At 40.0% G+C, this 72089-nt stretch overlaps 2 protein-coding genes across 2 annotated transcripts; one reads left to right on the forward strand and one right to left on the reverse strand.

The window, feature by feature from the left end:
* Positions 1–19836: 19836 nt before the first annotated feature.
* Positions 19837–25404, forward strand: LOC137256211 (uncharacterized). The gene is made up of 3 exons (XM_067793931.1): positions 19837–19881; positions 23762–23853; positions 24524–25404. Exons 2-3 carry the CDS (start codon positions 23793–23795, stop codon positions 25321–25323), a joined length of 861 nt encoding a protein of 286 aa, XP_067650032.1. The 5' UTR covers positions 19837–19881; positions 23762–23792; the 3' UTR covers positions 25324–25404.
* A 21627-nt stretch (positions 25405–47031) lies between these two features.
* Positions 47032–58895, reverse strand: LOC137256432 (sodium-dependent proline transporter-like). The gene is made up of 13 exons (XM_067794274.1): positions 58703–58895; positions 57565–57696; positions 56908–57187; positions 56576–56708; positions 56224–56358; positions 55810–55913; positions 55110–55234; positions 54188–54300; positions 53543–53674; positions 51283–51382; positions 50733–50833; positions 48201–48374; positions 47032–47121 (listed from the first exon to the last, which is right to left on the reverse strand). Exons 1-13 carry the CDS (start codon positions 58893–58895, stop codon positions 47032–47034), a joined length of 1812 nt encoding a protein of 603 aa, XP_067650375.1.
* Between the last annotated feature and the right edge of the window lie 13194 nt (positions 58896–72089).

Genomic DNA, 72089 nt, shown 5'->3' on the forward strand with positions numbered 1-72089 from the left:
TGTAGCATGTCCCGACAGAGGTGTAGGAAGTGTTGTTGGATGTCCCGACATGTGTCCTGGAGGTGTTGTAGCATGTCCCGACAGAGGTGTAGGAAGTGTTGTTGGATGTCTCGACAGGTATCCTGGAGGTGTTGTAGCATGTCCCGACAGAGGTGTAGGAAGTGTTGTTGGATGTCCCGACAGGTGTCCTGGAGGTGTTGTAGCATGTCCCGACAGGGGTGTAGGAAGTGTTGTAGCATGTCCCCACAGAAGTGTAGGAAGTGTTGTTGGATGTCCCGACAGGTGTCCTGGAAGTGTTGTAGCATGTCCCGACAGAGGTGTAGGAAGTGTTGTTGGATGTCCCAACAGGTGTCCTGGAAGTGTTGTAGCATGTCCCCACAGAAGTCTAGGAAGTGTTGTAGCATGTCCCGACAGAGGTGTAGGAAGTGTTGTTGGATGTCCCGACAGGTGTCCTGGAGGTGTTGTAGCATGTCCCGACAGGGGTGTAGGAAGTGTTGTTGGATGTCACGCCAGGTGTCCTGGAAGTGTTGCTGGATGTCACGCCAGGTGTCTTGGAAGTGTTGCTGTGATGTCCCTCACCTTTCTCAAAGTGCCGATGCGGTATTCAGGTGTGCTATATGTTGTGGTGGCGAACAGTTAACAATCTTTCCCCATATCGTTCAGGACACAAGGACTTGTTTACTGCATGTCATGATGTCGTTCATCACACGGCCACCTGGTCATACCTGGTTAAACCATTCCAGCCATCTGTCAACATGATTCTACGACTGGTACAAGGTTTTACACCTTTCTAGTCACATGCAATTATTTCAGTGAAGTGATTGAGTTAGGATGCGCCGGTTACAGCAAACATGTTCACTCTGACGTCAGTGACTCATTTTTTCTTCATACACTGACTTACATTTCCCGTTTACGAGACGATTATCACCACGGTAAACAGCAGAAGTTGCGTTACATTCATATACACGTAAACAGCTGTTGATCTACTAAAATGCTTAACAAGGTACAGTGAAACAAATTAAGTATATCTGGATCAAATATAAATAAATTTGAAACTGAATTTTGCCTTGAGGAGTTGGGTTACTATACCAGTTCTTTCACTAACATTTCAGTGTAATTTATATCAAAATTCAGAATCGATGAAAAACACCTCTTTCTAAATGTTATCTTACCTTTGTTCTTTTTCTTAACAAAGCTAAACATCGTTCATTCTACAGCTTACAGAGTTTGGAAAACATTCTCAGTTCATTTATACTCCAACTCTTTTGTTCATCATCATCATCATCATCATAATCATCATGAATTGTTTTGGTGTATATCGCAACTGTCTTACCATGTGTGCTTCTAAACCGGTTCATACGTGTAGTCGTTCACACGTGAATATTTCCATGTACAGGTAAGTGTGAAAAGGTTATTTACATGTTAAACTGTATTACAATTCTGGAACCTAGATTCCCAAACGCATCTCTATGAACCAGTGAATCTGCGGTAAAACTCCCCATAACAGTTCTCCTTACCAACCTTCTCGTGAGAGGAGGACATTTATAGGTACCCATTACATCCCTCATGTTAAGCTGATAGGTCATTATCCGACAAAACATTTCCTTCGACGTCGTTAGACGTGGTTGTCATGGTTAACAGTAGACAAAACATGCCACCCCTTGGTTTACCAGGTACAACATAGGAATTCTAACGAAATTGCATAAAGACATTCATCAGCGAACGGGATTGTATAACACGGAAGTTGGTTTAATATATACGAATGTTATTTATTAGAAAACGTCTGTGTAAAACACGGTTATACAACACAATGAATGCTTAACGAGAATAAAAAGTTGATTGATTGCTTACTTATCACCGCCTAAGTCACGATATTGGAAACCCTCACTAGTCTAGTTTTGGTGAGGTGCACACGTGGTGGTAAACAAGCACACCACAGGGCGAGGTTTCACATTCTAAAAGGAAACGTTTGAGTAAGACAATACCCAGTTGTGTATTTTAAACATCATGACGAGCGATGAGTAGACAGGTACTGTGTATGATTTACCTTTAGCACCGGCATGACGCACGGCGTTTGTGGGTGGGGGTGGTGATGGTGGGGGAGGGGCTGGTGTAGCGCTTGCTTAGAGTGGTGTACACAAGGACAGTGCGGAAGGCTGTCTGGGCGACAGGCTGTAAAAAAACATGATGAATTGCAGGCCTCACGAGGAACGCCTGTTTTTGTGGATCATCACGTTTTTATGGTATACAAATTTCAAAATGTGTCACCTCGTTCTAATTTAGTCCCCAGATATAGTAGGAACATTTCATTCCGACGTTGCCGGATTTCATTTTGACATGCACCTTTCCATCACACACTGTGTAATTTGGACTGAGTGAGTGAATTTTGTTAAATGATGTTAAAGAGGTATTGGTAATTACATTTCACATCAAAATAATATCAACAGTGAAATCATCATCATCACTGCATCGTCGTCATCACCATCATCTACCTCGCAGTAGTCGTCGTCATCATCTTCTCTTCGTCATCATCTCTTCAAAATGTTTACGCTGTGTGTTTCGGGTTATAATGTCCTTGTAAGTTGCTATGTCGTCATATCAATCATTGGATTGTCTCTTCGCCACCAGAATTATCTGACACCTGCGTGTACCGGCCAGAATATATGCCTGCGCTGTGTCAAGCAGAAAACACACACCGTTCCCACAGCTGGCTACTGCCCTTTCTTTTCATAAGCAAACCCAACAAATGACCATGAAATATGTGGAATTTACATAGATATGTTAACTGTGTTTTCAAAATCTACTTTTAGTTTTTATGACGGCTATTAGAGACGCCTTGAAATAAGAATATGTCAGGCACATCTCTTGGTTTTCGTCACGCACTTGTCATCTGTTTCCGTCACGCTGAACAACTGAGAGATGGACAGGCCAAAATATATAGCTTGATGACGGTGTTGTTTTATCGCTAACTGGACAATATGCTATATAATACGCATCTCTCTGTATGTACCGTGCTAAGGTATATACTAGTTCTATCCAGACTGGTTTTGGTTTGGACGTATTCGGTGTGATCACTATGTATACGTACCTATGGCACCATGACTGATTTTAATCACATAAATACACAACTTACCAAGATTTTATTGTATAACCTGTATGATTTGTGAATTTCCGAGTAGCATACATCAGGTGCTTTAGGAGCTCTTGATAGCAGGTGCTTCAGAAGGTCATGATAGTAGGTGCTTCAGAAGCTTGTGATAGTAGGTGCTTCAGAAGCTTATGATAGTAGGTGCTACAGGAACGTGTGACAGTAAGTGCTTCAGAAGCTTGTGATAGTAGGTGCTTCAGGAGCTTATGATAGTAGGTGCTTCAGGAGCTTATGTTAGTGGGTGCTTCAGGAGCCTCTGGTAGTAGGTGCTTCAGGAGCTTGTGATAGTAGATGCTACAGGAGCTTGTGATAATAGGTGCTTCAGAAGCTTGTGATAGTAGGTGCTTCAGTGTCATATTATACTAGGTGTTTCAGAAGCTTCTGATAGTAGGTGCTTCTGTATCATATTAGGTGTTTCAGGAGCTTCTGATAGTAGGTGCTTCAGGAGATTATGAAAGTAGGTGCTTCAGGAGCTTATTATAGTAGGTGCTTCAGTGTCATATTACACTAGGTGTTTCAGGAGCTTCTGATAGTAGGTCCTACAGGAGCTTATGATAGTAGGTGCTTCAGGAGCTTACGATAGGGGCTACAGAAGCTTATGATAGTAGGTGCTTCAGAAGCTTATGACAGTAGGTGCTTCAGGAGCTTATGACAGTAGGTGCTACAGAGGCTTATGACAGCAGGTGCTTCAGGAGCTTATGATAGTGGGTGCTTCCGAAGCTTATGATAGCAGTTGTTTCAGGAGCTTATGATAGTAGGTGCTTCAGTATCATATTATGCTAGGTGCTTCAGGAGCTTATGATAATGGGTGCTTCAGGAGCTTATGATAGTAGGTGCTTCAGTGTCATATAATACTAAGTGTTTCAGGAGCTTGTTGCGGTTAAGAATTTACCGTGACAACAATTTTAAGAAATTCCCTGTGAACCAAGGGACAGAACAAAGGCAAGTTATTTACGTTCAAATTCTGTATTAATATGCAACGACAGCAATGTATGCAAAGTCACAAGTCAATATAACAATGCAGATTTCAGGTACAATTCAAGAGAGACAAAATCTAAGTCAGTGGGTCACAAAATACAATACAGGAAACTCACCAAAGTCTTGGTGTGAGAAAGAATCAACTATGGCAGAATGTCAACACAGCAACTGGTGCAACAGCAGATAATGTAGATTCAGGCGTTGACGGGTTTTGATGATCAAGCGTTGGCAGTGACTCCAGCAAATATGAATGAATGTGAGTGTGAGTGTCACCACCAACACGACAACTAGCCTTTTTATATGTATACAGTCATTTCCCGAAAGTTCGGACACAAACGAACATCGTCAACACTGTAGAATGCCCTAGAATACGTCTCCCGGAAGTAGACACATCGAAAACTAGGAGCAGATAAATTCAGGAAAACCAGAATGCTAAAAGTGTTGACCAGATATTAAAACGAAGTGTGACCCATCATATTTGATATTAAAAACACTAAACATTGTGACCCAATAATAATTAATACTGAATTAATAACAAAATATACAAAAAATACACATTCGCAACAAGCTTCTGATAGTAGGTGCCTCAGGAGCTTATGGTAGTAGGTGCTTCAGTGTCATATTATGCTAGGTGCTACAGAAGCTTGTGATAGTAGGTGCTACATGAGCTTGTGACAGTAGGTGCTTCAGAAGCTTGTGATAGTAGGTGCTTCAGGAGCTTCTGATAGTAGGTATTTCAGGAGCTTATGATGGTAGGTGCTTCAGGAGCTTATGATAGTAGGTGCTTCAGGAGCTTATGATAGTAGGTGCTTCAGCGTTATATTTTGCTAAGTGTTTCAGGAACTTATGATAGTAGGTTCTTCAGAAGCTTATGATAGTAGGTGCTTCAGTATCATATTAGGTGTTTCAGGAGCTTCTGATAGTAGGTGCTTCAGTGTCATATTATGTTAGGTGCTACAGAAGCTTATGACAGTAGGTGCTACAGGAGCTTGTGACAGAAGGTGCTTCAGGAGCTTCTGATAGTAGGTGCTACAGAAGCTTATGATTGTAGGTGCTACAGGAGCTTGTGACAGTAGGTGCTTCAGAAGCTTATGATAGTGGGTGCTTCAGTGTCATATTATACTAGGTGTTTCAGAAGTTTCTGACAGTAGGTGTTTCAGAAGCTTATGATAGTAGGTGCTACAGACTCCTCTGACAGTAGGTGCTACAGGAGCTTGTGACAGTAGGTGCTTCAGGAGCATCTGATAGTAGGTGCTACAGGAGCTTATGATAGTAGGTGCTTCAGAAGCTTATGATAGTGGGTGCTTCAGAAGCTTATGATAGTAGGTGCTTCAGTGTCATATTATACTAGGTGTTTCAGAGGTTTCTGCCAGTAGGTGCTTCGGGAGCTTATGATAGTAGGTGCTTCAGGAACTTATGATAGTAGGTGCTTCAGTGTCATATTATACTAGGTGTTTCAGAAGTTTCTGACAGTAGGTGCTTCAGGAGCTTATGATAGTAGGTGCTACAGACTCCTCTGATAGTAGGTGCTACAGGAGCTTGTGACAGTAGGTGCTTCAGGAGCTTATGATAGTGGGTGCTTCAGGAGTTTATTATAGTAGGTGCTCCAGTGTGATATTATACGAGGTGCTTTAGGAGCTTATCACAGTAGGTTCTTTTTCCGCCGTTTGTAGCACTATTCCAGCAATATCCCGGCGGATGACACTAGAAATGGTGACTGCACACACTGTGTATGTTGAACGGATCCCGGGTTTTTGTCGCGATGAACGAACGCTCTAACTACTAGGCTAGCCCCAAAGCTGTGTTGAAAAACCATACAACCATAGAAAACATACTAAGTGCAGACAGAAGGCTTGGCCTGAGATACTGTGTCGTTCATCTTGTCACACGCTATGTAGATGATGTCTCATTCTTAATCCTTATCCATAGATCAACTATGAAACACTTCTCTTCTTTATTTCTGGCTGAAGTTGGTAAATCGGGAGAACAGATTTTGGCTAACTCAAATAATTTTTGTTATACTCTTCAAATCCGAGCAGGAAATGCGATTTATATTCAAGTATAGAAATATGCAGTGAAGGGAGCACAGCTGATGCCCTACTTCTTGCCCCATATCCACCCTTAACCCCAATGAGGATGGCGTTTTAAAAATTGTCCTGAACCCCTGAAAATCTGGTATAACTGATACCACTAAAGTCAAAGAATGGACTTTTTCAATACGAGTATATGTGGGATTGTAGCAAAACGACCAACTAGTCTGTGAATAAACATACTTTCAAGAAAAACGTTAGTAAACACAACAGTAATATTATGACAATAAGTTCTGACAGTTAAGCTGTTTAGACTTCATATTGTCTAGACTTGCGTGGACTTTCTGGGATACATTTGCTTCCGGGTCTGTATGAAAGACTAGTTTGATTGTTTCAGTAATGTTTGGTATACAACTTGCTAATAGGTTTGTTATGAAGCTGTAATAACAACATACACACAAACTAAGAAATGAACACACCGCATTCCCCGAAACACTACCGCATCAAGACTAAAGTTATTTTCAGGCATTCATAGCGCATACTTAAGGTGCTCTTATGAAAGGTAATTAATTACCCGGTTAAAATGAATTATTCATTTCTGGTGAAGGGGAATTGTTATTTTAAGCTGTTTCTGTAAGACATTTTTTCTATGAATGCATTTGTTGATTTTGCTCCGCAGTATATTTCAGTGATACTATGGTGTCACAAGTCCCCATTCTGACTTGGCATTATTATTCTTTACTCTGTTAACGTGTAAATGTGATTCTGCATGCTCTTGTGCAAGATGCCTGGGATTCCTGGGATAGATAGCTTCCTATAGAGAAGTTTATATCTTTTGTTTATATTAAAAGCATGTCGTTGAAACTATGTATGCGCATAAAATCTGAAACAAAATAGATTTATTTTCTGTATTTTCTCAACCCGTCCAAGGTGATCAAATCTTCGGTCCTTTGAACCAGACACTTTTTGACAGAAGTTGGTTATCATTGATACTGACGTCCCCCTGACATGTTAGTGAGGCAGGCAACACGTGCTGCCTTCAGCGTGTGTCACGACCTGTCCAGCTGTTCCCGCGGGGTGATACCTAGGATCATACAACTGTCATCCCTCATAAAAACTATGTGAAACTCCGTATCTCTACACACCAGTTTGGCCTGTCAACCATGATAAGATTTACAACGGACATCTAACCTAAAAAATCATGGAATATGTTATAACAAACTACCCGTCTCTTAATAGAAAGAAATAATTATGATTGTTTTCTTACTTCTCTGTTTTAAACAAAATGCACACCAGTTTTCGGAAAGAGGTGGTTATTTTTGACTGATACTGTATAAGGCGTCGAGGAATCAGGCAGGTCTCAGCATGGAGATCATCAATAAGACCGTGTACTTTTAGCATAATATTTGTGGACTTTGTTGAAGCATTCAACCTGAAGTACGCGCCAGTGACAATGAAAGCTAAAATGTGATATTGTGAATACATGTATCATGTTTGACATATATTTTGAGAAATTAGTTATATTAGTGCGTCTCGATGATGCACATCAAACCGTTTTTCTGTTGTCTTTCAGTCAGTTGTGTTAGTAAAGAGGTCATCGGGGCGGTTGTCTGTCTGAGAAGAGGAGTATAATTTCACGGCCGTACTAAGTAGAAAAACAGTATTAAAGTACAACTATCCATAAGATTTTCTGAAAGCTGAGGATGGGCACTGACAATTACAGACTGGACAACAAAGGGCGCCAATATATTGTTCCTACAGTACAGTCCAGTGACCCTTCTTTGCACAATGTGGAGTAGGGTTCAGTCCGTCATGGTGATGCCACTTCACACGATGCCCGCACCAGCCAGATTTGTGATGAAGCCTCAGCCTGACATTTGGTTGACTTTCATTGCTACCAGACACGAAAATGTTTATGAAATGAATCGGTCTCATGTTTAATCATAAGTGAATGAGCTATAGTTTTAGGCCTCAGCAATATTCCAGCTATATGGTGGCACTGTATAAATTGAGTCTGGACCAGAAAATCTAGTGATCAACAACATGAGCATCGATCTTGCGCAGTTGGGAACCGATGACACGTGTCAACCATGTCAGCGAGCCTCACCATCCGATCCCGTTGTCACCTCTTACGACAAACATAGTCGCCCTTTATGGCAAGTATGAGTTGCTGAAGGCCTATTCTACACCGGACCTTGACACGTCTGTGAAATCAGGACAAATCAGATCAGGCCAACGACAATTACGACTTTGTGTGCATCACTGACGTCTGAGGGCAAAATGGCGACTTGTGGCCGTCCAGCAGGGCAATGGCCGGCAAGTAGCCAATTTATAGTAATATTCGGATCGGTAATTACAGTAGTTGTTTAAATCGAGTTTTTGTAGAGCTGGGTTTAGGATCAATCGACCCTGTAGACGTGCAGTGGACGATCTGGAACGCCGACCTTCTGGGTTCGATGGTATATGTTCTGCAGCTAATATCTGCTAAGTGTTGGGGTAACTGGCCACTGAAAATTGCAAGTGTCCAGCATGCTCAAGTGTCCCCTGACCCACATGACTGAAAGTGTCCAGCATGCTTAAGTGTCCCCTGATCCACATGACTGAAAGTGTCCAGCATGCTCAAGTGTCCCCTGACCCACATGACTGCAAATGTCCAGCATGCTCAAGTGTCCCCTGATCCACATGACTGCAAGTGTCCAGCATGCTCAAGTGTCCCCTGATCCACATGACTGCAAGTGTCCAGCATGCTCAAGTGTCCCCTGATCCACATGACTGCAAGTGTCCAGCATGCTCAAGTGTCCCCTGATCCACATGACTGCAAGTGTCCAGCATGCTCAAGTGTCCCCTGATCCACATGACTGCAAGTGTCCAGCATGCTCAAGTGTCCCCTGATCCACATGACTACAAGTGTCCAGCATGCTCAAGTGTCCCCTGATCCACATGACTACAAGCACAACATGGCTGTATGTGGATATCCGTCATAGGTAGGTATATCAATGGATACATAAATGAATTGCAGTTCTTTAAAGTTTTAACCTTAGGGGTGAATGAGAACTAACATCATTTATTCAGTCTCATGACGTAAGCACGCCATGCATGAATAAATGTGGTATTTATACTACACCAGAAAGGTTCTTTTATGTGTACACTTGTGGAAACAATTGATGTAATTACTCCACATTAATCGTTACTGCTTCCTTCTAAGCAGACCTTACAGACAAGGATTTATCTATATGAATTCATAACAAGGAAATTTTGCATACTATTCATCACAGTGACATAACTAACACGAAGTCTATATCTCTTTATCTTTTGCCCCTCCCCACCCCCCTCCCACCCATTATGCACCCGCTTACGTACGCACACTCGTACACACACATATTCACTTACTCACAAACAACATCCCACATGACCTCCAGTCCAAATACACACATACCTGCATACACGCGCACATATAAACACATGCACATACATGCACACATAGAATAACAGGGAAACATATATACTAGCGACAGAAAATAAGGGAACTAAGAAATATTGAAAGATAGATAGATAATTTAAACTTTAATAGGTGACCGGGCAACAAAGAAATTGAATGCAGCAAACGTTGTGGTGAACGGGTGCGTTACCGTAACGTTACACCCGAACGCAACATCCAGTGACAGTGTGTCATGCATTCGTAACTACTCGGGTCATTCCGGAAAGCCGGATGCAGGTCACGGAAAGAGACGAGTAGTTACGAATGTGTGTCATGGTGCCCGAATGTTGGGTAAATCAAGAAGTAAATCAAAAAGTGTAATTTCCTTCAAGTGCCGTCAAACAGACCTGGGCGGTGTTGACCAAAATCAACGACACCACGACAGGATCGTCTTGTTACATTATGGCCCTACGCAACAGGTTCAAGTCAGAACCTGCCATCAACAAGGAATTCCGTACTCACTGGGCGACGAATTTCACACTCAACCGTTAAAAACAAGCTCTATCAAGCCCATCTGAAAGCAAGGCGGCGTTTCAAGACTATTACCCTTACAGCTCACCATAGGCGCCAAAGATTGGCATGGGCTAGGCTTGGCGTTAAACCAAGTTTTGCCTCAGATTCACAAATGGTAGAAAATCTTTGTTGGGGCAGTAGCAGTGAGGGGTGGGCCAGAGCGGCAAATACTGATCATGCTCCATATGGGTTAGTGTGATGGTGTGGGGTAGGGTTACACACGACAGGCGATCTGATCTGGTCTTCCTTAATGAATCCTTCACTGTCAGCAATACGTTGACGAAATATTGCGTCCTGGCATGGCTCCACTGGTTGGAATCATCGGCATGAATTTTGAATTCCAAGGTGATAATGCCAGACCATATCGGGCCAATACTGTCACAGCCTATTCCCGACGAGAGGGCATACAGACACTGGACTGCCCCTCCAAGTCCCCAGGCCTGTCCCCACATCTATGGGACACCGTCAACCTGTCCCAGCTTGGTGCAGCTTCTTTAGGAGGAATGGCAGGCAATACCATTGGCAACTATCCGGGAATTAATCAATAGTATGCCATCAATGTGTCGTGAATGTGTTATGGTGGACACACCAGATATTGAACTTCACGAAATTTGACTTTGTGGACATTCAGAGCAATTTCACATTCACTGTCATCAATACCCTTAGTTTTGTCGGTATATATATATGTATAGTGATATGTGACAAGTTTATTCTGTGATAAGGCCTCATGGCCAAAAGCACATAAAAGTAGATTTCAGTAGATAGTAGGTTTTGTAGATAGACAGGTTTTGTATTTGTGCTGGACTGCTAGATTTCAACAGTTGATACAATTTTACTTTTGTTGGGTATGTAAAATATTATGGAGAGGTAAGCTGTTCTCTTAGATGTTCTCATCACACACACACACTCACACACACACACACACACATACACACACATACACACACATACACACTACACACACAAACAACATCATACCATCGCCCAATATCAGACCGCATTTATAAACCAACTTTTCCATAATTCAGCAACAGCATAACTAAGTCAGTTGAGTGTGTTATTTACGTCCAGTAAACATGGAGATGATGTATGTCTTCTAACCAGGTAAGCCCCAGGTATGTCCCTTCCATGTGTTCACTCAGCGGACCAGATCACGAACAACAGGGAACATGAACGACCTACTACATCACGTCGCGGTGTCAGTATGGCAGACCAGAGCGGTGCTCATGTGGAAGCTTTTTACACGACACTTGAAAAGAAGAGTTTCATAGTCTGACCCCTGAAGAACCAGGTTATAAATGGTCTTCGGCAACCCATGATTTTAGGAAGAGGCGACAAACGGGATTCGGGTGGTCAGACTCGCTGACTTGACTGACACATGTCATTGTATCCCACAGATTGATGCTCACGTTGATCACTGGATTATCTAGTCCAGCGTCGATTATTTATTGACCGCTGTCATATGGCCGCAATATTGCTGGGTGTGGCGTAAGCTCAGTCAATCAGTCTTAAATAACCAGCTTACCCAAATTAACGTTTATCCGTTTTTGAGATGTCAGGTGGATAATTTCACAGGGCGAAAGAAACTTTGAAATCTGAAACAAATACCAAGCAGTGATCTGTGATTCACATGCACGATAGCACGTGTCACAGTGATCAGGCAAAAATGCGAATCAATAAAGTGACAAAATCATTGTCATAATGATAATAAACGTATCCTGGCGCCCCAAGCGAACACACACACACACACACTCAAAGGCAAGTCAAGTATTAACCTTAAATATCAATCCAGCGACATCAGTTTGGTAACTAATTCGTCAAACTGGAAACGTCACAGATCTGTGAACTTTACTGACATTAACGGTATAACCTGGACGAAACAAGAACGAAAGAAATCATCCGCCATTTTCATAACTTCCATTCTATTCCCATCTTTGGATTACTTTCTGTACCTCTTGTCAAAATATGGTTCTGAAAGTTGCCACTTTCTTACGAGTGGTTTTGCAACCACTGACACGCAAACGTTACTCACATGACACGAGGATGGCAAAATGTCTTTGAGGAACATCTTCAGCATCTTCAAATCAACAATCATATTGTAGCTATTTCTGGAACCGGCGATCTTGCACACTGAACGTTTGAAGCAAGACCTCAATCTTATATGAGAGTTGATATACATGGCCGACGGGCCAAAGCTTTCTGCAGTCGGGGGTTTCTTCAAAAAGACCTTCCAAATGTCTATTATCTGTATCACCAATTGTCATGCTAAGGAAGTATATAAACAGCAGAATCATCTGGTATCATCACTAATAGATTCATAAACAAACGCTCACGATGTACTGTGACGGGTATGAATTTAAATAAAAATGTCGTTTTCTGATTGGCTGAACGCTCTTCTATTATTTTTCAATGTACCCCGCTTATAACCGAGTAACATTTCTATGTACCCTCTTGCGAATACAAATCGATGGAAGGGAGATAACTCTAAATGTATTTTTCTTGTCGACTTCAAAATCTTCATATTCAAAATTAACAGGTGTTCGGTGAGGTAAATACTTGTTCACTGGTCCCTCGGGCTCATGGGTTGATGTTCCTTTGATGTTGTTACCATAAACAAACATCGAGGGTACATCAACCCATGTTCCTTTGTGACCAGTGAACAACTTACAATGTTATGAACATGTTATGAGAGTGTACTATCTGTAAATTGTATCATTGATTGAGTGACAGTCATGGTTGTTCGGTGCTTTTCGTACTTTGGCAGCAGGCTTCAATGTAGCACTTTAGAGTTACCTCTCTTTTAGTATGTGTTAATATATACATATGGAAATTAATTAAGCAACACCAAATTCAAAGACACATAAAAACTTAACAAAGTTTAACGAAGTAATTTTGATGATTGATTATTCAATTTTGATGTATTGACATACAGCATGAGCTTTTCATGGGTTGATATGACGCGCGTGAAGCTTGCACAGCGCACGTGCATTGCTTTAACCTCAACTTTCGAAAAATGCACTTTTTCCCTGGGGTGTTTACAAGCGCAGGTTGTCGATTGCATTCGGTTTTTCATTCATTTCAATGTCATGGCACGTAGGAAATTATCAGAGGCCACTCGTTGGCAAATAATCGGCATGAGGAATGCTGGTATGTCTCTAAGACAAATCGGGACTCAAATCGGACGACATCATTCCATAATTTCAAAACTTTTGAAAAAATACCGGGCCACTAATGAAGTTAAAGACCTGCCTAGACCAGGAAGACCCAGGAAGACCACAGTCCGGGAGGACAGAGCTTTACTGAGACTTGTACGGCGCAGGTCCTTCGACTCGAGCTCTCGGTTGAGACAGGAGTGGCTTCCAGGGAGACCCATCTCGAACAGGACTGTTCGGAATCGTCTGAAAGCTGCAGGATACCGGGCAAGGAGGCCAATCAAGCGACCCAGACTGTCTCCAGCCCATAAGGCAGCCCGACTGGCCTGGTGTAATGACCGTTTGCACTGGAACATTGCCTCTTGGAGGAAGGTCCATTTCTCAGATGAGAGCCGGTTCTTGCTGCACATGGTGGACGGTCGTACTCGGGTCTGGAGGCAGAGGAACACAGCAATGGCTCCACGGAACATCCAGGAGACTGTGGCCTTTGGGGGAGGTTCCGTTATGGTATGGGGGTGCATTTCCATGAACTGCAAGTTGGATATCATTACCATCCGTGGCAACCTTAACGGTGTTCGTTACCAACAGGAGGTTCTTGACAGGGCTGTGGTACCTCATTTTGAGAACCATCCTCTGGCAACGAGACCCATATTTATGGACGACAATGCTAGACCTCACAGGGCGCATGCTGTAAATGATTTTTTGCGGCAAAATGCAATTGACAGAATTCCATGGCCTGCCATGAGCCCTGACCTCAACCCCATTGAACATTTGTGGGACTTTATTGGCCGTCGTGTGAGGCAGAGAGACCCACCAGTCCATAATCTCAACGAATTGACGGCTGCCCTGCATGAGGAGTGGAACAGGATCCCCCAGAATCAGATCCGGAGACTCATCCAAGGAATGAGGAGGCGTCTGGAATCGGTGGTGCGTGCGCAGGGAGGACACACTAGATATTGATGAAAGTCGGTGTGCAGACTCTCAGATGACTGTTCTTTCTTTCCATGTGACATTTGTGTTAATACACCTGACAACAACGTCTGTGGATGAATAGTAAATTGTGTCCATTTTTTCATGAATTTAAGACAGTTTTAAGAATTTGGATTTCGTTGCAATAAAGCAAAGTCTTGATACTTTTTCCCTTTAAGTTGTTTGTCAGAGATCGTCTGTTGAATAAAAAAGTGTCAAACTATATCAACCCGGCATATTTTGATTGTCAGAACACTTCAAAGTTGCTCCAATAGAAAAAATTGGGGTGTTGCTTGATTAATTTCCAGGTGTATATAAATTAATATTCAACGATTGTATATTTGGCAAATGTGAACATAAATGGATAATGTATTTCAAAAACATTTTCGACGATCTTGGACTGAGCTTCATCTGGAAATCCCAAAAGTTTGAAAGTCTATCTTGGCTTAAAACTGTTATCAAAAGTAAATTATCCTTTTTAACACCAATAAGCTAGGAACTTTAAGAAAACTTTCAGTCTTCTGTAAAATAATTATGGCTCCATTTAACCAAGACTTTGGTGTGTTGATATTATATTTGTGACACGTTACTTTAGTTTTGACACTGTTGCATTGTACACGAAACCTCTCTTGTGAATTTTTGTATCTTGGCCTTGTTCGCTGAATACATATTGCTGAAAATGTTAGACTTGTTAGTGTTATATTTTGCTGGTTCTGAGGGGATTTCTTATACCTTTTGTTAAGGCAAATTATTAACCGTAACAAATATTCAAATGATTTTGTAGCATCGATGTCTAAGTGCCTATTAAGTTGTAGTTTACTCTACAGAGTTACAAGTGTTACAGTAAGTAGACAGACAATTTGTAATCTGCTACACAGATGGAAAGTCCATGCTTCACCACCAGATATTATCGAAAAAATGACGAACCGTCACATTACTACAAGACACCGTTGGTGCCTAGAACGGCAGCGCTGGATTAATCGTCTTTGGACAAACGTTATGATTTTTGATACAAGTTTTACTTTGGACTTCCTTGACAGGCCCAACATTATCACGTGTCTTATTATAAAACGACACCGGGAACTGAAGTGGGTAATATCGTCATTGTATCCAAGCTGGGCAGATCGATGCTCATGCTGTTTATCACTGGGTGTCTGGACCAGACTCGATTATTTACAAACATCCACCATATAGCTTGAATATTGCTGAATGCGGGTTAAAGATAAACAACTACCGAGCAATTAAACAATTAAACAAACAAAAGTGAATGCCTATAAGTAATATGAATACAAATGTGTTCATGCAGCCATGGGCTGAGGTCCTTTGGACTTTTAGATACACACAACGTGCCTCATTCATCGCCATTAAACATGGGTAGCCTTCTCCTTATCAGCAGTCTATTTACAAACGAGATGGGCGTATAACAATTAATAGTGTACCTTAATAACCCGTGACTATCATATCCGACTATAAAATGTTAATTAATGAGGACTTGTTTGTGTTTTGATTGATTGTCCATGTTTTGGACATAATTTCGTTATGGCGAAAAGTACCTTCTCGTCACGATTTACTCGCTATTCTTCATACAACCTGTCAGTGGCCTCTGGAGGTGTTTGCCCGGGTTGTGGCAGCGGGGCAAGACAGTAGGTCACCTTGATCTGGGTCCACGGTTTCTAGTAATTAGGTTCGGTCCATTCTGGCAGTATTCCCGTGTTGACTAGGCTGTTGCATACCTTTAACTTTGCCAATCAAACAAAGTGCATTTAACTGCAATGACATTTCAGGTTATGGTGAAGTCTAGATACTCAAGTATTGACTCGTCATGGGTTCGAATACCGGCATCTGTGCAATGTGTGAAGTCGACTCTTGACCTTCTGTCGTCATCTTGTAGGAATACTGTTGAAATGACGTTAAGGGATATTTTCTTATTTTAAGACATAAAAGTTTTGAAAAGTCTTTTTGATAGACATGTGTATGCTATTTTAGACGTGATGCGACACCCGCTCAAATGATCACAAGGCAGCGCCTCAATTTGCTATGTTCTCATTATTGTCCGATGGAATGCTCGGCATTTGTTTGTGACTGGATCAGCATTGAGGAAGGTTAAACTCACTCCGAATATGTATCTGATTCATAAACCTTATGATATAGTCGGAATCGTACAACCAGCTCGACTTTTAATCTGTGTATCTCACAATTATGGAAATGATTTTGCAGCGGTCTTCTTTAGAACATGGCATAATACGCATGCATTCAATTTTACGACATTCATTCCAAACATCAATGGACTTCAGCAACTAGAGAGAGCTCTCTGTCAACACTAGTTTGCTACCTGAGGCAAAAGGTATTTGCAGAGCCATCACAGCCATTATGGCTAACATTGGGTCTCCTTCGTCAAACATATTCATCGTAAACAGTCATATCAAGCTTTGAAGATGTTCGTCACGTTTGTGGATCTATACATCATACGTCGTATGATAAAATATATTAGTTTCAAACGTTGATACCTTTGATACGTGTGAACTGTCGTGATAGGGTCGGAGTGCTTGAGTGCTTGAAATCTAACGTCGACTTATTGACTTGTCGACGTCTTATTGTCAAAGTAGATCTAAACTGCATAGTTTATTGACATACGCCTGGTAAAGGTACTGACACACATATCTGACTAGGGCGATGGCACACATCTGGCTAGGTTATAGACTTACATACCTGGTTGTTGTATTTACGTACATATCCGGTTATCTTCGTGACAAACATCTGATTAGGTTATAGACTAACATAGCTTTTTTTGTTATTTATACATATTTGGTTATCTTTTTGACATCTGTCGGGTTACGTTATTGATCTAGAACTGGTAGGTTACTGACCTACAACTGTTTCGGTTATTGATCTACATCTGGTTTAGTTATTGATTAACAACGGGTAGGGTAGGGCCCTACAACTTGTTAATGATCTACAACTGGTTAGGGTATTGATCTACAACTGCTAAGCTTCTTGACAATCACCTGAAAGCTTCTTGACATTCACCTGGAAACCTTCTTGACATTCAACTGGAAAGTTTCTTGACATTCTTCTGGTAAGCTTCCTGACTTTCATTTAGTAAGCTTCACCATCATTCGGAAAGCTCCTTGACATTCATTTGGAACATTCATCTGAAAAACGTCTTGACATTCATCTGGTAGGCTTGTTGACATTCCTGTTGGAAGCTTCTTGACATTCATCTGGAAAGATTCTTGACATTCATCTGGAAAGCTTCTTGACGTTCATCTGGGAGGCCTCGTGACATCCACCTGGTAAGCTTCTTGACACTGATCTGGTAGGCTTCAGTAAATTCCTCTGGAAAACCTTTTGACATTCATCTGGAAAGCTTCTTGACATTTATTTGGAAAGCTTCTTGACAGTCATCTGGAAAGCTTCTTGACATTCATCTGGAAAGCTTCTTGACATTCATTTGGAAAACTTCTTGACCGAAACCAGGTTAGTTATTGATCTACAACCCGCTCTGTTATTGACATACATCTTATTAGGTGCATGTCATACAAATTGTTCTATAGCTGACTTCTATGGGTATGAAAAGGAATGCTTTCCATGCTTTCCATTGCTGAATGTGCAGGAAGAAACTAATAGAAGAGGCCATCGTGACACCTAATTACCCAGGGCCTCCTTTCACAAACCATTAAGATGATCGTAAGTCACTAAGGTAACCTTAGTGCGGTGTTAAAGAATGGAAGTTAAAGGTCACATGCAACGTACAACACAACTTTGCAGATTCTGGTACCTTTCGGTATGCACTTACCGAAACAAATCATCAAAAATGCCAATTCGACCTATAAAATTGAAAAATAATGATGAAAAAAAGCCCGTGAAATCGGAGTTCAAACGTTTCACTAAATTTCCCCCTGCGCTGGGGGAAAAACTGGTTTCAACGGCTGTGCTGCTCTGCGTCCATAACGTTTGCGCAGTGAATAGGCTCGCAGAGCTTGAAACAGTATGCATGCCCAGAGTCTGAGGTCCTGAGCAGCAGTGTAATCTTGATTGTGTACACAAAGTATATAATCTTCTCGTTACGGAAAAAAAACTTGTTGATTGTGGTAAGCAGTCTGTCACAGAGAAAGCTCAGTGTCTGGTTTATTCACACCTTTATGTCTGCCTGCCTGTCTGCTAAAGACAAAATGCAGTACACAGCTTCTATTATTGACCACATGCAATTTGAACTTAACACCTATCAGACTATACGACATAAAGAAAATAAATTGTGCACCCGAGTCCCGTCTCTCCCACATTTTGTAATTAGGCACGTGTGATACACATGACATGTTTTTATGTCTGTGGCTTGCAAACAAACTACATGTACATTCATTTTTTTCGGATGACTGGATCTGACGGAAACTGTTGCAAACTCTTGTCAGTTTCAAGTAATGCTTTGTGCTTGGACGAATGACAAATTCCAGCCACGCAGTAGTTTACCATCTCTACTGAGATGATTTTTGATTGGATCGAGCGCAGATTCAGAGAACATGCATCTTCAAAACCTAACGTCTCTATATACATTCTTCATGGATAACGACTTCTTTTAGCGTATATGATTTTGTTTGACAACAGTACATGAATCCATACTGAAACGACGCATCAAGTACACAAAAAAGAAGTTGTTATCCATAAAGAATCTTACTTTCTTGTGACTGGCTATACTTCTAAAATACCCATCAAACAGATCATCTTTCTGTGCACACAATGAACTCTCAGCATATCAGCAAATGAACCAGCCAAACGGAAGTCGTCGTTACACTTGAGTGTACATCCACCCGCTAAGACTGGGTTCGGTATCCCGAGGGCTTCGTTTCGGGGGAAGTAAGCCCAAGTACAAAATATTGCACTTTTGAATCGCGAATGTACGCTTATAATTTTGTTTATTTGTTTTTTTCAAAGCAGCAATGTATATTGCATGTCATAAATAAGTGATATATGTGTTTTAATTATGCTTGATTTTTTAGTTCCATGTGACCGTTAAGGTTAACCTTAGTAAATGTTGCTTCGTGAAAGGAGTCCCAGTGTGCCGTTCTCAAAGCGATCTTAGGTAGCCTTAGCGCTAAGATTGTTTTGTACAACCGCACTAGTTACTGTGCAGATGCTGTATCAACCAAACGAAAACGTAACTTGATTTTGGTCTGAACTGAGCTGACGTTGCTGAAGTTGTGGGCACCGTTACAATACTGCTCACGTTGTTGAATTTGTGGCCAACGATGTCTCCCGACGTCAGTGTTCCGAATGTAGTTGCTGCAACACTTCATCAACATACAAATATAAACCATGTTGGAAAATGTGTGCTGAGAATGGTCCACACTGTGTGATAAATCATTCTTTTATTCGTTCATAAACCCACCACGTGTAGCTGCTTCCTCGACTCATGTCATCTATCCGTCACGAGCATCAACAACGTTGATAGACGTGCCCCCCGTCAGAAGAACATAATAGGGGTTGTTCCTGACACCAATTACGTTGTTTTACTGCGCGTCTCGAATGGTGTCAGTATAAATAAGGCAGTTTGCCTCACAGCGGGTTACTGCAGGGTGCGGGATCTACCTGGTACCTAAGGGAAGCGTCTAACTACAGGTAAGTCGTCTTTTTTATTCCTGGGATTTTTAAAAAGCATCGCCTTGTTCGAAAGGAAAGATACATGCAAGATTCACAAGAACTGGTTCTTTTCAAACGAGCGTTGAAGTCATGAATATCAGGATGGGTTAGAAAACAAAACATGTATTTGTGCTGTTTATTAAACATGCAAACGACAGAAACGTGTTTGACATAAAACCTTAGTATCTACCAACACCAAACCAAATAAAAGATGTCTCTTTCTAAAAGTCACATCATGTTTATAATTACATATTTTAAAAATAAACACGAACTTAATTGTGCTCTAAGACTTCTTGCACATACATTCAATTATGATTTTATAAATTATGATCATTGCAGGTAAGGGGGAACACAGATGAATTCGTTTTGTTGAAGATCAGTGTAACATTCTTCATTTTAAGCTAAACTCTGCTTTTATCCGATATTTCCCTTTGCTATGTAGTAATAGTAAACGTTTAGGTTATCTTCTGACTTTAACATTGGATTGTACGAATTAATTGATGGGGATGAATTGTAGTTGTCCATGGAAATGGCTGTTATTCTTCATGTTGAAATGACTTGAATTAGAAGTTCAGAAAGTAATAGTCATAATAAGAGGGATCTTAGGATCCTCGCACACACAAGGAACACAGCATTACCAACATGGTGGATTGTTTCCACAGGCTTTACCCAGATGTCCACAACAAAACAAACCCCAAACGTATTGGTCACGTAGTGTGTGGACAATTTTCATAGTTACTTATGACACATCTTTCCTTCGTGTATTACCTGGCCCAGGGAACACGTGCATATAATGATAGACTGTGTTGCATGTACCGGAAATTATCATGCTTCCACTGAGATGTAATGAAGACCGGGAAGTTAACATCTTCCACTGAAGTGATCTGTTCGGGAACCCAGCTTGTTTCCAATGTCTTGGGTAAGGGGAATCTATGACGTCTCCCTGATATCGATGTCTGAGTAGCGGGAATCTTTAAGGTGTCCAAGGAAGCGATATATTGATATCTTTAGGCATCCGAATTCATGAACCACGAAGTTTCGTTTCCACAGAAGTAAAGTATTGGGAGCCGAGGATTTAGTTTCATTCTACAAAAGAGGTTATTGGGTGCCGAGAATTTAGCTTGTGCCAACAGAAAAGACTCAATGAGTCCACCAAATGTGTTTTGATTCCACAGAAGGGATTTATTGGATGTCAAGAATTTACCTTGTGTCCACTGAAGCGATTAATCGAGCTAATGAAATCATTACGTTTCCACAGAAGTGATGTTTTCGATGTAGGGAATCTAGCCTGTTATCACAATATTGATGGAGTGGGTGCCTTGGATTTAGTTTGAGTCACAGAAATGATGCCTTTCATTTAGCTTGTGTCACAGAAGTGATTTATTGGGTGCTGAGAATTTAGAAATGATGTACTGGATATCGGGAATGTAGTATATCTCCACAGAAGTGATCTCTTAGATATCGGGAATTTGGCTTGTGTCAACAAACGTGATCTATTGGGTGCCAAGAACTTAGCTCGTTTCCACCACTGCGATCCACTGGAATTTTGCTTCAGTCTAGCTCGTTTCCACAGCGCTGATCTACTGGCAGCCGGAAGGTTAGCTTGTCTCGATGAAAGATGGTATTTGACATGGACCTGGCTCGTGTTGTGCATGACTGGTTGTGGTAGGCATGCCTCTGTACAGTCACATTACCTATACAAGGTCGTGTGTAAGAAAGAAAAGAAATACTAACGCTAACAATTTTTTAAACGAATTGGATGGTGTTAGGTTTCAAAAAAAGTTCTTGCCATGCACTGGTTAGCATTAAATTTCAAATATTTCGAGGACCATTATTTCCAAACTTTGTGGCACACGATCAGATAAAATCTTTTCAACATTATTCGGTGTTGAGATCTAGGGAAGTATTTGTTACCAGCTAACAATTTTTTAGGAGGCATTTTGAAGAGAAATGTGTATGTTTTCAAACATGTTCTTTCAAAATTTTAAATAAATACAAATAAACCTATCTAACTGTGCCACGTAGTCATAAACGCGCCATAAACATATGAACTCTAATCTTTTCATGATATCATAAATGTTTCCAATAATTCGCAAATTCTAATCAAAGCCAAACTTTAATTACTAATATCTCTTTTTAAAAACATGTACATGTCCATCTACTGCCCAAATTTGTAAATCTCTCCACAATAATCTCCTAGTGAGGAAATAAATATGATGATGATGATGATGATGATGATGATGATGATTTAAGAAGCTTGATTCAGTCAAAAACAAAACCGTGACGTTACTTGCATCTTTCCGACTGCTTTTCGACTGTTTACACCACTCTTGCGGTAGCACCTTTCGAATTCAGCACCACAACCTCTTGTGTGGACGGAGACAGGTAACCAGTTTGTGAGAATCCGTCGGACGCGAAACCGCAAATTTCGGATTGCTAGCCTGACAGCTAACCAACTGAGCTACGTCCACACTGTTGCACAATATGCAAATCAAATTTAGTTGGTCATTCCTTTGACGTCTGGGAAATGAACGGAACGAGTCGAATTGGTTACGGATAGACGTGGTGTCTCGTGATTTTAATGTACAGACGTTTGCCTAATGGCCAAGATACCATTTGGCACACTCGTCCTATTCCGTAATCTACAAGATACCATGTGGTTTGGATTGAGCCAATATGGCTCGAACTGAAAACGGTTGCTGACGTCAGGCGTCAGACGTCGATTTCACGGTGCATGCATGAATGACATGTTTGTATAAAATCATTGGCAGCTTTCGTGACAGAAAGGTGTTGTAGGAAACACAGTGAAGATAATGTTGATCACGCTAAATAAGTGAGACATGGGCATGTCTAGTGACGGCACGAGGGTGAGTTAAGAGCTTGAATCATTACAGAACATATGCCGTAGTGAAAGTGGTTTCAGTGCAAGATCCAGGCCGATTTCCATTAGCCCCAAATTAAAAAATTTCATCGCGTTTTTAACTTTTGACGTTTTCGGTCTTCCGGGGTTTTTTTAATGATAAAAGTATAAAAAATGCAAAAGGAAAACAAAGGGTTATCAAGCATTGCACCGGACATCTACTTACTATATTGGATTAGGTCCCTCACCCAACCCTAAACACTAACCATAAAACCTAACCCTAAACCCTAAACCTAACCTAAACCTTCACCCTTGTAATTATTCTAACAAATAGAATGCAATGACCGAACCGGCACGAAAATGGCTGACGTGTCCAGTTTAATGGTTCGAAAAATGAATCCTAATAAACTCCATTTAAGTGTAATGATGCAAATTGCTGAATGACAAAGGTATATATGCATTTTAGTTTACATTAATAATTCATTTGGTCCAAATGGTTACGTTTGAAACCGAAATATAACATATATTTAGATTATTTAAATTGACCAAAACTGCGAATAACAGAATATGTGACCAGTGTAAAGAGTTCTTACTAAATTTTAAAAAAAATACAAAATGTAAAAATACACAAAATATGACACCTCAGCACCTCTTAATACTAAGAGATATGAGCGTATTAGTCAAAAATATTTCAAACTGGTGCTTGCGAAACTTTGCGCATCCGCCAGTGAACAACTACTGGAAACTCACAACATCGTTTGGTTTCTGCAATGACATAACTGGAAGAGATGAAGCATCAGTGAGCGGAGCTTATACTCACTCGCTGAGCTTGACGACCTTGTTTCGAGAACATGCTTTGAACAAAATAACCTACAATTACGTAAAAGAGTATTACCACATCTTTTTCAAGTTTGCGGGGCTGTATTCTAAAGGTAGGCCATATCCTTTGTTGAGAATATCTATTACAGTTTGTAAATAATAATTGTTTTGGCTTTTCAGTGTTCAGTGGACAGAAAGGCCTACAGCTGCAATGGAGACCATGCTGTCGACACTGTGTGTAGTGTTGTGCTTTGCAGCCAACCTATCACCAGGTGAGGACTAGAACCTCATAACAACAGAATAACAGCCGGATGTTGAGCACATGTGTCCTTAATTCCCAACGCTGATTGGTCAAGTCATATCGATGTCATTTTGAGGATAATACGATTTGACGTCAGCCATTTTTCTTAACGTTGTTGTACCTAGCGCTGAGTCCTCCGTAACTCGCACACCAGCACAGAGACTCGTGACAACCTGATGTCTAATGATTCTTTTGTTGTTACTGTGAGCCATTAGGTGGTTTTATCGCAAAAGTGCGCTGGCCGACTGCCGCACCTGCAGCTTAAGTGAGAATTACATTCCACCCAACAATGTGTAGAATACAGAGTTGCCTGCACTCGGCAGTACAGGTAATCTTTCCCTTGTGGACGAGGATGAGAGAATTACACCTTCCTTCATTCTCGGGAGAAACAAATCCGCATCTCTTGATTGATGGTTTCGGAATAGTTTTCCTTCATTAAGTCAGACATTGTTGTTGAATTATGCTTTGAACAAACAAATATTGAAATGATAATGATACTGAATATTAATCACGCGTGATACCTGTTTTAGCATAAGCTGTTTTCTATAGGTATTCTAGGTAATTCCAATCTCATACACCATCCCGCCGTTCTACGCAACATTAAACTGTCACCATAACATGTTTGATGCCTTTATTTACAGGACTTGGACAGAATTACCCTATTAATGCCAACACCCAAGCCAACCAGCAAGGTAGCAATGCCGGAGCACCTGCAGCAAATGCTGTGCAATCAACAAACCCTCCTCAACAGAATTTTGCAGCTCCACCACCACAGCAGCAACAGCAACAGCAACAGCAACAACAGCCACAATATGCTATGCAGTCCAACCAGATGCCCAATGGATTTGGCCCACCACAAAGTCAATGGGGCCCACCACAAAGCCAATGGGGTCCACCACCAAACCAATGGGGTCCACCACAAAACCAGTGGGGTCCACCACAAAATCAATGGGGACCACCACCAAACCAGTGGGGGCCGTCACAAAACCAGCTGGGGACGCCACAAAGCCAGTGGAGTCGGCAAGGAAATCGATTCGGTCAAGGAAACCAATGGGGCCAATCAAACCCACTGAACAATTTAGCAAACATGTTCCTCTTTAATGGGAACCTTGATCAATACATGGATTTCCAGATGATGAACATGTTCGGCCTTCCCCCAGGCATGCTCGACATCAACTCAGAAACCATGTGGATGATGAACCGGTTTAACCCAAACCGTCGGAGGGGAATGGGATTCGGAATGGGAATGGGATCTGGAATGGGAATGGGATCAGGAACCGGAATGGGATCCGGAATGGGATCCGGAATGGGATCCGGAATGGGATCCGGAATGGAATCCGGAATGGGAATGGGGTCAAGAATGGGAATGGGTAGAGGTAGCAATCGTCAAGGAATGAACTGGTTCACAGATCCATTCTTTATGTCAACAATATTGAATTAGAATGTATACACAAAAACATGTATTGCAGTTAGTAATAATACGAATGTAAATTCAAACACAATATTATCATACATATTTAAGCGAAATGCTTAAATGAAGTTTGGGTCTATTGGCTGTCCCTTGCAGTTTTGAAACAATGTATGATTTAGCTCAGTATCAGCATACATGAAGTCTGTGAAAAAAGACGAAATTATCATCCCATCTGCCATGTGAAAGAAGTGTAACATCCACCAAACGTGCCCCACCAATCCAGTATACAACCATAGGTATCCAGACAGAAAATTCAGTTCCATCGCAGATGTTCACTATTGCCTGTTGTTGTTGTGAACAAGAACATGGGCTTCTCCAGATCCCAGAACACCGGGATATGCTTACATATCTTCCCACAATGTCTGGTGTATTATTTGTAGGTGAAGGAGTCTGTTTTTAAATTCCAGGTAAAGGGTTGAGTTGCTGTTTATGATGACCTGAGAATAAACCAAACATGGTACACTTGATTTGCATTTTGTTATTACTGTGTCCAACAGTCAATATCATCATTTGGCATGCTATTTTTCCCAAGATTTCGTGCAACACTTGCTCACAGATTGTTTTATCAAGGTTGCAGCATTCATTGCCTCAGTAAAGCTCTCTCAGACATTTTCCGGTTAAACTGTGAACGACGGACGTGCCTTTGCATGTGTTTGTGACGACAGCCACCGTTGGTGCAGGATACGAACAACGTTTTTCAAACACATACGTGCCACCCCATAGGCAGATGCCTAAGACATAGTTTGCCCTGTACAATCGACTCTGCTGTCAGCAAAGATTCCTAAAGTCCACAGAACGTGCTTTGTTCACCAGACGTTTTGTATAGGCATGTGTCATCATGGTTAAACTAACAGTCGGACTGTTACAGATCGCATATCTCTAAGAGGTAATTGCTCATAAATACAATGTGTGAGACCCATGTTTTGTTTGGGATTGTCAGCACCAGACTCAATCTAGATAACAAATAAGGCTGTGTGGAATTTTTGTGGCATACAAAGTGGGGCATTTTATTTTTGGAGTAGACTTATGATTGGAAGTCTTATACACAGATACATATTTTACTCTCCGAAAGATAGAGTAAGTGAGGTAAAACGTATCGTCACATGGGCGATATTTGAGCCATGTCGTGACGAGAACCATTAATATTATACATTACAGTGAATGGTAAAAAGTCTGTCAACGAGGGATAATCACTGATAGATATTTAAAACTAGAGAGGAAGATACATTATAAAAATGGGCTATAGGTCGCCAGAGAGATAGAAAGAGAGAGGGAGAGGGGAGAGACATACATATACTCGAACTGTACTTTCAATGTACGATTGTCGAAACTGGGAGATATATGGGCCTGAATCAATGTGGACACAATAATAATGGATGTTTTGAGAATGCATCATCAAATGGATTTCATTCAAAGCAAAGCTGTTCGTTCAGTTATCCCTCTTGTTAGGTGACTGGAGTATGACCTGAAACTTTTAGGTTTACAATTTTCAGTCAGGAGTGTGTGAATTGACCCTGAAAACCCTAACCATGCACAGATGCAAGAAAATTATCGAAACAAAAGGGTCTACAGTGATTTATCGACCTGCCTGAAAAACGTCAAGATTCACAATGACACCCCATGCACGTGTAGGAGGCTCTCACGTTGTGCACGTGATTCCCGTGCGTTGTGTTGCTGCATAAACAAGATGAATGTCATTGTAACGTTCCTCAATGGTTTTTCGTTCTACTAGACTTCAAAGTCCAGGTTCCCCTACTTTTTTTGAAGAGTATATTTACTCGTGCACATTAATGTTACATACCGAAAACAAAAAGACTTATGAAATACATGTATTAACATATCTTGCCAAGGAAATATATTTGTTAGAACTATGTGATTTCTGAATTCTATTCATCTTACTTATCATAGCTTTTCTGTCGATTTGAGGCACAGACATTTGAAATTTGCTATTTACTCTGAAATCATATTCCACGTGCCTTCACACCTCTCTGTGTGTAGTAATCGAGTTCTGCAACTCGGGTCAGTTCAGTCTGACACCGAGATGCATGCAGAGACTCTTCTACTGCTTCTATGACGTGCTGGCTGATTGGACAGATGTACAGGATCTGAAAAGATTATTTGAAAATAAATAATCAGTGTTCATACAAGTCAATACAGATTTACTGAAATGCAATACAATTACCTTAGGTTACCACCCAGCTCACACAGAGCGTTAGTATTACGTCATTTCATAACGTTATGTCACAACTTAATACCAACGTTGCAAATGTATGTTGAGGAAAAGTCATGCTTTGGGCTCCTCACAACGTTATAACAACGTTTCTTAGATTCTCGGATCACGATAGTGTTCTGTAAAACTCTATCCTACTTGCGGATGATACAGCCTATGAAGTTGTACACCAGCTGGCTTTAACTGGTTTGTTTTGTGCTATTTCTGATTTTGCAAGAACATTTGTTAAGTCTAATGCTGGTAAACGTGCCTTCCTGTTGTTTGGTGGAAACACGCCTATGTAAAGAGCTTGGAAAACTAGTCAGTGTTAACTACAGTCATGGATTGTACTGTGGTTGTCTTTTCCTCATACATGCTGTTTGGATATGGGAACACAAGATACTGCCTTTGGTCTACCTGCCTGTAATAAGCCATGCAAGTGATCAACTAAAGAATACGATATGCTTTCTGTGTGCAAAAGTACTTCTGTTAAAAAGTATAAGGGATCTCTAAACGCACCTGCTCGGTCATTGCCACAGATTGTCTTTGACTTGTATCACTCAGCGCGCATATTGATCAGAGGGCCTTATAGTTCCTGGTAAGACTGCTGTTACGGTGAATAATATAACATTGAGAAGTCTGAAATTTTCTATAATATTTGTTCAGCAAACAACAGCAAGATACAAAGGTACACAATCAAGGTTTCTAGTACAATGCAACAGAGTCAAGTCTAAACTAATGGGTCACAAATATAATGTCAACTCACCGAAGTCTTGATGTGAGAGTGAGAAACAGTTTTATTGAATGTGTTACCCGGTTCGTGTGGGGTAACAAGTTTAGATCCTTAAATAGAATGTAGAATTCCGTAAGTCAATGATCAGTCAATGAGATGTTTCAACATTTATTGTGAGGTAAAGTTTGTTGATAGGAAGTCGCTGACCTCTTTCTATAGCCGAAACATCACTGATCAATGTTAGAATTCTTTTGCGATTGGCCGAAAACGTATAATAGGCGTTTTAGTTACGATTTTGATTGGTTAGCCTAGATCAGATGTTTATACTACTGGTCACTGACTGGACGAGCCGAAATGAATGTTTGACCGTGACAGGATTATTACACCGGCTTAATTACGGCTTGTTTTACAACTTCAGTCTGGATGTCAGTTTACTTCCTACACCTGACATAAGAAGTTGAGGCTTGGGATTAATTAGACTGGATTTATTATAGTTGTGGTCCTGGATGTCTATACAGTGATCATTAAGACATTTACTTGTGCAATAAACAATGACTTGAGTTTTGAGCTTGACATGTTCAGTGGTATATGGCCTGTGTTAATAATCCTTGCCAAGTGTGTTACATCAGTTTGAGCCATGACGTGAAGGCTAATTAAAGTGACATTTCAATATTAGCAACTCTTCAACACGAATGTGAACTTTCAGGCAAATACATACAAAATACATACATACAGAAAAATATATGTTGAAAATATATACAAAATACATACATAAATGTGAAGAATACAAAGATAAATTATGCACTGTCACAAATGTAACACAGAGAGCGGTCAGGCAGGGGTTACGTAGATCAGGCGTTGACGAAGGTAGGTAGTTTAATGTACTCCAGTTAATCTGTGTGTGTGTGTGTGTGTGTCCCATCTCAACACACCAACGAACCTTTACATACACAGTCACCGATTCGTGAATATTCGAATATACGACCATCAACGTATTATCTTCTAGCTGTCTCCCGGAAGTACACAAACTAATCAAAACACTTACTAAAGGGGAGGTAACTTCAAAGCGCTGCCTTAAAGCCTGCTGCCAAAGTACGAAAAGCACTGAACATTTATGATACGAAATGTGACCCATAATAAGTATCACTCAAAACATTAAACATTGTGACACAAATGGCTAGTTTCACTTTCAAACGGCTTTGTCAGTTTAGATTAGCTCAAAATGATTTTAATGATAGTATGCAAAACATGCTGAAACGTAAATCCACTTCTTTACACCATACGTTAAATATTACTTGTAAATATGATCTTAAAGAATATGTTGACTTTTATCGTAACTCATCCGTATTTGTTACTAAACTCAATGCTCAAATTTTGCAATGAATAAAGTCTCAATGAAATAAGTCGCAAATGTCGTTACCGCTTAACTTACCTACAGAGTCAATCTACCCAGATATTCTCTCTTATGCAACCCAGCTGCTGGTAACAAAGGCTGGTTAATAACACTCAGTGATTCAGATTTTTATGACATACCCCATCGTATCCATGTCAGCACTTTTGTTTATACAACTTTTCTCGGCTATTCCTTGCCCCTTCGTCAGGTTGTCACAAGGTCACTAAAAACGCTCTAACAACGAAAGCATAACACTGTGACAAGGTAAATGAATAACGCTCTAACAACGAAAGCATAACGCTGTGACAAGGTAAGTGATTAACGCCCTAACAACGAAAGCATAACACTGTGACAAGGTAAGTGATTAACGCTCTAACAACGAAAGCATAACACTGTGACAAGGTAAATGAATGACGCTCTAACAACGAAAGCATAACACTGTGACAAGGGAAATGAGATCCATTTCAACATTTGGTTGTAGTCATCTATTGTGAAACCTGTAAAATAAGAATACCCTTTATTCAAATGTTGTCAATCCTGTAAAACAGGAACATCCACTTCCCAAATCTTGTCAATACTGCAAAATAGGTATACACTGTACTCAAATGTTGTCAAGATTGTAAAATAGGAATACCCTTCACTCAAGTGTACGAACATGAATCATAACAAATATGTAATTTAACAATGATGGTTAGTATATACGTGTAATACTTAAGTTATCTGTGAGTTTATTATTGATCATAATCCCATTAAATATCCAGAAAAGTCAAACTGGCCCACCGTCTTCTGTGAACATCGTTTGCGGAGGTTGCAGCAACTAGAGCAGAACGGGCTTACCCTTTTGTAAACTCCTGGTGTTATGGCCGATCTCCGCTAAAACTTACACTTACACTTAAGGACACTTGTCCTCACACGTGATCCCTTATTTTTTACCCTCCGTATATCATAATACATTAAACCATACGGATTTGTTTTTCCAAATTATTGCCACATACTACGCCATTACTTATTCGTAAGTCGTTCAAATCTCATTGCAGCCAGAATCTGATTCTGAGAAAGGAGTGACGTCATTTGCCATGACCATGTTGTTTTCAATGACCACCGAAGAGCAGTGTAATGATGGGTTCGTCAACACAAGCAAATCATGCACGAGGAACTACATATTTGAAAAGGTTAGGTTACCTTTCACATGAACTGTCTTCTTGAGTATTTCGTCATTACCAAAACACTAGGGCCACATATGGGTATTCAGGTAGACACTCAACTCCAGGTGAAGTCACTGCAAAGGGAGAAGGATGTGACGTTGAACTCGTATCCGTTCCATGACAGAACACCTGTCAACGGAGACCAGTTGCACGGTTTCTCAATGTCAAGAACTGAACCGAATGCGTACACAAAATACAAAAAAATGTTCATTCATCAAGATTAGTGCAGATGAATTAAAACATTGTCATAAAACAATGCTCTTCGCGGTCCACTGACCTCAAGCATCTCCGTCCGACAGTCAGCAAAGTTCATTTTGGCAACACTCGGCATCTTAATATTCATTTGGTCCTCACTGGAGAGTTTGTTGTCCGTAATGTAGATCCTGTAAAAGTTCAATCGCATATTTTTTCATGCTCTACATTAGTGCATGGGTATGTCTCATGAGTATGCAAGCCTTTTCTTCTTTTCAAATGGTTTCATGAATTGATTTTCAAGCATTAACGTATTTAATAGCACTCTGCAGATGTTTCTCAAGAATTTCTATGCGATTTTTACACATTTGGAAGTAATGTCTTATTGCTAGCCCTGGGTAGCTGCTTTTCTTCTCTCAGTGTTTCAACCTTCAGCTTCCCTAGTGTTCGAGGAATTACTCGTTTGTAATTCTGGGGTTCGATTCCCCATTGGGTAAAGTGTATGCCGCCCATTTCTGGTGTCCCCCGCCGTGACATTTCTGGAATAGTGCTAAAACGGCGTAAAACCCAACTCACTCACTCGAGGATGCAAGGATGCATTGTTGGAAATGCGTTATGCAGTTGACATAACAGGACGGTATGTTTCTCTTATGGTCGCACCAGTTTAACCACACCATCTTGTCACTTGATAACTTGGACATATACATAACGTGTGTGATGAAAGTTTCAGGTTTGATGGTTTCACATACTCATAAACAATTACTGATACAGTATTTGATATATCGGATGTGGAAACAACATTCAATATCATCAAGTTATCACATGTTCACATACTGTTTTATTACACAGTTGATCTAATCAATTATCTTAACACATGTTACTCATCATTGCCCTGTTTTTGTAAATAACGTTACGTAATAAGTGCAGTCGTTGTCTTTTTAATGTTGCTTTGACATACCCTAGTCCAACTTAAAATACTTCTAGGCCTACAAAAATTAATTGGTGAATTGGGATTCGAACCCATGCTCTTAGGCCTACAACGTCAACAATCTAATCCACTCAGCCACCGCGACTTTCACCAAAAATGGATGTCGGGCAACAGGTTGTCTCAGTAACGAAGTTTCTGTGCTGGCATTTGTTATCTATATTCTTGGGCTCCCTCATGATTGTAGCCTTAACATGTCTTACAGCTTATGATTTTAGCTAACTGGCCTGTGTGAATGGAATTTTATATCAATATCTCAGTGCACCGATCGTCAAAGTTTGGGAATTGCGACCTATCCAGCGGTTCCGTCCGTAACCCCCACCCCAAACAAAAACCAAAATTACAACCTGACATCCTGACATCACGGTAAATATACATTTAGTAAACTAGGACAGGTATAAGAACAATCAGTAAGTTCATGTCAGTGTTGGAATATTACATCGGGGAAGGAGCAAATATACTTTGGTAAAAGGAAGGGGGTACGAGCGGAACTCTTTCTGATTTAGCAAATGTTTATGACGGGCTCCATCGGCGAGTCGGGATACGTTCAACTTTCCGCGAACACCTGGTGTCATCACTATTTCTTTATGATTCATAAACACATACTATGTCATTGTATTGCATGATGAAAGTCTGCTCCATTTTTGATAACTCGATTTTTTTGTTAATAAACAACATTGTACAGCTATAATAATATAGTCATGATATAGGCACAACTGTACAACCGACTCTGTGTTTAGAAAAGACTTCTTTGGATGTGGAGAGGGTTTTGAAAATCCGGTTAAAAATCCCTCAGCATTTAAAATAGCAGTAAAAGTTTTCATTTATCGATTTTGTTTGTACTGAGACTATGCATTAAGCGGCAAAATGCAAGGAATGCAGAATATGTTTTCTGCTAGGTTTCTAGAAATGTGAAGGCTAAACTAAATGTATTGTTGACCAATCAAGTGCCTCATAAGCACTTGCAGTAAATGTATATCGTCAGGACTGTCAGAGCGCACATGGTGATTAATCCCTGAAGAAAAATGGAAATTGTGCGTCTTCATGATTCGCTCTTGGACGTGCTTCTTCCCGACATGTTCAGTTGACCTTGAAAGAGAATCGGGTGGTATTTGTGAAGATTGGCGAAACTGGGTCTCTTGATAAATATCATAAAGAGACTGGCCAATTCCTGAAAGAATGCAGTGCAGTGTACTGGGAAACTCAACGATCTCCTTTGAAATGGACAATGGGCATTGATGATAATTTCATAACAACGAGCTTCACTTTTGAAAGAGTCATTTCATTTGATTTAAACATATTTTATTCATTAAAAAAAGGACTGGGCAACTTAGAAAAACCCTCTCCCAATAATTACAAATTCATCTTACAACATACACAAGAGACGGACAGGGGATAGGATACATACAACAGATGTCAACTAAGAATACGTTTTGTTTGAGAGATATAGATATGTACACATTTGAAAACATTCTGATTTTCATCAATTGAGAGACCTGCATTGCCATGTAAGATGAGATTAATATCAATCAGTGTTCTATTGTTAACAATATTTTCTACAGACTTTAACAGATTATTTCTCTGAATGGTATAACACGTCACAATTTAATTCTGGACTCACAAAAGTCCAGAAACTCTCAGCAATGTGGCCACTCTCTCACTAGGGATTTGGCAAAATTAAACATGCAGCTGTTATGTATATGTGCTAAAGATGAAAAAATGAAAAAAAGTTTTTTCGAAAACTCAATGGGCGAACAGTGGCCAATGGGCAGGCCCATGGGCGAGAGGGTTTAATTTCGTCCAGAATAAATGTTTTGGAGTTTGTAAATGAATGAAAAATGTTAATAAGTATCATGACACAAATTTCAGCTTATTGTGACTTGACTGTACTAACTGACAGCGATTTTAAAAATCTCGCCCATGGGTTAAAAACATATTGGCCCATGGACGAGAATAATTACTTTCATTTAAAATACATGTTTTTTCCATGCTTTGCAGTTTTTAAATAAATGAACGTGTATTTATTAGTGTCGTGACACGAAATTAAGCTTATTTCGATTTAATTCGGCTAATTTAGAGTGATTTTGTAAAACGTCTCGCCCATGGGCGAAAAACATTTGGCCCATGGGTGAGAATATTTACTTTTACTCAAAATAAATCTTTTCCATGTTTTGGAGGTTGTGAATGGATGAAAGTATGTTCATTAATATCATGGCACAAATTTCAGCTCATTTTGAATTAATGCCGTTAATTTAGAGCGATTTAACAAAATCTCGCCCATGGGCGAAAAACATTTTGGCCCATGGGCGAGAATATTTCCTTTTACCCTAAATACATCTTTTCCAATGTTTTGGAGGATGTAAATGAATGAAAGTACACCTATGAGTATCATGACAGAAATTTCAACTCATTTTGACTTAATTCCTCTAAATGAGGGCGATTTTAAAAACTCTCAGCCATGGGAGCGAGACATTTTGGCCCATGGGCGAAAATATTTGCCTTCATCTTTTCCTGTGTTTTGGAGGTTGTAATTGAATGGGGATATATTTATGAGTATCTTTGCACAAAATCCAACTCATTTTGACTTAATTCTGCTAATTGAGACAGACGTTTAAAAACATCTCGCCCATGGGTGAAAAACATTTGGCCCATGAGCGAGAATATTTCCTTTTCACTCCAAATAGATCTTCTCTAATGTTTTGGAGGATGTAAATGAATGAAAGTGCCATTATGAGTATCATGACACAAAATTCAACTGATTTTGACTTAATTTCGCGATTTCGGGACGATTTTGAAAAAAATATGCCAGAATATTTACTTTTCCTCAAAATACATCTTTTCCTGTGTTTTGGGGGATGTAAATGAATGAGGATATATTTATAAGTATCATGGCACAAAATTCAACTTATTTTGACTTAATTCCGCTAATTTGTAACAAGTAAAAGAATCTGGACTTCCACTTCAATTTTCATAGTTTTTTTTATTGTCTTGGAGGTTGTAAATTTATGAATGAAAGTGTGTTTATAAGTATCATGACAAAAAAAAATGAAATCATTCCGGTCTCAATTCGACTAAGCTCGCTCGTGGACGAAAATATTTTCGTTTGCTTGTTTTCCTTATTTTGAAAACATATGGTTTACAAATAGATGAAATTCTAATGACAATTCAGTATAATTTCGTGAGTTTAGTTTTATGTCGCACTCAGTAATATCCCAGCAATATGGCGGTGGTTTGTAGATAATCGAGTTTGGACCAGGTAATCCAGTGATCAACAGCATGAGCATCGACCTGCACAACTGGGAACTGATGACATGTGTCAACCAAGACAGCGAGCCTGACCACCCGATCCCGTTAGTCGCCTCTTACGACAAACATAGTCACCTTTTATGGCAAGCATGGGTTGCTGAAGCCCTCTTCTACACCAGATCTTCACGGGTCTCAAACACAGAGCTTTACTTCCAGCAACATATACAGTACACCTAGCATACTAAGCCTTGAGATTCTTTTGAATTTAGGTTTTCTATAAATATAACAAAATTCAAGCTATATCTATGAAGCTGAAGTTATTTGCGAAAGCCCTAATCAAGAGTGACCAAACTCCAGTGACAATGCTGGGACACATTAATAAACAGTGTTGTGAGATCTTTAAACTGTATTGAAATATGTCTTGTCAATCCCACTGACATTCGCCAAATGTACTTACCTAGTAGCTTTAAGTGTACCTATCCAGTTTAGCAAGTTTATCTTGGAGTGAGTGAGTGAGTGAGTTAATATTTAACGTCACATCGGCAATATTGCAGCCATATCGTGACGAGAACGATTAATTATAAAAGTACAAATGAATTACGAGCACGGACATTGCAAAACCCTGTCAGCGAAGGACAGTAAAACTGACTAGAATATCACAGAATAGAATATAAAACTAGTGAATAGACCTAAAACAATATATCAAAGAGGACAGTACAATATAAAAATGAGCTATAGGTTGCCAACAACTGAAGGTAGATCACCATACTAAGGACCATGGGGACTTACAGTACATTTGCTTCCTGCATGGACCCTAGCTGGATTTACATCATCCCTTCAGCTGTTAGCAATTTAGACAAATCTAGCCATAAAGTAAAAACACACTTATTCTACGATTAAAAGGCTGGAAAACTTAAATTTACTTCAAATGTTTCTGGACTTACGTACCCTCTCAGGAGGACAATTGTTTTACGGTACTTCAACCCCCTTTGAGGGTACAGCCACTAACGATTTGAGTTACAAATTTAATCTTCCAATTTTAAAATATTTATCTATTTACAGTTCAGTTAACAAATTTAATTCCTTTAAAAATGCAATAATTAAATGAGGACTAACGCTGTTAAAAAAATCCTTCATAGTTTGTGAATTAAAATACTGACCCCTTGTGATGGAATACTCAACACAGTCAAGCAAGATATGCTTGACTGTGATTCTTTCATCACAAGGGATGCAGAACGGAGGATCCTCACCTTTCAAAAGGTATTCATGTGTATATCTGGTGTGGCCAATACGACATCGCCCCATAACGACCTCTTCAAATCTGGACTGACAACCCAAGTAGGTGTAACCAATGTAGGGTTTTATTGCATGTAATTTATTTATGCCCACTTGGGTGTCCCACTTCTTTTGCATCAGATCACGTATATAAGATCTAATAGTAGGTTTAAAATCTGAGTACGGAATACGAAGTGGTGTCACAGACTTGTTGAGTGCCGCCTTGGCAGCAAGATTAGCCATCACATTCCCAGAAATGCCTACATGGCTGGGTAACCAACAGAAGACGATGTCGTATTGGCCAGTAGCAAGATTATTATACAGTTCAATAATTTCAATTAAAAGTGGATGTTTACAAGAAATATTTTTAATAGCCTGAAGACAAGAAAGAGAGTCGGAATATATTATATACTGTTTACGTTTCGGGTGTCTTTCAATATATTTAAGAGCTGTTAATATGGCGTTAGCTTCTGCTGTAAAAATAGAGCTGCAATCTGGTAATCTAGAAGATATTGTTCTGGATCCAATGACAGTGGCACAAGCAACTGCGCCACCGTCCTTGGACCCATCTGTAAATAAGGATTTGTAATTGTTATATGTATGTTTCAATTGATTATATTCTTGTTTATATTGTAATTCATTCGTTTCTGATTTTTTAAATGATGTTAAAGTTAGGTCAACCTGTGTCCTAACCAACTGCCAAGGGGGAGAGGAAAGAAGACGGAAAGGAGCTACGTTGTCCAGCTCAATACCAGCAGCAGCAATAAACGGCTTTATTCTGAGCCCAAGAGATGGAACAAGTGAAGACTTTTTGTTAAACAAATCCTCATAAGGGGGATCGAAAACACAGTTATAGGCAGGGTTAGAGTCATTAGAATATAATTTGGTAATGTATTGTAAAGACAACTTTAAACGTCGCTGTGAAAGTGATGGTTCATCGGCCTCAACATATAGACTGTCAACAGGAGAAGTTCTGAAGGACCCAAGACAAAGTCTTAGACCCTGGTGATGGACTGAATCTAACGGTTTTAGGTTGCTTTTGCAGGCTCCACCATACACAACAGAACCGTAATCAAGTTTCGAACGAACCAGTGATCGATAGAGGTGTAGGAGGGTAGATGAGGTGTTTGGATGGAGAAAATTTAAATCCATTTTCGAGACACCATTTATTTATTTTGTTTAAACACAACTGCATTTGGCGTTCAATAGTATACATATTTTTACCGCGACATGAAATATTAAAATCATCCACGAAAAGTGATCCATCTATGGAATCATTTAAAACCTTGGATAAACTGTTGATCTTAATGCTGAAGAGTGTAACAGACAAAATACTGCCTTGTGGAACACCCTGATCCTGATTATAATGATCAGACAGGGTTGAACCCACTCTGATTTGAAATTGTCTGTCTTTTAAAAAGTTGCATATAAATTGAGGCAAACGGCCTCGCAATCCAAAGTCATATAAATCTTTTAAAATGCCATATTTCCAAGTAGTGTCACACGCTTTTTCGAGATCAAAAAAGACAGACACAGCATGTTGTTTATTAATAAATGCGTTTTTAACAAATGATTCTAAACGCACTAAGTGATCGACAGTACTTCTGTTTTTACGGAAACCACATTGTATATCTGTTATAAGGTTATTAGTTTCCAAGTACCAAACTAGTCGATTATTTATCATGCGTTCCATGGTTTTGCAAACACAGCTAGTTAAAGAACTAGGTCGATAATTAGAAGGATCGGTAAGATCACGTCCAGGTTTAGCAATTGGAACAATTATAGCATCACGCCATGAAGAAGGAAATTCCCCGGATGTCCAAATACTATCAAAGATATTTAAAAGTGTCTCTAAACACGATTCTGGTAAGTGCTTCAGGAGCTGATAATGTACGTTATCAGCACCTGTAGCAGTATCGTGAGCTTGGTCAAGAGCTTTATGAAGCTCGTAAATAGAAAACAATTCATTATAGTCTTCCCCATAATCCGTGTCGAAATTAAGAGGTTTCTTTTCTTGTTGCAGTTGATATTTTTGAAATTGGGGTTCATAGTTAGAGGAGGAAGAGTGTTTAGCTAAAGTTTCGCCTAATTTATTGGCAATATCTGAAGTATCTGTTAATATTTCATTTCCATTTTTAAGGTGGTGGATGCCAGGTTTAGAGCCTTTACCTTTGATTTTTTGTACCATATTCCACACCTTGGACATGGCCGTGCGTGAATTGATTTTTGACACATAATTCTGCCAAGATTGACGTTTACTTTGTTTAAAAGTACGCCGAGCTTTCGCATTTAAGATCTTAAATTTATTGAGATTATGGACCATGGGATGGCGACGGAAATAGTGTTCAGCCTTTTTCCGTGCCTTTCTTGCTTGTTTGCAGTTGTTATCAAACCATGGTTTTCGTATGTGAGGAACAGCAGAGGACTTAGGTATACATACATCAGCAATTATATTTAGTTCATCCGAAAAACATTTGATGGGATCAGGAATGCCAATGAAACGTTCGGGTTTCAATTTATTAGTGCAAAGAGTTTCATATAAATGCCAGTCAGCTTTTTGGAAATTCCATCGTGATGACGGAGGGACATCAGTTGGGGACACAGGTTGCAATATAGTTGGGAAGTGGTCACTTCCACAAAGGTCACCGTGGACTGACCATGTGAATTCATTCAACAAAGTTGAATCTGTGAGAGACAGGTCTAAACATGAATATGTACCTGTACCAGGATGTAGGTAAGTTTCTGATTCATCATTAAAGATGCACAAGTCGTTATCAGATATGAATTCTTCAATCACTTTTCCTTTTTGATTAATATTTGAACTACCCCATAACGGATTATGTCCATTTAGGTCACCCATTATGATAAACGGTTTAGGAAGCTGGTCGTATAACTGTTGAAGTTCAAGTTTCTGAATATTTGAAGAGGGAGGAAGGTATAGAGAACAAAGTGTGAAGGCAATTTGCAGTGTAAGACGAACTGCTACAGCTTGCAGGTTTGTTGTCAGGGGAATAGGACTGTGAAGAACACCCTGTCGTACCAGAATTGAAGCTCCACCAGTAGCTCTATCACCTGATGGGGAAAATGAATGAAAAGAATTATAACGTCTTAGATCACATTTATCTGTATGTTTTAGGTATGTCTCCTGTAAACAAATAGCTGATGGACTTAGATCTGCTGTTAATAATTGCAGTTCATGGAAATTATGTTTAAGGCCTCTGCAGTTCCATTGAAGAAGATTGGAATGGCTCATGGTGGTTCTATCGGTGAACGCTCACGTGACCGCGAGGAGTAGTTACTAGAACTACTACTCCGTTCTGAAGAAGGAGCAAAATCCATCTCAAGAGGGTAAAAAAAGTTGTGTAGATCTACTGATGATGATTCATTAGGACTAGGAATCTTGGTTTTAATTTTCTTGAGTTGTTTTTTCTTTTGTTTGGACACTTCAACCGATGATTTTGTTGAAGCTTTTGTTTCAGGAACAGGTGTAGAGTGAGATGCACATTCTTCACAGTCTGAAACACTCGTCTGGCTGATAGATGATTGAATTGAAAGCTTTGGGTTTTCCGATTTGGCCCAAGTCAGATCAGTCTGACATGCAATCGAGTTAGTGGAGATAGAGCGGGACACGGCTGCTGCATATGTTTGCGTTGAGTGAGGTAGTCTGCCAGCAACTACCTTTTTCGCTTCTTGAAATGAAATGTTGTTTTGACATTTAACTGTCAACACATCCTTTTCATACATCCAGGAAGGGCAAATTTTGGATGATGCGTCATGTTGACCTTACAGTTTACACAGTGGAAGTCTGCTGTACAACCAGAGCTGTCATGACTCCCTCCACAACGATAACACACAGCCGGACGATTGCATGATTTGGAACCATGCCCAAATTTCTGACAGTTGTAACACCGGAGTGGATTTGGGATATACACCTCCACCCCGATGTTAAAATAGCCTGCTTTTATGGATCTAGGGACAGATGACAAAGAAAATGTAAGCAGATAGGTATTTGTTGGGACAGTTACTTCTCCATCTCTTCTCGAAAATCGGAGGAGGCGTGAAACATTTGATACCTCGCCACAAATACCTTCAATTGCTTTGGATATTGCAAAAGGGTTTATTTTCAAGGGGAGTCCACTTTTAGATTCTACAACAAGAAATCTTGCCCAAGAATTTGAAGTCTGTGGAAGAGAAATATCATCATCAGAAGACAATATCGCAGCCTCCAAACGTCTCTTTTTTCTCATTTCGGTTAGAACCAGAATAATTGTGAGCCATGATTATGTGAAAGAGATTCGGCAGCCCTGCTCCCCACCCACCATGGAGTGTCAACAAGGACAGTGTCTAACCGCATCGGGTCTCCAGCATGCAAACACCAGGGATACAGGAATGCTATACTCCAGCGAATATGACATGAATAGCTATACCTGTTTACTAAGTTTATCGTCAGGCTGGTTCTGTCCATAACAATAACTTAGAAACGTATAGAACACAGTGGTCAACATCACCAGATTGGCCCATGAGCCACCGCCTTCTGGCACAGGACTCTAGGCAATTTAACATCAGGAATAATTGTAATTTCAAAAAGCCAAGACCAAAACTATATTAAAATTGTGCAATACTACTCACTATGCACAGGGCCTGGCATGACCAGCCGATTGGTAGAACCGGGCCCATTCTACCACCCGTCTAGGTGAAGTCAGGGCCAAAGTGGTGTGTTGAGCAACAGGAACACGGTTCCAGGAACCTATTGCCCTCAACCACCAGGATCCCCTCCTCCACCGACACAGGGCCGCAACCCACGGCAAACGGGTTGGTGGACCAATATGCCCCCGGGTCCACAACGGGGGTGTTGGCGAGCTCTTGGCGTTACCCAGCACCCACCACGAGGAGGTGGCTCGCCACGGGTGCCTTTATCTTGGAAGACCGGTAACAATGCAAGCTGGAGTTTCTCCGATCTGTTGGATTGTTCTATCAAACATCCATCCCATACCTCGCATGCGTACTCAAGGTGTGGTCTTATGAAAACAGTGTATATTTTGGATAGTGTTCTTATATTTAGTAGGAACTTTAATTTCCGAAATGCACCAATCATTTTAGATGTTTTTTGGACAATGTTTTCAGTATGACGATATGCGATGCCAGCTTCCATTGGGTTAAACCCAAATGTTTATAGTGGACTGTTTTTATATTGCAGCTATCAAACTGCAAATTGTTGTCAATTCGGCCATCTTTCAAAGTAAATAATATAGCTTCAGTCTTTTCCGGATTGTCAGAAATTAACCAGACCTTTGCCCAATCACTTAAGAGTTCAAGATTTTCATTCATGATCCGCTCCACCACCTCTTTGTCCTTTGAAAATATTCACAATGAAGTTTCGTCAGCGAAAAGCCGAGTTATACAATGTAGCTTATCGGCTATCTCGTTTAAATACACAATGAAAAGAAAAGGGCCTAAAACTGATCCCAGTCTTGGATAGCGACCCATTAAAAAAAACTGACTGATTTCGATCTGATGGACCATCTTCGTCAGCATTTCTTTTCGGGGCGGGAATGAATGAAGCAGAACCTGACGTCTTGATCAAGTTGCGTAACATTTTTCAGTATGATGATTTATTGTCACAATAAAGTTCGAATAAAAAGTCATCAAGATTTGAATAAAAGTGCTCTTTTGCATAGCTTTTCAAGTTATTGACTTTATTACACTGTTTTCCGTATTTCATAACATCAGTTTTCTTCTGTGTTCTCTTGGCATTTTTCCTCAGTCGATCCCTCTTCCAACTTTCACTTCAAATATTTGAGTCATACCATGGTTTGTCTCTAGGTCTTATCATCACGACTCTAGAAGGAATACATTGTTTGTTAGAATCATTAAAACGTTCATAAAATATACAGCAAACATCTTCAACATTAGAACAGCCAGTAAACAGTGATATCCAATCAGTACGGGTAACAAGTGCGTTCACTTTTTCATAATCACCATTACTGTAACACCAAACGTTTCTAGGATAGGCAACTGTGGTTGATACATGTACATAAACGTGGACAAACGTGCCTTTGTGATCACTTTTACTTCTATCAAAATCAACAACACCACTTTCAACAACATCAACTTCATCACTAACAACTATTGGATCAAGTAGAGTGCTGGTTGTTTCTGTTGACACGTGTGCGTTCCGTTATGATATTACGTAAGTTATTTCTGAGTAAGATATCTGTTAGGTTCAGTTTGGCTGTGGAAAGTAAATGTTTATTAGAGTCACCGACCAGCGTAACTTTACTTGAAATATCTAAAGCATTTTTCAATACTATTGGCAAATCTGCTCCAGATGTTGGCAGTATTACTTTCAGGCCTGTAAACTGTGCATATGATTAATGGTTTTTGAGGAAGATATATATCAACCCATACAGATTCATCGTACATATTTTCAAGATTTGGAAGTATGTTAAAAGTTAAATGTCGAGAAATATACATCATACCCCACCCCCAAAAGCATTTCTATCTCTATGTATCGGGTCATGAAAGTTTTCCCGGGCTAATGTTTCATTTTCTATACTTGTGTCTAAATGAGTCTCAGTGAAACAAACAACATCATATTCCTATAGAAATTCTGACAAATAAGTTTGCTCATTCCGACTGCTTCTAACATTGTGAAAGATTGTCATTGTACAGGATGCCAACTTCAAATGCCTCATTGTGACAATGATGATACACACGTATATTCAACATCGACATAACAAGCGCTAAACATATGAGAGCCATATTAACACTGCCCCAAATACATAAAACATTGTTGATAAGAAATGGTTATTTTGGTCGATTCGGTTTGGTAGATTATGATATGTGATAGATTATGTGTTTGGCTCTCTTTACTGTGATGTTCATTCTAACTATTTTCGTCTAATATTTTGATGGAAAGTAGATATTAAACAAAAGGGTAGGATACATTTGTTTGGATATTGTGGAGACTTAGAACATTAGAATTAGACAACTAAGAGTGTCTCCATAACGTTTAATGTGTTAACAAACGTGACACATCGTGACATGCTGACAGAAAGATCAAACAGCACGAGCAAGCATCAGTTATATAGACCAACTCCCCAAACAGAAATGACAAACATGAAGCACGCGTTCATTCAATATCGTGTGTACCTTCCTCGTGCGTCCAAGACCGACAGGCGCACCTCGTTCTTATGCTCGTTACTAATTTGAAAAAAAAACCCTCGCGGAATCGCATTCCATTTCTTTAATAGAGCTCTGCAGAATCCTGGAAGATCCACTGGTGGTGGTAACGTGTATACACATGTTGACCGAGTTCATCACCGGGGCCCTCAATTGACTTGAGATCCGGAGAGTATGCTGGCTACTCCATCCGCTTTACCCCGTGCTGTCTGAAGAATTCCGTGGCCCTTAAACGTCGACGAATGGATATCCTTCCATTGTTAACACTGAATGTTCTGTCTGAGGATCTGCTGCGTTCAGGAATCTGTTACGCATGTGCATCTCATCTCGGACTGTTGTGACTCTGGGCCGACCTGCATATTCCGCGGACCCATTGGCTTGAAATCTCTGCCACAGACTACCAATAGCAACATGACTCACATTAAAGCGGACAGCAAAGTGATGCTGAGTTTGACCAGATTCCAAAGGGCCTATACCCTAACCCCTCTCAGCAAGTGTCAAAAACGTCTCATTATAAGTTGCGATGTCACACAGGTACGTGGAAAGTTAACGGCAGAGAAAAAATCACCAACGTATGCTTATTGTCTGTAACTTTCAAAACATTGACGATAAGTGGCAGGTGGATTTCCATATTCACAATCTGAATGACAAATGTACCATTTGTAGCAGGATGTACCGGACGTTAAAGAACGTATCAATGACATTTGAAAAGTCTCGTGTGTTTTTCAACTTCTGAGCTATAGTGTTACCAATAGCTTCTCCCTTGGTGAAATAAGTCGAGCATATATGAGAGTTTGTGACATGATGCTTTGTTAATTGTGCTTGTTGACTGTGAGGAGAAGTGTGTTCGAAATCTGCACATTATAGTGTTGTTCATGTAGATTTTGATTATCTATAAATCAGAACTGTATTTACACCGCGCGTGAATGTGACACAAATTTAATCAAGTTACTCTCAGTATTGGTAACGATTGAGTGAAGTGCTAAAGAAGTGTTTGTCTGATGATGGTTCTTGCTTTTTACCAGCAAATGCATTAACAGACAGAGAACATATGCCATATTTTGGGATTAGACTTTCAGTTCTCAGTAAAGTATTGATTCAGTTGCATATGAAGTCGAATTGAATAGGTTCTCCAAGAATAGTCGAATCCCATTTATTGTATTTATTGTGTTCAGTCATTTCACATTTTCTGCCCTATGTCGAGTGTATTGATGTTCCTGATGGATAGTTAGTTTGATTAGAATGATTGTCATTATTAATAACCAGCATGCTCGCTTGAGAACAAAAAAACACACATTACATGAAAATATGGTATTTTAAAAGATATGCATGATTTTGGAATGAGAGATCATCTTCATATAAATGTTATTTATTGACAGGCAACTTCAAATCCACGTGGATTCTACACTGTCTGATCATATAGGCAAAATCCGGGATTTCCACAAGGCAGTGTTTTGTCTGTCGCACTGTTCAGTAGCAGTTATATAAGCAGGCTGATCTCAGACTTGACGTAATATCCGTTCAGACTGATTTGAATTATTCTTTAAATCAGTTTTGTATGTGATCACCTGAAAACCAAAGAGATCGACCATTTAATATTCCGAATGTATAATGTGATCGAAAAGAAAAAAAATGTCCTAAAAGTGCTTTAGAACATGCTAAATTTGTACATACTACATTAAAACATCCAGACTGTGCAATAAAACACGGTTACTGACCACCAAAAACCTACATTGTTGTGTGGTGATTTTCATAATTAAACGTTTAAGGCTCAGAATATGAAATGGTCGATCGCTGATGAAATCTAGGATTTGTGCCAATTTGAATATGCCGTTTATTTGTATTAAATACAGAGTTTGCCAAATTGAAAAAATCGTTAACAAAAGACAGGCGTTTCAAAAATAGACGTTACTAAACAACACGATTCGTTCAGTGAACTGATCTGGGATATAGGCACGCTAGGAATATACTGGCTGCACACAAGTCATGACTGGTAACATACTTGATCGTACTTGCACAATACGGGGGTGATACGGGTGTGTGTGTGTGTGGAGGGGGTGGGGGTGGGGGTGGGGGTGTGTGCACTTAAAAGAACCCACGAATCCGTTGGTAGATGACCAGATGGTGGCCACGTGAAAACACCTAGTTGCGGGTACAGCAATGTGCAATGAACTTGGAGAACGTACTGTGACTATGTGTCCCAGTCCACCCAGCTGTTAATGGAGTACCTCGCTAGGATGGGAGAGCCACAGTAAACTCGGTGCGCCAAGTAGCAGCAAGAGTTGTATACTCCCAAGGGAGTTGAGATTGAAACACGATGCGCTGTTGAGACTGACTTCCAGTGCTCGAGGGAAAAAAATACCAGCGCCATCATGTCACCACTCTTCTGGTTTGATCACCACAGACATTTACAGAACGCTTATGTCATGATATCCTTTGGGTTTGACAACGTGTGGGTTTGACATAAAAAGTCAGAAATCGAATAAAGAGGACTAAGTTAAGGCTGAACGTAGCATACAGTCACCAAACTGCTTTAGCAAATTCGACTAGAAATAGTTCGATTTGACCTTCAGTTCTTCTGGTTTACGAAACAGTGAATTCTACAATGTTTCTTCCAGAACTTAGTAAACCGGTGAGAAGAGATGGCATAACAACTCTCAGGCTATTTCATCAACTGGTACCCGACCGCTGCCATTGTAGATCACTTCATACGATCTGTTGGTGCATTTGAAACTGTCGTCTGAGGCGCCACAATTTGCGGTGCAGAGTTGCGTCCCTTGGGCATTCAATAAACCAATGCCTGTTCAGATACCAGGTCTTGCACGTGGTTTCACTGGTGTAATTACCTCCGTCACTTTGGGTTTTACTCCCATTAAGGTCAAGATGGCGTTTAACTCACTCATGTCAATGTGGGTTTACTTGTCCTTCACCAGACTGTGACATTTGGCGATTCCCACTCACATTAAGCTGGAAAGCTGTATAACTGTTCAAGGCGCAGTTTAACTCTCTCTTGAAAAAAATCTGTATAGCTACAACAAAGTAAAATTTGTAAGCAGAACATACATGTATCAACATGAACAACAGAAATTGCCGCACAAACCTTATCGCGTTTATGATTGCATGTATTTGGGAGGTAGCAGTTATAATTGTATAAACATCAACAGTTAGTGTAGCCAGTCAAAAATAAATGGGTGTTCAAACGTTAAAGTTTCAGCACAGTTTGAACAGCACCGTGAGGGTTGTCCTTAGGGGTAGTTGTTATGTTGTCGATTCATCAATGTAATCCTGTCGGCATCTGGACTTTGCAGGTCGCCATTCATCATCTGGCGTCAAGGCAAGACGTACACTCTGTCAACGAAAGGGAGTCGTATCACTCAAGGACATGATGTTTCTCCGGCACATAAGTTGTTTAGTTGACGTTTGGTGCGTTGCAAATACATTTCAGCAGCGATGTCCACACATTTGTTTCTTTTGAATCTTGCCAGTCACATCAGAATCAGAAGGGATGGACAATGTAATGGAAAAAATGCAACATATGTCATATTTGGGATTTCACTTTCTTAGTAAAGTACAAATTCTAGTACTTTTTTCGGTTGAGTCCCATGCGGGATTCGAACCCGCACCCTCAGAAAAAGGACCGGACTCAACCGAAAAAAAGTACTAGAATTTGTACTTTACTAAGAAAGTGAAATCCCAAATATGACATATGTTGCATTTGACCACTTTCTAAATGGCATCGTGTAATCATGGAAAAAATGGTTTCATTGGTCATATCATGAAGGACAGGGTTTAGCTTGGACATATATGATCCTGGATACGTTGGCTTGAATACGGCTGAGATGTGTATAGGTCTGTTCAAAACAATGAACACTCTACATAGTCTGCGTCGGACAGGGCTGTGGGGTAGCCAAATTGTTAAAGCGTCCGCTCGTCACGTTTAGGACCTGACCTCGATTCCCCATATGGATGCAATGTGTGAAGTCCATTTCTTTATTCCCCGCCGTATGTTATTGGAATATTGCTAAAAGCGGCATAATATAATACCCACTCACTTCATCGCACAGTGGATGTATGTGTGAGTTAAATCAACAAACATGGCGAAATGATGGCAAGAAAGGCCATTGTGTCGCTTTAAATACTGTGGGGGGGGGGGGGGGGGGGGGCAAAGCCGAAACGAGTGAGTGAGTGAGGTAAAGTCACATCGGCAGTATGTATAGAAACCAACTTAGATACGTCACATAAAGATATATTACTCTAAACAAAAACAACAACCATGGGGGGCCAACGCTGGGCTTTCTCTGTTTAGGGGTAGGACGGGATATTTACACTCACTGACTAATGTATATCTCGTGTTAACATTGCGATACAGTATTGATGTTAGTATTATTATTCAACATTCAGTACTGTTCACGAACAAGCGTGTTTACCTTCTTCAAGGAATTGGTCGCCATGTGCTTTCTGACAGTGATGACCATATAGACGGGTATCGGTAGAAGGGGCAGCACTGCAATGATCCAGCCGATTGTAGACGCGTAGCTGGGGAATACGTACTTGCCATAGGTCGGCGGTTGGTAGCGGAGAAGTGCCAGGATGAAAGTCATCTAGAAATGTAACAAATATCATGAGGAGCTTTGATGCGGTAAAAGTGTATAATTAGTAAATCAGTATGTATTTGGCATCGATATATTTACGGACACATGCTTAAAGCCTTAATATTGAAGACGCTTTTTGACTGCGGTGTGCAAAAACAAATTTTACTTTAAACTTTTCCCCATTGGTGTAGGGTACTGGCATGAGTAGTGTCTAATCAGACAAACATACACAAAGGATTGTCAGATGACTGCCTTTGAATTTGGGAATGTTTTATAGGTTACATTTTAACAAGATCATGAAGAAGGTTATTCAGTGTAATGGCCACAGGTCCAAGCACACTTTATAACAGACTGTATATATGTTACACTCAATGTGTACAATGAAATAACCAGTCCATGATTCACTCGGGCATTGTGTACATTGCCTGATTAATTACCCCAATTATTGTACAGACTGACTGAATGTTTAACACTGATTATTGAGACGACCACATTTGCACTAGTTTCGTTCTGTGTGATCACTGTTTATTAAGTAATGTTTATAGTTCAGATTAATCCAGTCTTCCTTAAAGCAAAAGCTTCCAGACAAAAGTTTTTGTTTGTCTCTGATTGCTGAAAAGGGATTATTGACAAGACAAGATTAGCTTGCGTTTCGTTCTGTTGGAACATATTTGTGGCAATTAACGAACAGATACATTAATTGAAGCACAGACGCCCTTATTTCAATCAGTATTAAACACACGGCGTACTGATAAAAATAGTACCAGCTTCGTAACAAATATACACATCAACTGTCGTCATGATGGTCAAGTGGTAGCTTCTGAAACTGGACAAACTTCAGTCTTACATGCAATTCAGTGGTATTATGATCTCCCAATCAAACTACAACTAATATATTTCACATCACAGTTAGACCCCTCCACTGATCCCTTGTTCTGTCTGGGTTTGCCATGCACCATCATTAAGTCTGACCACATCAACTTCAGTGATGATATAGGCAGTGAACTCTGAGTAACACGAAGATATCCATGAGTTGTTATACAACATTACTGGCACGTTTGGAGGTGACTGGGCGAAGGACACAGAATTTAGTAAAGTGATCTTGGTAAACCAGGATCCACTTGTTACTCTGGTCATTGCCTGCACGTCCACAAGATTTACCTGTCCACTGGACAAGTCATCACTGGAAACGATAGGTGTCACAACACTTTTGTTAAATATGTCATATTTGGGATTTCGCTTTCTTAGTAAAGTACAAATTCTGGTACTTTTTAGTTGAGTCCCATCCGGGATGTACTTTTGGTGTGACACGTTTCCTCTTCTGTTGACATTCTATCCTACGGGATTTGAATAACTCAGTGGCATCATGTGTGACATTTGCATCTTTCACTAACTGCTTTTACAATATTGTCTCTACCTCCATGACCAGTAGAAATGTGGGAGCGTTTTATGATATCAAACATCTCGTCAATATGAGTGAAATAGCTAACTGCAGATACTGATTCTGGCTTTCTCTTTCTTCTCAACTTCTCAACTTCACCACACTGCATGATCTCATACATCACGAGAACGCGATACTGCCGGAACGTCTTCTTCTCATCTCCTAGTGCAGCCTTGACGTCTTCAGTCAAATTATAGCACTCTTCTTTAGACAATGCAATTAATTTTTAATCGGACTGTCGTCTACGCAGGGGATGTTTACGAAATGCAGACTCATGATGACAACAAGAATGAATGTCAAGTCTAGTAAGAAAATACTTATATTTTATAGCGCTAGCACTTATACAGAAGCCTATGCTGTAAGGAAGAATCATGACTAAACTATGAACATTACTTTATTAAAAGAAGCCTCAGTGATCATAGAAGGAAACCCCTGCTTAATTAGTTCCATGGAAGCCTTTGCTTTAAGGAAGACTGGATTAATCCAAACTATAAATAATACTATAAATTGAATTTTAAATTAAAATGAAGCCTCAGTGATCACAGGAACGAAACCATAGCTAGTCTTGTCTTCTCAATAATTCCTGTTCAACAATCAGTCAATCTGTACAATAATTGGATTGATTAATCAGGCAATGAAAACTATAACTGGAATTGTTAGACAATGAACACAATGACTGAGTGAATCAGACAATGTACACATTGACTGGTTATTTCTGTTTCAGTCATTGTGCACGTTGCCTAATTGTAGACATTGACTGTAACATATACATACAACGCGGTGGTTGGAAAGGTACTCAGACATGTCTTATTCTGTCATAATACTGATGGACTTCTTGCACATATGTTGTAAACTTACTCAAGTATTGTCATATGTTTATATGAGACATAAGTACCACCACTACCGTGCAACTGTTTTGTACTTACTGTCAAGATTGTCGGCGTTACCAGAGCCCAGAGGATCTTTAAGGGCGTCGGCAGTGGCTTGCCAATCATCATCTCAACGTCTTTGCTGATTCGTCTTATACCTGACAGAACATATGTTCATACTGAAGACAAACATTGGAACACAGATTATTTTGTGTCATTTTATTAATATGTAAATTCTACTATGACTATGTTGCTACCAACTGTGCATGGCTTTCTACTCAATGTACAATATTCAAGTAATCTATTTGTACGACGTCTTCCTTGGAAATATATTTTGAAGTTTAAAGATACAGTGACAAACTATATATTGTGATCCACGCTTGCAAAATTTTATCATCAGTTTTAACATGTCTCTGTTCTTAGCATGTGCCTTGAAGACATACTTCCACCAACAAACTGTAAACCGTAACATAAGATTAGGACAGTGATTTATATTTAATATATGAGCAACGATGACGGCTGACAAAAATTCAATTCAAGAACGTGGTCCTTGAACACGTTTAAGAGTTAGCATATACACTTGATACCGATACATTGGGGTACACACCATATATCCACGACACGACTATGCACTCCATGGAACATGTCACCATGGGTCCTAGAGACAACACGTACCAGTCGACCAACTGAAATATGTATGGCCCTCCCTGTAACAGGAAGTCAGCAAGTCCATATCGTCTTTCAAAGAAGATATATTATGAAGGATGACAAAAATGGTGTTTATGGATATACAACTCCGTTTATTCTGCGAAGGCACACGCAATGACAGGAGTTGTAAATCCACAAAGCTTCATTCTTCATCAACTTAACATCTAAAATGTCCATCAAACAAGAAGAGATACTATCATGGCCAACAACGCTGACTCACTTTTCCTTTTTTACTGCTGACAATACCGCTGCCTGTATCCCTGTTCCTACACCTGCTACCACAGCAACTACAAATAATGGGTCTGCCGATGACATCACAGCAACGTCAACTAGTACAACTCAAAACCCCGCCATATATACTGAAAGGCAAAAGAAAAGTCGTGGTTTTCAGTTCATGAAATTTATATCAATGACATAGTTAGGTCAAGTGTTTTACATTTGGTAATATCAACCAACATTTATGAAACATTATTTAAAGTGAAAAAGATAAAGTTTTGACCGAAAACATTTTCCTTGAAAATTTGATTACTTTTCACTGTTTTTGGACAAGGATCACTTCACCCAAACTCAACACTGAAAGCACAATGCACGCGCATCTCATGGGCATCCAGAGTATAAATGGCCACCCTGACTGCTCGCACATCAGTCGTTTCATGACTACAGCAGATATGCCACGGTTAACTAGAGATCAACGTCAACAGACCATCGGACGTCTTCATGCTGGACAAAGCGCTTCTGTCATCGCCATTGATTTCAGCTGTTCTGTTAGAACGATTGAACGTCTCAGAGAGCGATTCCACGCCACTAATAGCACAAATGACCGTCCACGTAGTGGTCGTCCTCGGGTAACCACACAACGCCAAGACCGTCAAATCGTCCATCAACACGTGCAAGATTACTTCAGTAGGGCAACAGACACAGCTGTAGGCACCATAGGCATCCATCAAAGAGCGATCAGCGACCGTACAGTTCGGCGACGCCTTGAAGCCAGCCATCTGTTTTGTAGACGTCCTGCTCATGGTCCAGTTCTTACACAACGTCACCGACGTGAACGTCTAAACTGGGTACAACACTGGCATCAGAGACGTTGAAGAAGAGTGATCTTCTCAGATGAAATTCGATATTGTGTCTGTAGCCGATGGGAGGACTAGGGTTTGGCGTCGTATTGGAGAACGCTTCCAAGATGCTTGTGAGATGGAGAGAAACGCTTGGGGTGGTCCGAGCATCATGGTATGGGGTGGAATCAGGCTTAACCGGAAACTTTGGCCTGTAATTTTCCAGAATCTTGCTCCAGGACGAGGGAATGGTGTGACAGCTGCCCGGTACATTGATCAAGTCCTTAGACCCCATGTTGTGCCGGGTTTTTTTGCACATCATCGAAACCATGTTTTCCAGCAGGACAATGCACGTGCACATACCACCAGACTCACCAGCGCATTCTTGGATCAACACAATGTGGAAACCATGCCATGGTCAGCCCTGAGCCAGACCTAAACCCTATTGAGCATTTGTGGGATGAGATCCAAAGACGCCTCAATGACGTCAGACCACAGCCGACAACTGGAGACCAACCATGGGCAGCATTCCCGAGAGTGAGGGCACAAATTCCTATGGCCCTTGTGAATCGGCTCGTACACTCCATGCTCAGGAGGTTCGCTGCAGTTGTCACTGCCAACGGTGGTCACACACGGTATTGACTCTCGCTCCCTTCAGTGACGTCATCGATGATTACGATGTTTCAAGTAACCAGAAATGCAATATTACACTATTGCTTATCCAGTAACAGTTTGTTTTTTATTCATTGTAGTCGTCATACATATGGTGTGTAAAATTACACCAGTTAGTACCACGTTTACAAACGACGTTTCTTTTGCCTTCCAGTGACTACTACTACTGCTGCTGCTGCTGCTACAACTACTACTACTACAGATGCTGCTGCTGTTGCTGCTACTCCATTTACCACAATCACTGATACATGTATAACACTCTTTGCTTTCATAGGGTTCACTCTCAATGTATTCATTTTAACATGGACGGCCTTGCCGCAGTCGCTTAATTTTATTATGTTCTTTTCTATTGGTACCCATGAGTCGTAAGCATTGCTAAAATCCTGCTTCTTTCTTGTCCTACTGAATTGTTGAACAGGTAAGCATTGTGACCTGGGTACAGAATATGATTCCAATCAGAAATACTGTCAGGCAACATCCGCCTGTAAGGAACATCCTCTTCTTGCTCAGCTGCCTCGGATACTGGTCAATCAGGGCAGTAATAATGACCTCAGTGCTCAGGAACTGGAAGAACAACACTTGACGGTATATATCGATGAGAACCAGTAATATGTTCATAAACTATTTTTTACTCTGAACTTCGTTGTTAATGTTGAGACTTTGCGGTTGAAATAACATGACCTTCAGACATATTCCATCAGTGGCATTGCTGCTTGTGGATAATACACTGAACATTTTAACAAAGTTTGGAGAAAAAGAGAATTTTATGAACTTGTTCGACACATGCATACAGGTCTGCTATATCCGTTCTAAGTTTGGTATGTTTGACGTCAGCACTGCACAGGCAGCATACTATTCCACAGGTGAAGGGGCCTTTAAAACGCTTGAATCTGAACCAAAGCGTTGGTCCCGTTAATGCTTCAAACACGATACTGTGCCCATATGGTAACTACCAGAATAAGCTGGTCTAATCGGGAATCCCTAATCTCCAATTCCAAACGAAAGCAATATTCTGCTTTTTCACATATGTTGTCATGATAAATTACAGCATTGTATTGTGAAAATAATGCATTGTACCTGTGAATCCAGACCAACCATGAACAACATCAGAAAGAATATGAATGACCACAGGTGAGGGAACGGAAGTTGTGCAAGAGCGTCTGGATAGGTCACAAATCCCAAACCTGGACCTTCAAAAGAAACATCATATGCAGTATAACCCTACACAGAATTAACTAAGCACTTTGTTTTGCTTATCAGATAAAAGGATACGTCTTGTAAAGCGTCTTCAAGCCATTTTGCGTATGGATCTTGAGTACCTTACCCATTATATCATGGTTTACAGATAAAGATAGAAATGCAGCAGAGAGGGTTTTGGTGATCCTGGCACAGTCAGACCGGTCATCAGTGCAGTGCACTTGCCCCCTCTACACACAGCCCAGGCAGCGAATGGGACTTCTCCCAGGAAGCGCTGCCTAGTCGAACCAAGAACTTTCCAGGGAATATGGTGGCTGCCCGACATTGCAGCCTTCTGCATTACCCAGAGTGTCAGAAAGTCTGTATTATATTATTATAATTGACACAGTAAAATTCCGAACTTCGCCTGCATTTCAGCGACAGTTACAATCAGTTCGTCTATTGTATATACAAACAGGTAAACTTTGCCAATACGTTTTCATGAAATGGTTGACCCACGAGACATCATGTTCAGTGATATTTGAGGAAACAATGCTGCTTCTTTTAGCTTGTATCCTTACACCGCGGCCCCAAGTCGTGGCATTATCTCATGTCATAAGATTCAACTGTATCCCAATACACCACTCAACTCTGAAACTAGTTGTGAAACCTTGTCTTCAGCAAGGGGTCATCCTTTAAAACACCTATCAGGATCAAAACCTATTATACGAGCAATACAGTTCTGGAAAAGTACCTGAAAATCAATCTTTACCCTTTCTTACAACTCAATGTGTGCTGTCTTGCCAAAATATAAATAACCTACCCCCTGTGACAACGGTTTCAATGGGAACACCAGTTTTCTGAGACATGACTCCGATAGCAGCAAACGTCACCAGGCCAGAGAAGATACTGGTTCCTTCGGAAATCATCGTCAATATGATGCCATCTCTGTGAGCACACACAGGTATAACAGATATAACAGATATAACATTTATAACATTCATCTGTATCACTTTCTAACACTGGGGCAGGTAAAGTTGAAAATCGACTTCCGTAAATCGACTCAATAACGTAATAAATAAACAAACATATTAAAAACGTCTCTGAACGGTTTCGTATATTACATCCAGCCTTTTCGTTCCTGAACACGGAACATAAACTATCCTAGATCTACGAAACTTAACTTTACAAAGGTTTGTGCAACGTTTTGGGATGTAATTAAAGCCAATCACGTTAGGTTTCATTTAGAGACTTTGTCATACAGTTGCACCCTTTTGTGACATTAGGTTTCATCCCTTTTAGACATGGTCCTCACATTGCTACTGTAATTTGCAAATGTGACCTCATACTTTGGGGAAAGTTTCCTTGACGGTGCAGTGATATAACAAAACATCTGTGTCCTTAGTGGCTCTTAGTAAAGCACACAGAAGTAATCACCAATCCTTTTGTCTTAATGAATTAGTCATGTGAGTTTTCATGTTGATACTATGTCATGTTACTGCACTGCTGTATTTGTAACTCACCGTAGGCATGGTTCATGGAAGTTGTTGTAGCTGGCAGCAGTCCCAATCATCCCTTGGCCAACACCCAGTGAATAGAATGCTTGCAAACATGCTTCCAACCACACCTGGACGCGGTAGTATAATTCATCGTCAAACAATGTTCTTTGTGAATGAATGAGTGAATGATTGAATGAGTCGGGGAGTGAGCGAGAGAGCAATTGTTGCTTTAAGTTACATTAGCATTTTTGGAGCTATTCGCGGATATCTAGTTAGGTGTAATCCAGCATGTTACAGAATGTTCAGCATGTTAGGAGTGATTTATACTATGTGACAGGCATTCATAAAAACATGAGGATGATATGCTGGGAATATTACGATATACCACGCCATTAGAGGTGATTTATGATTACATTTAGATTTCGTCAAAAAAGACACCTGTATATCAAGTAGTTTGTTGAAGTCAGGAATGGCAAAGTAATATACGCCATTTAGAGCACCTGGCTGCAGCAGTGTTGTGATGCAGATGGAGATGAGGAGGATGTACGGCAGCAGTGCAGTCACGTAGACAGCCTGCGGGGAAGAAAACCCCTAGATGCTAAAGGATGTATTGGGACCTGATGGCTTCCATATTGCCTGATTGAAAACTCATAGATTAAGTTTTAGCTTGGAAATGAAGTATCTACTTGGAAATGTATTAGCTTGGAAATTAAGTATTAGCCTTGAAAGTAAGTATTAACTTGGAAAGTACAGATGTGTGCCGTTATGAGAACATTTCCATGAACATTACCTTACCAGCAGACTTGATTCCACGAATAAGACATATAAAGATTATGACGGTTGAAAGAAAGAGACATCCAACGATGTGCCACTGTACAGACCCCACATCCCCCAAGCCTGTTGAGACACCCAAGACATTGTAGCTGAAAGCAATATACAGGGTAGGTGAGGTGACAAGTGCAGCCCACAGAATATGTAAGAACTGTTTTGGAGTTTTGGGACTAAGAGACGCAACTCTAGACAGATTACAACCCTATCCGCAATGAATTGGATGGTCTTTGCAAAACCTGAATCACATAGATACATACATTCTTTGAAACTATCATCACAAATACATCGTACTGCCAAAACTCCTCCGCAGGTGTGTGAGCTAAGGTCACATTTTCCCACTTTTCGGAGTTGGTGATGGTATATGACGTATTCCCTGCAAGGTCCGTCTTGTTACTGGTATACGTTGTATTCACAGTTTCCACACAGAGCTCGGTGTTCCAGCTGTTGCCACAGGTTGTCCAGGGCAGGACGCTGGAGCAGGTCTTCACCATGTAGTAGATGGGCCAGGCCAGATACAGGTTGTAATAGGGCATGTAGGTGAATGCACACACAACAGCGCCAACGCCAGCCCCTGGTTGTCAATACAAAAACATCACCAGTTATACTTCTACTCCAAGAACAGGAATTTAGGATCAATCCCAAACAGAATATATGCTAACAATTTAAAATATTCTAAAATGCAATTCGTTTACCTTATATCCGGTAGGGAACACTACTGCCAACCTGTCGAAGCATGAACACTATTTGCTCTATTTCTACCCCCCAAACTAATGGCATCAGAAGTTGATGAGAGGTATGAATTAGAGAACGACTTTGGATTTATGCTCATCTGTCTACTAAAATCAATCTCTCAAGGTCGACTGCTCAACTGGTCTCGTCTACATTGAATTTTCATCAACTGCCAACAATCGTTTTTACTGTGAATAAGAGGACTTTGATATCACTGACCTTGAAACATGGGACAGAAACTCCAGACTTGTTTGGCAGCCTTTCCCGAAAACTGAGATATGGTCGTCTCCACGGAGAATGATGGGAACCCAGCGATGGCCAGGACCAAGACAAATGGGATGAGGAAAGCTCCTGAGGGAATGTGTAGCCACGTGTTCACGTAATCGCAGAGTTTCAAAGAGTAATTTGTCGTTTACAATCGCAAGTGAAGAAAGGCACAATGTGAGAAAACACATTAAAATTAAAGTGCTGTTTTACACATCCTGAAAACCTGCAGAAAACAGAGGCAGCCCCATCAAAGGCTCCCGGGATGCCCCCAAAGTATTTAGTCAGAACAACAATGTAACCATCCATTTTATGATATCTGCACTCATCTCCACTCACCACGAACAGAGACATGCAACAAGAAGGAACTTTGTAAACAACATCAAGGGCCTAAGTGTCAGAGACCTCAAACGCATTCGCAGTCACCTTATTGGATCATACTGGATTGTGGGTTTAATCCTTGGTTTAACTCCACCACGCATCAAGGTTACTCGTAGGCTTCACAAAGGTGATGAACGGCTGAGACATACATGAAACCTCACGTTTCTCTTCCACTCTTATTGCACGTCGTGATGTGAACGGTACTCTGTTCAAATCCAAATTAACTCACTCAAGTCCCTCCCAAGAATCCTGAACGGAATGAACTATTGAAGGGGTCATTATCTTCAGGGTGACCATGATATATTTGACACATTCATGCCACATACTTGGGGTAGACTTTCAGTCACTGGCTCGATCTTATATTAATGGAAAATGCGAAGAGTATCCATGTGTGACTTCATGTTATATATTTTGATCTCCTATCTTTGACCGATGGCTTTTTACAGACCCTATCTCAACGACCGCGTTCATTGGGGTTAATCCGAACCCGCAGACTACCCTGTGGCCATGTTGTTCTACAAGCACATCCAACACATTCATCCAGCATAACGTGGAAATTCAAGACCCGAGACAATACAGCTTTTTACCAAATGGCTTCACTAGCTCGTTTATTGGATGGTGTAAGTGTTTTCGACTTATGTCACTGACTATACAGGTATAACAATCCAAGATGTATCCAAGAATTATAAGAAATAACTACATATAGTCTTACCTCCACCGTTCCTGTTGCAGATGTAGGGGAACCTCAGTATATTTCCTAATCCTACACAGTAGCCAACCATTGTCAGCATGTAGTCCAGATGTCGGCTCCACGAGTCTCTCTGTCGTGTGAGGTCACGTCTATCTCCTTGACAATGCAACTTTGTCATGGGGACTCCCACATCACTGTCGTCCTTCCTCGCCATGCCTAAAACTATCCCCAAAACAAGCACAAAACGTTTGTACTTATAGTTAATGACAAAAAGACAAAAGCACACAGATCTCTTTTGTTCGTAACATCTTCTGTGAATAGTGGCTTGTTTTGTAAACTTGTGATCACCATTTATGATGTTTCTTGCACAATTTGAGGAATAAACGTCGCTACTTTGACTTGTGCTACCCATTCCAGTTGTTACAAGAATGTATTTTCTGTATATTTTGCTATTAAGTAAGTAATAATTATTATTGGGTCACAACATTTAGTGTTTTGAATATTAAATATGATGGGTCACATTTCGTTTTAATAGCTGTCAACACTTTTAGGATTCAGGTTTTCTGGAATTTATCTGCTCCTAGTTTTCTATGTGCTTACTTCCGTGAGACTTATTCTAGGCCATTCTAAAGTGTTTGTGCCCAAACTTTCGGGAAATGGCTTAGTGTATACATATATAAAGTCTTGCCGTGTGGAGGGTGATACTCACATTCATTCATATTTGCTGGAGTTACATCTCTGCCACGCTTGATCATCAAAACCCGTCCAAGCCTGACCTACATTATCTGCTGTCACACCGATCGCTGTGTTGACATTCTGCATAGTTGATTACCTCTCGTACTGAGACTTCGGTGAGTTTGCTATATTGTATTTTGTGACCCATTGACTTAGATTTTGCCTCTCTTGAATTGTATTTGTAATCAGCAGTGTTATATTGACTTGTGACTTTGTATACCTTCCTCTCCTTGCATAATAGTACAGAATTTGAATGTAACCGACTTGTCTGCGTTCTGTTTTGCTGGTTCACAGGGGATTTCTTAAATTGTTGTCACAGTAAATTCTTAACCGTAACACAGTGATCACCTGACAAACCTTTACAACTTGTTATGCAGGATGCTCGCTTTCCTTCTAGCGAACACCTGGTATCACCATTAAAACATAGTGCTTCGTCAGCAACATACTTATGATATACGTGTACAGCCGACTTTGATTTCACTAGAAACATTGTGTAGTCGTGTTATTGCTGTGTTTATTTGAGAATATGTCTTGAGCGACAAGTTTTGAAACTCCACATACTTGTCATTTCAGTTTTTAAAACTTGCAGTGGAGAAAGCCCTCAACGAACATTATTTCAAGCGAACAACATTGAGTCATGTCCACTGGACCGCATTTACGAATACTCTATGCTTAAACTGTGAATGAGACCAAATACCGAAAACGCAATTGCTTTCATTCCATATGTGGTACGTTTTTTACTTTTTGGAAGCGGTTCGCCTCGAAGTTTCAGTAATGGGTAATAAGTCTTTTTTACTGCATCAACAGGAAGTTTTAGTGCATATGTGCAAATATGTATAATTGAGTCCAGGTTATTGTCGAAAATATGTGACATTGTGTCTTTAAGGTGAGCTAAATAGTCACACATAATGGTAAAGGGATGTCTCCTGCAAAAATGTATTCAATTTGTGCTATATGTGACATGCAGATGTGTTAATAACTTATGCCAGAATTATTACAACATACGTTTCCTGATAATGCTGATATTGCTGTTTACTTATGTGCCTTCCCTTTTCAGCATTTCCAGCTTCTCTTACAGACAAGGATCGTGATTCCAAGAATAGGATTCACATTGAGACAATCAGAGTATTTAATTCAAGAATATAAACAGCAAATTTAGGTGTGGCTAGTACAAAATACGCATGGAGTGAAGGAGGTCGCCGTCTCCCACCAGCGAAATACAAGGACTACACTCTACACTTGACTTTCCATCTGCACAACTAGATGTTGACAATGACGTCATCAGCATGAACAACGTCGGGTCATGACATCCGCAGGAACAGGGATAAGGCGAGTACAGGCTGTGGGCATAAGGGCATTTCGGCCACTTTTAGGCATATAATTGACCAGTCAGCATTACCTAAACTGTCTACGTTGGGCTGCCAAAGTGTGTCGTGACAAAGTCGCAGTTGGTTACAGCATATGTGGCATTTGGGCAACCTGCACACATTTTTAAAACGATCTCAAAGCACCAAGTGTGTACTTGTAAACACCAGCTTAGAAGTCACGGAACATCGCCATCAGTTCTGACTGCTTGCAGATCAATTACCAATTGCCGTTGATCCGAAAGTGTTCATAGTCTTTTCATTGTTTGCAACAGCTGCCTTTTCTTCAAGTGAGCCAGAAGTGAACAGGTTGCTGTGCAGGGCCATGCTACGAAGTTATATAGTTTATGATCGTTCCATACTTCAGGTGATTCAATCATGATGCAAATACTTATACCATAAAACTCTGTTACAGCCTGAATTTTATATCACGCATTTGCAAGATAAAGGTCTGTTGAGGGCATTTTGTAAGAATAGGTTTCCATGATCTTAGAATTATTCATGTACGTAAATCTAGAAGGGATGTGTCTGACCTAAGTGTATCCATTTCTAAAAATTGTAATTGTAATTTAGGGGATATTGAAAATGAATTCCATATAATGTTTGTGTGTACAATTTACTCCGATTTAAGAATTAAATATCTGCCATTTATCTCACTGCCTGTTACAGACAAACATACATTGTCCCATCTTATAAATTCTAGAAATATTGATGTTATTAAATCAACCACACTATATTTAAAACGTGTTTTAATGTAAGAAATGTAAACCATACCACCTGAGCATAGAATACATCTGTATTTGTACTGTAGGCCTCAAGGCCCTAAATACTGAATAAACTGAATCTGAGTCTGAATCTGAATCTGAATCTGAATAACAGAGCTTTTTAGAAATTAACCAACTGCAACATATGCTGCATGAGATTAAAACGTCGTATAGAAGTACATGTTCCAGTAGTGCTTGGGGACGACTGATCAGTACATGTATTTGAACATGAGATGAGATAACTGGATCCATAACAAACCCAACAACAATATCTCCACAAACGTTTGAAGAGTACGGCAGATGTTCAGACAAAGTTAGCATTCTTCCAGGAGGCAAGTGAATGTGTTACATTTCACAGGCAGTATTACATCATGCAAGATGACTAATGCATAATGGAGGAGATATATAATCATTATGTGACATGTTTATTCATCAACTTCATTGTAGTCTGCAACACGCACGTCTGTCTGTGAACTGCTTATACCGAAATACATGTACATTGTTTTTCAAATACTGACATACATTATTTATTAATTACTGATTAATTCACTCAAAACAAAGTTTTACGTGTTTGTGGTTTAGTTTTCAAAGCACTTTTTTGTTGCTAAATATCCAATAAAATCGACGTAGCATTAGGCAATTGTCAGTTGTGAGGGAATACGCATTAACTGAGAAACTGTATCAGAAACTACAGACTTAATGTTCGGGAAAATTAAGCTTAATGTGGCTAGAAGCAGCACCACATTGTCAGACCTACCATAAAGCGGATAATGAAGTTACACCTGCCTAACGACATCGATTCATGTTTGGAAAACACATGTTCAATGCACCGCAGTTCTTAATCAGCGAATTAAATGCCCACTTTTACCATAGAATATGGAGCCACTTTCGGGTCTTTTCAATTTGAAACCATTTTAAACCATTTCAATTCTAAAAACTTCAATTACAGTTGCAGTTTTTTAAGAAAGGACAAACCGTCATGCGTCTCACGAGCACATTATACCGTATCTACACTAACCAAAATGTGCAAGGAAATTAGATTTGACGCAAAACGTTTGTTTATCGCCTTTGGAAAGGTGCAAAATTTGTATATAATGCTTATAACATTGATTGGTTGTCAAGCGTGACCGGGATTGAGTGCGTGCGTGCGTGCGTGCGTGCGTGCGTGCGTGCGTGCGTCCGTGCGTGCGTGCGTGCGTGAGTGACTGAGTGAGTTTAGACAATCGTCGGGTGTTGATCGGTAAATTGTACTGCCACGACAGTGCATCGACTGTTTGAGTAAACCTAATCAACTATTATTAGGTTATGTGGATAGTAACATCCTAGTGGGTGACTCTTGTAAAGCAGTGGAAAACGTTTGAGAAACAAATATACTGTCAAAATAGAAACTTCACAAAATGTAATTTTAGAAAATAATGAATAATGTTTCTCTGATGATGCATCTATGTATCCGAAATGGGATCCCTATCTTTCGACTCTAGACACCCATTCAAACCCATCCCTTCGTCGTGAAAATGACGTTAATGGCAAATCAGGTTTTGCACGTGCAACCGATCACGTGATCTTCACATGGAGGTTTTCCTCATTTGCACGTGTTTGCATTGGCCTCAAGAATTGGAAAAACACTTGTAAACTACAGTTCTGACGGTACTTTAAATGCCACGATTGTCAAATGTGCAACATGAACGTGCCGTTGGCATGTTGCAAGCGGGAAGATCAGTAATTGACGTGGCAAGAGCAATGGGATGCAGCTGTCGTACTGTGTATGACTTGCGAGGTCGTCTACAACAAACTGGCACCACTTCTGATCGCCCAAGATCGGGTCGTCCACGTGTGACGTCAAAAGCAGAAGACCGTCAAATCGTCTGCCGGTTACACGAACCAGGGCTGAGATGTTTTGAGGTCGACTGTCTTCACAGATCATTGGAAATCGGATACGGGCTGCCGGTCTCTATTCTCGACGTCCCTATCGGGGGCCAATATTGAGCCCGTTTCATCAACGTGAACGTCTGCTGTGGGCACAACGTAACCACCGATGTACCCAGAGAGACTGGAATCGTGTCGTCTTTAGCGATGAATGCAAGTTTCGGTCTAACAGTTTTGTTTTTTTTGCAGAAAGGACGCTCCACTTACCTGCCTGCCTGTGTTCTTGACCTTCAGTTAGTTGTAACATGCAGGGCACAACTCAATCGGTTTGAGATTTGGAAGCGTGGGTGGTTTGGCGGGCTCCCTCGTGGCATATAACTTATGGAGGTTGACTAGAGATCAGGTCCTGGCAGAATCATCAGCTGCACATGTGTTGTGTCTATCCTGGAATGTTCCCATGTTCCAGCGAATGAGCTGCATTATAGAAGATAAAGTGTTACTATGAAAACTAATCGATTTGTAGTGCTAAAACACAGCTCGTTTGCATACAAGCATGTAATACCTACATCCATACAATTACTGGCATTGTAAAGTCACATATAATAACAGTGTATGGAACTCTCCTACGAAAAGACAGGAAGCCCAAAGGGCTGGTAACTGAAAATGTTGCCGGCCCCTTAACAGGCAACCAGCCCTGTTTTAAATATAGGAAACTGAGATGTGGTCCTAAAAGAAACCAATTAATCAAATTACTTGTAGTGAGGTAAACATACACATGTGCAAAAGCAAATTTAATAAACCCATGACTTGGTGGTCACTGTTAGTTCATTTAGTGTGAATGCCATTAGAAAAGAACGGCATTATTCATTGGCTGAAAGCATACTCCAGACCCGTCACATTTAATGTTAGATGAATGGGTAGGTTGATCTGTGGAAGTTACAGTTTGATTGATCATGAACTATACAGACATCATCTAGCAACCACAATTGTAAATTATTTTCGAAATATTTCCCGTAGTCAATGACATGGTCAAATATATACATTTGGAAAATGTATTGGCGCACAGGGACGGCTTTAAAATAATGTTGTAAGCCCGCCATGTAACAAGCAAGCAGCAGGCCGCCGGGCAGACGCTATTGCATACACTGATAATAGTGTTGGTTACATCGGAAGTTAGCAACACCTCTTACTAGCAAAGTTACTGAGTACAAGACAGTCAAATATGAAGTGATTCCAAACTAAACTTGAGCTAAAAACATTGAAATAACAGTAACAACTAAAAGTAGAAAATCGAACATGTTTCCACTTGAATTCTGGATTCAAAATCCGTGTTAGAATTAGAAGGTTCAAGGCTGGTTGTAGGGTACGTGTCCGTGAGAGGGTAAGTATATAACTGTAATAGCGGTAGAATTTGATGGAACATGGCTTAACACGAGAGAACGTATCTGTAATTGTGACAGAATCTGACGGAACATGGCTTAACGCGAGAGAACGTATCTGTAAATGTGACAGAACCTGACGGAACATGGCTTAACACGAGAGAACGTATCTGTAATTGTGACAGAATCTGACGGAACATGGCTTAACGCGAGAGAACGTATCTGTAAATGTGACAGAATCTGACGGAACATGGCTTAACACGAGAGAACGTATCTGTAAATGTGACAGAATCTGACGGAACATGGCTTAACACGAGAGAACGTATCTGTAAATGTGACAGAACCTGACAGAATATGGCTTAACACGAGAGAACGTATCTGTAAATGTGACAGAATCTGACGGAACAGGGCTTAACACGAGAGAACGTATCTGTAAATGTGACAGAATCTGACGGAATATGGCTTAACACGAGGGTAAATAGTGGTAACAGCGACAGAATCAGACAGAATATGGCTTAACACTAGGGTAAATAGCGCTAACAGTGACAGAATCTGACGGAGTATAGCTTACCACTAGGGTAAATAGCAATAACAGCGCCAGAATCAGACAGAATATGGCTGAACACGAGGATAAATAGCGCTAACAGTGACAGAATCTGACGGAATTTGGCTTAACACTAGGGTACTATCTGTATGGTAGGGTCATGATATATGGGTACAGGTTTCAATTTTGTCGCTGTGCTGATTTAAGAATATTGTTTGAGCAGCAAACTCTGAAATTCCACATACTTGTGAATTCAATTGTGTTTAACCTGCAATGGAGCAGTCCGGCATTCACTTTAAAGACTTTTTGAAAAGGTCTCTACACATTGTTTAAATTCGATCTTAATGAACACCTACATACATATAACATACACAAAATACATTCATAAACAGTAATATTTCATTATACAGCTTCTTTTGTGAATCTGAAACGCACATTCCCCGAAAGCATTTCGCATTTCTCAAGATAATGAGGGTAGGCGGTGACGTGGTCGCGTGACGTCATACCCGAGAGTCGCTACATCAGTAAGCCTGTTCGCTTACTCAGGTCTGCCTCTAGTTTAGCAAATAAATTAATCCACGAAGTCAAACCTGGAAGTGAAACCTGAAACTACCACATACGTACAACCTTTTCAAGATAAAAGTATTTCTAGCGGCAAGACTGACATGAACATTGTAGACGATTCCACTAGTTGACAACATACAGCCGAGGGACGACCCCGATCCTGACTACTTTTTGAATAGACAACTGCAGACTGCTGTGCAAGCCACTTGTCATTCATATGTTCATTGAAAACCGATCAGATACAGAATTAATACGTAAAGGCAATGTCCGATCAATGTGTTTAGGCTATCTTCCGATACAATACTGTATCCATCAGGAATGCAATTACTGAAATAGTTATCTACGAGGTTCATGATTTTATTAAAGGTTTTAAGTAACCTTCAGCTTTATTTCATTAAAATGCGTCTTCTGATTAAATTTATCCGTAAAGGGTTTAGTATGGTCATTATCTTTTCTAAGACATACGTACTGTCACGGAAGTCAGAATCTTCTGTAGAGAAGAACCCTAAGTACCCGTTCGTGTATGTTTTCGGAGTAAGTCGGTAACACGACTCAAAACGTCAGTTCAACAGTGCGGCGAACTCCCGTCAGTGTGTGGGCGAACCGTTTCGGCTTAAAAGGATTTTACCAAACAACTTAAACAACTTTGCCAAAAATTCAAAAGTTCACTTTCTTTCTTCCATGAGTTTATTTGATGAGAAATCATTATTTGGTCGACTACATTTGAAAAACTATATGATACACTTTTAGCATAACATGTGTTCACTGTGCACTTAAATTATATTCTGGGTATATTTAGATGAAAAATAAATCTAGAACGAAAAAGGTAGGATAAACTTTCCACAGTGTTTTGTAGGATAGACTGAAAATGTATAACACCCATATAACCCATATAACCCATGAAATAAAAACCTTCCCTCACCCTTCTGAATTTATAAACGCCATAACATAATAAACCCTTACTTTTCATCTGCCTTGTAAAAAGTATGCAACAGTATTCCTAGTTAGAGAAAGACAGTACGGAACTAGTTTATATAAGACAGGCCCTAGGGAATCACATCAATTTAAATATTGATTTCAGTGTCCTCCTCTCCTTTTTCATCATTTATTAATTCATTTAAAGTATCTTTATATTTATCTTCACTCTTTTCTATAATCGCAGTTTGTAATGTAACACCAAGTGAAGTACCAGTACTACGAATACATAAAGAACCAACATCAACAACCCCTGAATATTTTGACCCTTTAACAAGCTTAATGTTTCATCAGGTTAGTCATCAAAGAAGTTTTGGATTTCACTAAAACGGGTTTGCACTGTCACTTTGCTATTTGTCTATTATATTTAATGTATGTATCATACATGTAACTCAAAGTGAGAAAGTTGTAATATGTATTTGATATTTTTAAATACATATTGTCTATGTTATCTTATATATTGCTGTGAATTATGTTTCATTCATTGGAGATATTAGATTTTACAAACTTTTCTTCAGTGATTTTTTTCTCCGTTGAGTTGATGATTCAAACTGAATGTCCTTTTCTTTTCCAGACACTGACCAAGATATTAGCACCTCACTCACGGTTTGAGAGCTAACACCTCCACAAAGTGTGACTGAGAGCATGATTGATTCGGATTCAGATGTTTCGCCAGATATCAAGCAGGACTCGCATACACCAACACATCTACAGAAGAACAAAGCGCTTTGTGCAGTGTCTCGCTGCAAAGTCGATCGTCTTCATTCAGTGTGCTTACCTCTTGAGAAATGCTTGTATGGAGAGAATTCTGTTACTCTTCTCTCAGCGCGTTAGTTTCTTAAAACAATACAGCGAATTGTGTACTACTGCAGCTGCCCTGTTGCATTTAAATGTGAACTATTCTAAGAAAGGAAACAGTTGAATCATAACATTTCCGGAGTTTGTTTTTTATCTTCAAATAAATATGTAATAAATATAACAGATAATACAACTAAGCGGAACACTCATTGTCATCGTCATATCCCCCACAGAATCCCATCGGAAAACTACATTATCCAGGATCCACAAGGTTTCCGCAAGACCATAAACTTACTTATTCTAGCTATAAAGGTTTCAGTGAACTGAAACTAAGTGGAAACTGTCAACTACAGTTTCAGTTGACGGAAACCTGATGGAAACCAAGACTTGTTCGTTTCAGTTGTGGAAACTATGCGGAAACTCATTGTGCGTTTCCTGAAATGGAAACCTTGCGGAAACCTACATTACCCAGTATCCATCAGGTTTCCGCAAAAACGGAAACCAAGTTATTTTTGCTGTGAAGAAGTCTATGAATATTATTCTGGTCCGTTTCTCTCCTATTTTCCATTAATGGATGATAACCAGATATTTTCCCATTTATAATAATTGGTCTACTTTTATCATATAATTTACCCAATCAGCAAATTGAGAAGAATAAGGTAATTCATGTATTATAATTCTTAGAATAGGATTATCCAAAGGGGTGCCGTTTATCATATTTTTAACAGTTGTTTGAATTTGTGTGAAAATTTGAGTATTATAAAGTTTTATTCCATTCCATGGTAAAACAGTATCTTTTTCATTGTTTGGAAAATATATAAATAAAGTTTTATGTATCAATCTGTTTGTAATTTCTTTTTTGACTACCCTAGAAACATATGAAATAGCTTTAAATAATGAAGACTCATGTGGGTTTTCATCTGAATCTGGAATTGTGCGTGTTTTTGTTATTGAAATAGCCCTTTTTGGTAAAATTCTGTTTGCTTGAATTTCATTTTTGAACCTAAGTCTAAGTAGTTTCTTTTAAAAAAATTTTTTTTTACATAATTGTGCCTTACCTTGTTATTGCCCTATCCCAATCAAACATTAGCAACTCAGGTAAAGTATTATTTTCGATTGCTTTTTTACAAGCAATAACGAAATCGTCTACGTGGATTGTCATGGTAACTAAATGTAACTACATGGTAACAGAAAAGTCTAAATGTGAATTACTAGGTTAAGGCCACACAATGCACAGCTGAACTATACTCAACAAGCCTGTGTTGAGAACTGCACGCTTAATTTAATGAGTACAGTCTTAGATTACACAATCAAACACTTAGAGAATTGTTTCACATATAGTATAATCACTGTGTGTGCAACATGTTTACTGTGAATGAGTTGAAAAAACAAGCATATGAACGTGGTCTTAATGGTTATTCTCGCATGAGGAAACATGAGTTACTAGATTTGTTAAGTTTAAAGTATCAAAAACACCCACTGTGAAAGAGGTTGCAAAGCAAGCTCGTGAGCATGGGATGCGAGGCTATTCAGGTATGAGGAGATCTGAGTTCATCGAATTACTAAAGGAACAAAACCTATAGAATTACAATTCATGCCTACTGTGCATGCTGTAGGAAAATATTTGAGAGTTTGGATGATGGAAGTTCAAAGAAACATAGACGTTGAAGATATAAAATAATTGGTATTTGATAAAGTAAACCAAGAACTGAAAGATTTAGGAGGTATTCAATTTCAACTCACATCAAAGATGGCAATAGAGAAACAACAGGCAAATGAAGCAAATGAATACACCAATGTTTACCTCAGAGGTAATCAAGAAGTTACAATGCAACCTGACACTATCAACTCTTTATAGACAGATCATTCGAGAAAATTCGAGAAACATTAGAAGGTTACACTAACATGGGGTCTGGTTGAGTTGTTGATAAGATCAACATGGATCACCTGGATATAGAAAAGTATGTACCATTGAGAAGTGGATCATACTTACCACGTCTGAGTATTTTAAGAAAAAATAAGCCATGGTTAACATTAAAAACCGTGGTAACAATTGTATGAGAATAGCGATAATATCTGCTAAATTTCCAGCTGAAAAAATTTTTTTTGACAGACTTTCCAGTTATCCAGAAGATGATGGGATCAATTGAGGAGGTATAGATGAACTCACCCCTATCTCTCAGATCAATAAAATAGAAAAACAGAATCCAGACTTGGCCATAAACGTATTCAGACACGAAGGTAAAAATGTGATAGTACACAGGATAAGCCCTTTATTGTATAAGGATAATTGTACAATGATCAATATATTTCTTGCACAAGGTGAAAAATATCACTATACATGGATAAAGAATGTTAGCCGTCTGTTGTAAAATCAATCGAAACACGGGGGAAAGAAACACTTTTGTGGAAGGTGCCTTCACAGGTTTTCTAAGCCTGATCTACTCGATTCACACAGAGATGATTGCCTAGGTGTGGAAACAGCCATACGAATAGATATGCCCCCCAAAAACAACAGCATAAATATCTTGGAATTTACCAACCACAAAAATCAAATGCCAGTACTATATATTATCTATACCGACTTCGAAGCTATCATTAAACCAATCGGTACAGTAGCTCAATCCACTGATAAAGGTTTCACACAAAAAGTACAAAAGCAAGAAGTGTGTGGGTTCGGGTATATACTCGTTTGTTGTGATGGTCAAACTAACCCTCCCATTATTTTTATAGAGGCCCAGGCACTCAAATGTAGAGAAAAGAATAATGGAAAAATCGTACAACAAAATACCAATGCATATGACACACGAAAATCGGAAAACCCACAACAAAAGCATACACTGTCATGTATGCTGTAAACCTCTGAATGGTGATTCACTTAGCGATCACTGTCACATTACTGGCAAATACAGAGGTTCTGCTCACAATGAATGTAACTTGAAGTTCAGAATAAATCCTAAACTTATTCACAACCCTGTGGTGTTTCAAAATCTTTGCGGGTATGATTCACACTTGATTATGCAAGCTATTTCAAACGACTTAGCTATAACTAATCGGTACACAGAAGAGGAAACTAGAGCTTTGCTGCTACATAAAGGTATCTATCCATATTAATAATTGGTTGATTGGTCTAAGTTTAATGAGACACAATTACCTCCCATTGACTGCATCTATAGCACGCTGTCCAACGCGCCTGTCTCGCAAGATGATTGTGAACAAGCGAAAAAAGTATGGGAAACACTGGACTGTAAGAATCTAGGTCCTTATAATCATTTAGATTTGAAAACAGATGACCCAGCATGGTATTACTCAAGTCCTGAGCTCTTGTGGGATGCTGGTGTGGAATTAGAATTATTCACCAAACACAATCTGCATCTGTCCATAGAGAAAAGATTAGGCGGTGGTATTTTTATGGTATCAAAATATTATGCCAAAGCTAATAATAAGTATGTGAAAGGCTACAACCCTAAGAAAACTTCAGACCACCTACTGGTCACTGATGCCAAAATCCTGTACGACTTGAGCCAATATCTACCCACAGGTGGATTCGAATGGTTGTCTGACAGGCAGGTGGACATCATGAGCATAGCACCGGATTCAAACAAGGAGCATCTGGGGGAACTGCATAGATCTCACAACAGCTACCCCCTGGCCCCCGAACATTTGAGGGTTAACCAAGACTGGATGTCTGAGTACCAACATAACTTGCTGGATGGGCTGCTGGCAAACGTTGAAAAAACGGTACCTAATTTGGTGGACAAAACAAGGCATATCATTCAGTATCGTAATTTACAGCTGTATCTATTGCTAGGAATGAAGCTAACTAATGTACATAGAATACTGAAGTTCGATCAAAGCCCCTGGTTGGAACGTTACATCAGGATGAACACGGAACTGCGAAAACTGGCCACCAACGACTTGGAGAAAAACCTGTACAAATAAATGAACTCTGTTTTCGGTAAAACAGCGAAGAATTTACGAAAATGCATTAACGTGAATGTAGTCCGGTCAAGCAAGGAAGACAAGCTTAGGAAAATGATAGCAAGTCTGGCGTACAATATAGGCTCTATTTTTGATGATGAAAAAGCATCACATATTAAACTTAATCAACCGGTTTATGTTGGTATGAGCATTCTAGACCTATCCAAACACCTGATGTATGACTTTTACTACAATGAGCTCAAGAAGCAGTACAGCGACAGATGTGAAGTATTGTACACGGATACGGATTCACTGCTGACCTGTATGATACCAGCGATTACCTGCGAGACCACCACATGCATAGCCAAGTCAACAAAAAGGTGTTAGATAAGATGAATGATGAATGTGCTGGCACACCGAATACATGGGTTTCAGACCTAAGATGCATTCTGTTAAGAAAGCAGACGACACTGAAATAAGAAAGGTGTTAAAAAGAAT

This window comes from Haliotis asinina, chromosome 11 (assembly GCF_037392515.1).
Source record: "Haliotis asinina isolate JCU_RB_2024 chromosome 11, JCU_Hal_asi_v2, whole genome shotgun sequence".
NCBI classification, from domain to species: Eukaryota; Metazoa; Mollusca; class Gastropoda; order Lepetellida; family Haliotidae; genus Haliotis; species Haliotis asinina.

Bases quoted from the DNA above. Each gene is read 5' to 3' on its own strand.
- LOC137256211 (XM_067793931.1), top strand. From the start codon at position 23,793: ATGGAGACCATGCTGTCGACACTGTGTGTAGTGTTGTGCTTTGCAGCC. The intron at 23,854-24,523 runs GTGAGGACTAGA...CTTTATTTACAG, and splicing joins TGCAGCCAACCTATCACCAG to GACTTGGACAGAATTACCCT.
- LOC137256432 (XM_067794274.1), bottom strand. From the start codon at position 58,895: ATGGCGAGGAAGGACGACAGTGATGTGGGAGTCCCCATGACAAAGTTG. The intron at 56,709-56,907 runs GTACGATGTATT...TATTGCTTTCAG, and splicing joins CCTGCGGAGGAGTTTTGGCA to CTACAATGTCTTGGGTGTCT. The intron at 51,383-53,542 runs GTCACAATGCTT...TTCCTGTTACAG, and splicing joins GAATCATATTCTGTACCCAG to GGAGGGCCATACATATTTCA.